Source organism: Ostrinia nubilalis, chromosome 21 (genome assembly GCF_963855985.1).
Source record: "Ostrinia nubilalis chromosome 21, ilOstNubi1.1, whole genome shotgun sequence".
NCBI lineage: Eukaryota > Metazoa > Arthropoda > Insecta > Lepidoptera > Crambidae > Ostrinia > Ostrinia nubilalis.
Window position 1 is genome coordinate 6,314,643 of NC_087108.1, and position 72,089 is coordinate 6,386,731.

Sequence of the window (72,089 nt, forward strand, 5' to 3'; positions counted from 1 at the left end):
CGCCACGCAACCGCTAATTAATGCAAGCACCGTTTAAACGGAGTTTTCGAGGAGCAAAGAAAATATTCATTAAAATCACTCTATTTCGCAACATAGCAAGCTTAACACACACACACAATCCAAATCCAAACGACACACAGATCATAACAGATGAGAGAAAAATAAATAATTACCACAGACTTTTTTATAAACTTGGCTTCACACGTTTGGGCCACAGCCTAAGTAGTAAGAAGAGAACAGGGTGGCTAATTATTGTCGGGTTATAGACGCGACATTGTGGTGATATGTGAAAATGAAAAAAATAGGTAGATTTTAGGTCTAGGGTGGTAGATAGGTAGACTGAAGTGAACAGTGGTAGATCTACCAAAAAGTTGGTAGATATGGCATCAGTGGTCGCGCGCGCGCCGCTATGCATGTCGGTCATGCGCGCCTTCCAGTTATAGAGCCGCCATTACGTAAATGTTGTCGCGTACCCCTTGCCCTCGAATGGCGTACCCCTAGGGGTACGCGTACCCCTGTTTGAGAAACCCTGGCTTAGCCAATTGCGTCACTATTTTGTCAAATAATTTCAAAGCAACTAAGTAAACTAAAATAATATTGTAACAAGTTAGGTATATTGATTATAATGTACAAATTAGAATTTCAATTATCGGTGAGTATGACGTCAGATACCCAAGTGCAATAGGTAGATCGGGCACTTTACTGCTTAAAAACATCTTCAGAAGATGTTTAGATGTCTATTTTCCGTAAAATTTCTCAGGTAAAAAAAAACTCAATCACTCATGTCAATGTTAAAGGCATACGGCATACATAAGATCACCTTTGCGTCAATTATTAAAATGAACATCGGATAAATAGCAAAAATATTGACACCGAAACAACCGGCTCATCACACCTCCCTTGGGAACCCTCGTGGCGTGGCCGCATCCAGAAAATCTCCGATTTCAATTTACATGCAGTGCCTGACATTTACCGGGAATATTCCGTTTATGGTAGATCGAAATAAGATTCACAATTTCGATGGAACACCCACTTGACCTGTATCCAACAGGTGACGGTAGGCTTGGCCGTTGGTTCTCAAAGTTTAAGTATTGTGATGATGTTCTTTAACAAAGAAAATGCCTTAAAACATAAAAAAAAATACTCATAAACTCTTTTATTTATGCAAGTAGGCTTTTAAAAAGCACTTTTACGTGTCCCAGTATTAACCCTACCACTGCTTCAGGACAATAAATGGGCCAGTGTGCCAGAAGAAGCAGCACAAGAAACGCAGTTTTAAGAGGCGGAGTTTTGCGACGAAACCATTGATGGGAAATTGAAACTTGTCCCATTACTGTTTAATCCTGGAAATTAAGATCCGTTTAAAACAACAGCCTGTTCGACCATTTAACTGCACCAAACGGAGTTTTTAATCAATATTTCATAATTTACTAATCCTACAATTCACGCTGACGAAGTAATATGTACTTTATTGCTCGATTAAGTTAGTCAAGATCAAGCATACAGTTAGACTATGAAAGCCTATTCGCTTTCATAATGACGTGTAAAAACTGTCGTGGCTTTCGATTATTCTTCGAAGTCCTTTTAACTAATTTTGACTCTGTTCAATTATTACAAAATTTAAAAAAAGATAATACCTATTTTTAGATATAATTTGAAAACTAAAATGTTATTTTCTGAAATCAGGCTCCGGATCCAAAAGGTTGGGAACCATAGATGTCTGCTTTTAAAATTCATGAGGCAAAATTGTCAATGCCACCCTCGATGTTATTACGGGGTTTAGAGTGATTCGATCTATTTTCGCCTTAATAGCCAGTAGGTTCCCTAGATTTGAATTGGAAAAGAGGATATAAATGGAAAAATAATTTTTATTTACACCCCTTTTTCTCGACGGTAAATTGAAAAACTTTCTAACTCACCAGTCGCGTAGCTAGTGAGCTATGAGAGCTACTCATTACTTCAATCATCAATCCAAACGGTGCCTTGCCATGGACCAGCTATTTCAAATAAGATATTTGGTGCGTTGCGTTCATTGGACCTACCAATAACAGACAGATTTCAATAAACCAGTGGCTTATTCTAGTAATTATCGTTTCAATAAACTGATCTTGGTTTAACTCCAGAATTCAAATTAGTTTATATTTTTAACTGATAGGTTGGGCTGAGTTGCACAATTTTACTTTAACTTTAACAATCGTCAAAAATCTGTCAAACTCCATACAAAAAACACCGGTTACTGTTATAGTTATGGTTAAAGTAAGTTGGTGTAACTCAGCCTTAGAAAATAAAACAAAACTGCAGAAAATTACGCTTCGCTTTCGCCTAGAAGTCCTTTTACCTATTAAAATGTACACAACATTGCAATAGCTTCTATTCGGTTACCGTACATCAATTTATTACGGAGCTAGGTTTAGTAATATCTGTATAATATGTTACTAACTCAGCCCTCAGCGGCGATATGGTAATCTGTATTGTCACTAATGAATGTTTGTCGGTCTGGTTTGCAATTGTAATATTGATGGAGAGGATAAAAGTAAACTGTGCTGTGCCTACGCAACATAACATCGTATTACCTATAATATGTTTTATAATTATTACAGAGACAATAAACAACTTTTTTTCAATTCTTGAAAATTACAAAAGAAATTCAGAAGTCTGCCTCTAGGGTCAGGGCTGAATCATAAAGTTATTATACCAAACGGAATAGAGCAACAAAGAACTGAGCAAGCGAGATGTCACTAGCAGCAACACTGTGTGATAAAAAGAGATGCGTGATGCCGTCGCCGTCACGTCAAACAGAATCATTTTTTGCAACAATTTGACAGTTTAGAGGCACTTGAAAATTTGAACTCTGACATATTTTCAGATTTCACGTGAGTGAACTTGATCTTCATTGGTTGGGTTTTTGTGGCGGTCAAGCTGTAGATCCTGGCTACACAGGAGTTGCAGTGGTGGGAACGAGAGGTGGGAATAGTCCCGTATTTCACGTGAGTGAAAAAGCGGAACCAAGACCTGATGATGAATTACGCAATATAACGTATACCTAATGACGACGATGACGTGGCAGCAGTTCAATGGTTGAAGAAGAGGTCATTGCGCATGCATCTATTATTATGACACTTGCCAATAATGTAAATTAGATATACATTTTAATTATTTAAAATTAGATAATTTGAATTTCCCAGTATGTAAAGTAATACCTATAAGTTATTATTTAGAAAATTATCATTAAATTTTGAATGTAGGCATTGTTCTGTTTCCATATTGTAGAATGTGGATAAACATTTATTATTTTCCTACCAATGGAAAATTTTAAGAAAAGTGTGTTCTTAAATTAGCGGTACAAAATTCGTCATAATTTGTACCTCATTTTAGTAAGAAATAAAGGGATTTTGGTCAAGCGTTAAAAACTTTCGTTGGAGGTTAAAAATTAACTTGAGCCATCGTGGGCAGATTCTTTTTACAGCTGGTGCTTAAACTTGATTAAACTGATTGATTTCCGTGCAATTCCCTATCCTCTTCCGTGAATTCAGTGAAAGCTAAATAATACAAATGCTTGTGCTAAATAATACTAATTCGGGACTATTTCCACCTCTTGTTCCCACCGCTGCAACTCCTGTGTAGCCAGGATCTACAACTTGACCGCCAATAAAAACCCAACCAGTGAAGGTCAAGTTTGTCCCGGGGAAACTTAAACTGTAATTGAACCCGCAACGAAATTAATTAGAACTAATAGGCTTCTATGAAGTCCAGCAGTCGACGAAGATCAATCTGTGACATTTGAATCGGTAGTCCGATACCGACACCATTGAGTTCTAGTCACCTTATTTATTCTGTGTCTTGTTAAGACGCTCCATGTCTTCAAGTGCATGCATCCCATCGCATTGGATACCAGCTCGTTTGCTCAGATAAGCCAGAAGCTCAGAGCAGTGGCGAGGCTAGGTAACCAAGGGTCCTGGGGCAAATAAAAAAATGGGGCCTCACTGCTACAACCCACAGAAAGAATTTAGAGGAATTCCCTAGTTATAGGTAACTTTTGAATTTATCTCTATTTATTTTGAAAATGGAAGTTTTCAAAGTTCAGTTCAATTGAGATTTTCTGGTAAGGATTCGGGGGCTTCTTGAGCTTGGGGGCCCCGGGGCACCGCCCCGCTTAGCCCCTTAGTAGCTACGCCCCGGCTGGCTCAGGGACGTTCCATCGAATTGGGTGCGAGCTCGTTTGCTCAGGTAAGCTCAGATGCTTGGGAAAACACGGTATATCCACGGCAATTGATTCGAGATCCACTTTACTTATGCCTGAATCTAGATTTCAGACTGACTTGAAATTGTTGCATCTATGGCGTCTATTTTGGCTCATTGGGTTCTATTGTGATGTTACCATAATTACATTTTGCATTATAAATAAACTCCAAAATGACTACCTATTTATGCCCCTTTGTCTCTAATTTCTGAATAATAAATTGATTTGCAAACACGAGGACATTTTGAAAGGTTTTTTCAAAATATTACAAATGGATATGTCATTTGCATTGACGTCAGGCACTATAGATCTAACTGCAGATAATTATGTAATGATTATTATGTGTGTGCATAAATAATGAAAGTAAAAAGAAAATGTTTTAATTGTAATAGACATTAGGTTTATGAACTCTAACATTGAGGGCAGCGTTTGGTACTCTTAATGCGATCAGCTAGGGACTGGAATTCGCTGAATGCTAGTCTTTCCCGAAACTATAATCCAGACCTCTTCAGGCGAGAGTGAACAGGAATTTACTGTGAGTTATGTATGTACCTACCATCTTGAACTGCATCTCACTTCATCAAGTGTGGTTGCGGTCAAATACCTGCTTTGTTCTGCAAAACAAAAAATATAGTTATTCAAAAGTGACTACGTGAGTTTCCATAAGCCACGTACCCTTTACTTGCCTTCTAATTAAAACGATTAAATAAATTCAAAGCGGCAACCCTACAGCAATAAGAGGTATCTACGCACTAGGTCCGAGTTTCTATGCTCAAGGCAATTTGTATTGATATCAGCGCGCGGCGACTCTCATTTCAACTTGAGATCTATAAGTGAGCGTACGGATAACTAATTATTAATAATTGTCATAAGTAACAATAATAATATTACAATGGAATCCCTGAAAGACACCAAAATTATCAAGTTCCACCCAGATACGCTGGAGGCCATCAGAAAACTGTATGGCCTGGATCAACCGGGAGCTATAAATGATGCAATAGATATCCTCCAGGAGTGGACAAAGAAGCAGGATCACTTCATGAAGAAGGATTTCAGTGAGTTCATTAAACTTACAGCACACTTAATATGCCTGTTTACCATCAATCCCTAATTTTTAAGTGACCCCTATGGTAACACAACAGGAATTTTGATTTCATTATGTCATTTAATAATTAACTTTTAAAAAAAAATAAAACCGACTTCAAATGCGTGAACACAAAAAAAAACTAAAAATTAAAAATATTGCGTATAAAAAAGTTCATCCCCAATTTTCCACCCTTGGGGGTGAAATATTTTCTTCAAATTCGCATGAAATCACCCTTTTGATAATACCTATTCAACAAAAAAATAATCGTTCAAATTTATTTATAATCGGCGGAGATATTGCGTATAAAAAAGTTCATCCCCAATTTTCCACCCTTGGGGGTTGTTTTTTCTATTATTAAATTTAAATGGGACCACCCTTGAGGTACTACCTATACGCCGAAAAAAGATTTGTTCAAATCGGTTCATAATTGGCGGAGTTATCGCGTAACAAACATAGAAAAAAAAAAAAACATACGGGTCGAATTGACAACCTCCTCCTTTTTTGAAGTCGGTTGAAAATTAGGGATTTATGATGAAAACGGGCATCTATTTATATTGGTACTTATTTATTTAAAACAATTATATTTATAAATTACATAAGGCGAACTTGATGCCTTTCGGAATTTTTCTCCAGATGTTATTATTGTACTCAAAGTAGAGTTTTTTGAATTGTAAGTAGCTGTTTTTAGACGAGTGATTTATTGTATTAATCTAGAAAAAAAATCTCTCCATTTTTGGGTTAACCTGAATCAAAGGTGCTTTCCTTATACCCCAAAGTCTTCCTATGGGTTTTTTGACAGTTTCTCATCAGTGCACATTTTCAAATAGCAGTTTCATCATGGATCTGTGGAAGAGGGCGCTGATTTTCCTTGATACAGGTATTCTATACCTAGTTCAGAAATCAGAGTTCTGTCAAAGTTTTGTAATTATGTGATAATTAACCGATTGAGTCCCAGACGGCATTAATTAATGTCATAACAATTGATTATCTATTGTGTCTAGATCCGCGGAGCTTGAAGGATTAATAAAGAAATTATTATTATCCCACTTCCCACTAATATTATAAATGCGAAAGTTTGGATGTCTGGATGTTTGTTAGTCTTTCGCGCAAAAACTACTGAACGGATTTTGATGAAACTTTACTGTATTATTGTTTATAGCCCAGAATAACATATTGGCTATAATTTATGACGATCTGTGACAAACGAAATTTCACGCGGGTGAAGCCGCGGGCAAAAGCTAGTACTCTAGTACTATGTTGAAGCCTAAGCATGCTTGTAATTACCTGATAATTAACTATAGCGGTTTTCCTTAACTTGACTTTAAACATTGAAGGGTAACTTAGATATTTAATTAAGGTAAACAAGTTTATGTACTTTTAAATTGCTGACCTGAGTAATTGCAGTTTCATAACATGCATTATGCATTTTACTAGCTTTAGATAATATTATGTGACATAAATTACTAACTACTATAATAGACTAGGTTTTGCATAAAACATAAAAACTTTGATAGAATAAAATAACTGCATTAAAATCCGTGGCATAGTTTAAAAGACCTAAGTGCACAGGCAGCAGGTGTGACTTTGTTTTATACTATTTAAAGATGAGAATAACTCTATCTGTCTGTCTTACCAATTCTGTTTACGCTGTAACCTGAATTCAGATGTTATAGTAGGAGTTCGAGTTCCAGGATAAAATACAGGTAAATATTTTAGGATAATTTCCATAGTCTTTTTTTGACAGACCGGAATTTACGTGGATAGTACCACACTGGTACCACAGACGAAAAGCAAGTGTAATTATAGAATTTAGGTTATTTTTTGTATTACAGGTCGAGAATTTCTGGAAAGGCTCCTGATAAGATCAAAAGGTTCCGTAGAGCGGTCAAAACAGACTCTGGATAAGTTATGCACTGCCAAAACATTGATGTCAAAATTCTTTGCAAACTGCAACGTGAAGGAACTAACACACTTAGAAATCGTGTAAGTAGTAAATGACTACATTTAGTGCTAGATTATACTAAAAATATAATTCAAGATTTCTTTAATTCATAATCATCTTCATCATCATCTCAGTCAGAACCTCCACTTGAACATAAGCCTCCCCTAATCAGCACATTTAGCTAAAATTCAAATTTAATGTTCATAGTGGTAGAAATCCGTTTTTTTTACGTCGGGAAATGCTTTGCTGGTTGATGGGGACGGCCAGTGGGTTATGTGGGTCTCTCCCCGCCTACCCATTAAAGGCGGGGCCTACCCACTAAAACCCGACGGTTTCCACCAGAGCCCAAAGAAACGGAGCCGCGAGTTATTGTCCTAGTTGGATATTCGTCCGCAGCTCCACTTCAGTAGTAGAAATCCGTAGGAGAACGAAGATTAACAAAAAAAACCCAAAAATTGCCAAACTTAAGTAGTAATGAGTAGGCACATAGCCCGTAGAACTGATGGCTGTTGGAGCAGAAAAGATCTTGAGTATGTAGCGTAGGCAGGCCATCCACTCGTTGGACCGACGATCTGGTGAGGGTCGCGGGAGGTGCCTGGATGCGAGCGGCGCAGGACCGGTCTTTGTGGAAATCCTTGGGGGAGGCCTTTGTCCAGCAGTGGACGTCTTTCGGCTGAAACGAACGAACGAAAGGAGTAAATTAAAATATGACCCCAGCGGGATTTGAACCAGTAACCGTATCTGGCGTTTCAGTAAGCTTGTAGCCTAGGCCAGTGGCCTAATTCACGTATTTTGACAGTCAAGATCTCGTTGACGTTCAGAAGTCGTCCCATTGAAAAACAGTTCTAAATCCGTAATCACAAGCTAAGGGTCGTTTTCGATAGAATGATTACTCGATAGGATCGCAACTCAGTGTTTTGTAGTCGTTGAAGTTTTGTTACGTGAATAAGGCTACAGCGACTACTTAGCATGCGCAAGCGGCTATTTATAACGACAACGTTTGCTCTAGACATAACATAAAAACTCTATTACAATGATTACAAATTAATCCTCCTTTTCAATGTATTTGTTCCTTGTTGTTTCCTGTTTTTTCTGTCAATTATGTTCAATTTGCAATGTTTATTCAATAGCTAATGATTACACATAAATCCTTTACTATAATTAGTGTCTTGATCAATTAAATCCATGAACGTGTCGAGAAAACGCAAGCTTAGTAGCTCAGATTAAGCCATTAAGCAAATAAGGTTCAAGTTCTTTGGTTATAAGGCGCATAATTATTATTATTTTTAAAGTTTTCTACGAGTATTGTACATGGAGTCCAAAGAAAGTAATAAATATTTTAATATGTAACAGAAAATGTAACAATTTTTGTAATTAAAATAAAAATAAATGTTGACGATAATTTAAATGTAGTTTCTTCACTCCCTTTCCGGGGTTGCACTATGCAGGGCCAAAATGTATTTTAATATGTACCAGGGATGTTATGGATATCCGTAAGTTCCGTAACCGTAACCGAAACTTAATACCTATGTAAGTACCTGTTTGAAGAATAATTTCTTGACCTCATGTCGATATTATTGCGTTGTAAACAAAATGTTACGCGCCTATTATGTAAATAGGGATAAAATGGGTTTAAAATTCATCGAAAAACAGATGAGAGTTAGACATGACAGAAAATAAACAATGATATTTTAATTTTGTGACAAAAACATATTACGTCACAATACTTCTTGAATAATAAAATATTACGTGGAGTAGTTGATCCGTTGCAGATTCGCAGAGTATACCTACCTACCTATCTTCTTATTTTTTAATTAAACTGCAACTTATAACTTGAAGTCATTTGTCCATCGAGCCAGAGGAGAACTTTTTTTTATATTAATTTGAAGTTGAAGTTAAGAGCCAAAAAATCACACAAGCAGTGTTGCTGCGTCATGTTACATAGAATATTTATGACGAGCATCCGAGTGGTGCGGTGTCGTATTATAGAACGTTTCATCCACGAAGACGCGCCCCACCATTCTGCCGCTAATGTTTGAGTGTTATCGGTACACGCTAAATCATCCATGAGTGCACATGCACACTACAATAATGACGCTCAGATTGCTCGGATAAAATTCCCCGCACCCCGCGCTTCCCTCGACCAAAAATTGGTGAGGTGCGTCTTCGTGGATGAAACGATCTATACAGCGAAAATTGTTTGCCTTGGCTCTAAATTAGAGAGGGCAGTGGATACCTAAATCGCCCGTTGATGACGATGAATATATTAATGGTATAATTATTTTAATTTCAGCGAGGATGTCATCCTTCCGAGGCTCACCAGTGACTACTACAGGGTGTATCTACTGAGAAACGTTGGTCAAGAATTCGAGTACGAATTTTACACGAATTATTTTAGGAGACTGGTTTATGTAAGTTTATAATTTGTTTATAAATAATTTCCCTGTCAGTCAATCCCTCATGTATTGATTTTCTAAATTGAAACTTAGTAGGTAGTGCCATGGTAGAGCCAAAGTGGAATTTTTTTCTCAAATAAAAGCGAAGTAACCTCTTCCGGAGCTTTTTAATTTTGAAATCTTTTAGAGTTTAGATTAGTTGGATCTTCTCTAAACGTCTCTCTCACAGTTGAGGTCATAGCACACTTATCAACTCGGAAAGGGATCATTACGATACGGATAAGTGTACGTTGCACTATGGAGTTTCATTCAAAATATACTGATCGCCTCGACTTGATACGGTTACGATCCGTTTCCGGGTTGATAAGTGTTCTTTGTCCTTTATTTGGATACTAATAAAAAATATTGTTGTCCACAGCTGTTAGAATATGAATACATAAATGACTACGTTGCCGGAGTAGTGGCCATATTTGACTTCAGACAAATAAATTTGGGAGCACACTTGAGGAAACTCAGTTTTGTTGATCTGCAGCAGTTCCTTACAATGGCTATGGTAAGTAATATTTCCATCATCATCATCATCATTTCAGTCATAGGACGTCCACTGCTGAAGATAGGCCTCCCCCAATGATTTCCACAATGGCCGGTTGGTGGCGGCCTGCATCCAGCGCCTTCCCGCTACATTTGTGAGGTCGTCGGTCCACCTTGTGGGTGGACGCTCTACGCGGCGCTTTCCGGTACGTGGCCTCCACTCCAGAATCTTTCTGCTTCATCGGCCGTTAGTTCGGCGTACTATATGCCCTATACATAATAATATGCTATTTACTGATTCGATTTTCTCAAACACAAATAATAACATTTTTTACCTTAGCCTACCTACCTTCTATTTCCATTATCATTCCATAAAGTTCAAATCTGAGGAAATTAAGAAACATCCTAAGTAGATATAAACTTAACAAACTTTTAAATAAGTTAATTAAAATGAAAAAGAAAGTTGTTTCTAAATGAAAAAGAAAATGAGGGAAACCTGTTCATCATCATCATCATCATCATCATTTCAGCCATAGGACGTCCACTGCTGAACACAGGCCTCCCCCAATGACTTCCACATTGCACGGTTGGTAGCGGCCTGCCTGCATCCAGCGCTTTCCTGCTACTTATACCAGCTCGTCGGTCCACCTTGTGGGCGGACGTCTCACGCTGCGTTTCCGTTACGTTTTACGGATTAGCAAGCTGAAGTGGCAATAGGTGGGGCACATAGTATGCAGAACTGGCGGCCGATGGAGCAGCAAGGTTCTGAAATGTCGAAATACTTAAGAATAATCTTATTTACTATTGAATGATTAAACAGGAATGCTACGGCTTCAGGATTAAAGGCATCCATTTCATATCCACGTCAAAACTGGTGGAAGCGCTGGTCGCCATGTTCAAGCAGATCCTCAGTGGTAAAGTGGCAAGTCGTATCTATGTTCACAACTCGTTAGAATCGTTGCATGAACATGTGGAGAAAGACGTGTTGCCGAAAGACTATGGAGGAGATGAGATGACGTTGACAGAAATTCACCGTAAGTTTTTTTCTATCTTATATTTACAAAAAAAAACTTTTGCCTGGATGCGGGCGGCGCAGGACCGATCTTTGTGGAAAACCTTTGGGGAAACCTTTGTCCAGCAGTGGAAGTCTTTCAGTTGAAACGAACGAAACCATAATTCAAAAGTTTTGATAAACATACCTACACTACCGTTATGTATACGTATTACGTACACACACCATACACACACAAGTAAAGCTCACTCGCCTTCTTGAGTTGTAAGAACATGATTCGCTTGCATTTCTAATGTTTAGATTTAAGATAGTTAGTCAATGTGTGAAACAGACAAAATTGTATGTATTTTCATAGAATGAGGCGTTGATTTATTCTTGAAACTTACTTACTCTTTGGCAGAACCTTCAAAACTATATTTTTTCAGAATTAAAACTGGACACACTAACCACTGAAGAGTTCATGGACTACATGAAGATGATGAATGCTGCTGGCACCAACGAGGCGTACAGACAGGCTGACAAGTACAATGAGCAAGTCATGGGGATGCCTGGATCTTTTAGAACTTTAAGGGTAGATTAGTGTAAGCTTAAAGGCCAGATATTTCAACCCGGAAAGGGATCGTAACCGTATCACCTCGAGGCGGTCAGTATTGTTTGTATGAAACTCCATACTTCAACGCACACTTATCTGCACCGTAACGTAAACGCCTCGCCTCGCGATTGACAGCGCGCGAAAGGCGATGACAGCCCTTTCCGTTTCATAATGTCTGCTATGACCTTATAGTTTCTGACACATAGCCGGCGTGTCAGTAGTAGGGTTTCTGATTTCTCGACCTATTTTTTTTCTCGAGTTTCGGGAATTCTCGAGGCGAAAGTCTCGAGTTTTCTCGGGTCTCGAGTCTTTTAATTAAAACTGTTGAAATCGGTTGAAATTTAATAAAACACAGGTTTTTTAATCTAATATACCTACTTTAATGCACAACAATCAATATTAGAATTTAGTACCACTTATTTTGGTAAGGAAACAAACAAAAAATGAAATCTTCTTTCATAATTAATATTAACATAATCTTAACTTAGTTATTAACTAAAGCAACAAAAGTCATAAAGTCGCGTGTACTTTAAGGATAAATAACAATAAAAAATCTGGAGCTACAATTGAATCACTGTTTTCCAAAGGACACAAGTCCAAATAGCAAAATTACGATAAATAAATAAATAAATAAATAGTTTTTTTTAAATAATTAAAAAAAAAACACTTTTTAATATTTTTTAAATTTCTTTAGGATAACGACTTGAATAAACTTTACAAAGAGGCATGAGTACCTAACCTAACAGACAGTTAACAAATTTTTCGGGCTTTAAATCAGTCAGAGTTAAACATACTTAATAAATAGGTATAGCATACTCGTAGGTAAAAATTAATACTTAGTTTCGATTGAGATCATTAATTGCAAATCAAATCAGTTAAAAAAGGAAGACTAGGCCAGTCTAAAAGCAACGTTAACTAAATAATTAAAAAGTTAAAAACTTACTTTTCTCTAAGAAAACAGGCTGTCAAGAGTATTAAAGCTTCAAAATCGAAACTCGAGAATTCTCGAGCTCCGGTATTTTTTTGCTCGTCTCGAATGAAGCCAAATTTCTCGAGTTTTCTCGAGTTCGAGAAGGCTCGAGCAGAAACCCTAGTCAGTAGCGCTGCTGCTTGACTTGACTTTCTATGACATTTGACAGTATGTCAAAAGTCGGGGAGTGTGTAGACTACACGTCCGTGTTATCATCATCATCATAATTTCAGCCATAGGACGTCTACTGCTGAACCTAATATTCCTCCAATGATTTCTAGTTTGGCCGGTTGGCAGCGGCCTGCATCTAACGTCATTCTGCAACCTTTATGAGGGCATCTGTCCACCTTGTGGCTGAACCTCACAGTTCACACGCTGCGCTTGGCTTAATATTGATTATTTTATAATTAACATTTGTTGCATTATAATATTTTACAACTAACAAACGCCGGCTGTGTTTCATCAGAGACTATAAAGGCTCTTTTTAAAACTTAAAAATAATTTCAAGGCTGTGATTGGAGGAAAAATTTATCAAAATTGTGAATTCTCACTTTTTTTTAAAAGATCATGAAATTAACTCATCCTCAAAGATTTTTATTTATTTACAAGTATTTTCGTTTGATCACAATGGTAGTTATTATTTTCTAGTAGGTATTATTTATGTCGTATTATGTCCGATTTTGTGGCATAGAAGTTGTACAGTTTACTAATATAAAATAAATTGGAGTGGAAAAAAATATTATTTTGTTTTCATTATAATATTATAAATAAGTAAGTTACCATATTTTTATTCTTAGCAAAGCAGACGTAATATTAGACGTAGGACTGGCAATCGGTGTAATAAAACAACAAGTTTATTATTCTACAACTCATAACACATAGGGAATGGAAATCCTCAAAAGGCAATTCAATCAAAAGGTAATTAAATCCTAAAAAGGCAATTCAATCAAAAGGTAATTAAATTAATAAATGTAAAGTGCAGGTGATGGCCATGTTTTTCTTGTAGCCTAAGAATTCAATTGATTTGAATAATAAATATGTAGTTAATAATTTTTATATCTTACTAACGACGCCGACGCCTGCTTACATTTGGTTAGTGAAGTCACTCTCCGGTGATTACATTAGAAAAATATATTATGTCACAACAATTTTTGAAAATCGTTAGTACATTTTTTATCAGAATTTCTTTGTAATTTAGGGTGATTTGTAATTTGGAGGCAATTCGATAGTACTTTAGCTCCTGCATTCTATTCTAATTCGAAGCTTTCAAGACAGTTTCAGTTGTAGTTTAGGTTTCAGCTTTTAATAAAATTAAACACTCCTGACTGTTGGCGTTGTTTTTCTGTGAGTAAGTACCTATCTTACATTTCAAAATCTGGTCTTATTAGGTAGGTATAAGGTATATTTAAGATCATTTAGAAGGAACGTGGTAACTTTGCAAATTATACAGGATGAAATGCGTCTATTTAAAATAAAACTCTACTCATGATACTACATAATACCTACATTCCCCTAATATGAGAAAAATCCAATAAGTATTAATTAGTGTCTTTATTTTTACTATTTATTTGTATTAGTTTGCTCTTAAAGAGTTAAATTTCACCCTGTATAAGTAAAATCCAGTCCTAAATAGTTATTTTGACCCTGAGTATGGAATTATGCAACATACAATTTTTGATAACAATTTGACATAAGGACTAGAAACAACATTTGCATTTATTATTACTTCCTATTTTTTTCCTTGCTCTTTTTAAAATCTTTGCAAAACTCGAAGCTTGGCGTTAATCAATTTTAATATGTTATTTATAGTCATTTGACGTATAATTCAAAACGACTCCGGAAAGAATAGTAGAACAAGTCGTAAATAAACTAATTTGAATAAACCTGTATTTCTGTATCCTATCGAACAGTTAACCCACGATCCTACTAATATTATAAATGCGAAAGTCTGGATGTCTGGATGTTTGGATGTCTGGATGTCTGGATGTCTGGATGTCTGGATGTCTGGATGTCTGGAAGTCTGGAAGTCTGGAAGTCTGGAAGTCTGGATGTCTGGATGTCTGGATGTCTGGAAACAGCGCTGGAAAAACTACTATTTTTGAAGTTCGTAAATATTCATGCGGGGGAAGCCGTTTAACGCCACATAGATATCAAACAACAGATTTTACGAACTAAGGGGTAAAACGATTTTCACGCGTACGAAGTCGCGGGCGGCCGCTAGTATTGTATAAAACGAGTCAAAGATATTCACAAAAATACAGGCTTATAAACAATCTTCCACTTTTTGTGCCTACACTTACTTTAATACTTAGCTAACTTACTTTAAACTAATACTAATAAAGAACTTGATTAAACATTGGTAGGTACTCTAAAGATACGGAATCGGTATATTTTTTATTTATTTTATCATTACCTACTACTGGTCCGAGTGTAAAGACACAGGTCGAATTGTTAAGTTTTTGTGTAGTTTTTAATTACTTACTCGTACTTTTGTATTCAAAACTTCTATTCATCACTAGATAAACACAAAAAATATCTTTGTTCCCTATATGCGTGGACAGTATTTTCAAAGTTCGTGCCTCCGTTAATTACGAGTTTTTTCTGTCATTAATTAATCGTTATGATGACGCAAATGTCAGTATTGTTGTTTAAAAAACAAAGATCGTCAATGGGCATAGAATTACCACTATTAGCAATTTGGAATAGGCAAGATAGAACCTTCAACTATTACCCTTTTAGGCCCGTTTTGCACTAAAACGGAGAGAAGAGATGTGCGGCGAAGCTGGCAGGTTGTTTCCACCAGGGATGTTATGGATATCCGTAACCGTAACCGAAACTTTCGGATATCCAAAATAAAAAAATATCCGAAACCGTAACCGTAACCGATTCAAAAGTTTCGGATAGTTTCGGATGTAGGCAGCCTAAATTGTCTTTTTGTATAGCATTATAAAGGTAAATCAGGCTGTTAAGTATAAAGTAAAGGCATACTTAACAGCCTGATTTACCTTTATAATGCCATCTAGTATCATTTTTATTTTTTTATTATTTTTTATTCGATGTAAAGTGTGCGGCCATGAATGAACCGTATTGGACAACTATTGCAAATTGCATTCTAAAGCACAGATATCCGTAACCATAACCGAAACTTTCGGATATCTTAAATAAAAAAATATCCGTAACCGTAACCGAAACCGGTATAATATTATTCCTATATCCGTAACCGTATCCATAACCGAAACTACATATCCATAACATCCCTAGTTTCCACCAAAGCGGAGAGACGGCTAGCGGAGAAATGAGACGAGAGGAGATAAGAACCGCTTTGGTTAAAACCGCGGCGAGCCTTATACATGTATTGTGTCAATGAAAACAGACTTTTTGATATTTAATTTATTTCTATTCATCGTTCACGTCTGACTTGACGAAATTGCCTTCTTAATTTATTACGTTTTATTTTTAATTACTTTAGTTATGAAAGAAAAAAGTTAATCAAATTAATTTGAATTGAAATGTAAAAAATAACAAAAATGACAATTCAAAACATTTCACAAAAATAATTTAATATTTAAAAGTTTTAAAATTGTTTTTCGTCAAATAAAAATGTTTGTTGCCATTAAAGTGTGTGAGTCTAGAAGCACAATAAGGCTTAGCACAGACGTTTCGGAAAAATAAAATATGCGAACATCAGACCTCCCCAACTCATCTAGCACAGCTGCAGCTTAGAGAGTATACCAAATCCTCCATTTGCTTCTGTTAAATTGAGAGTTAACTCTAGCAGTGGAGACTAAATGACCTGACGATGATGACAGTAGCATAATATTTCACGAACGTGCAGCATCAATAAATGGTTGGTGTATTCCCTCTGTCCCCCACCATTTTGTTTCCACTCTCAGTCTCTCTTTAGACAGTTTCCAGCGACTTGCCCATTTTTAGCTTGGTCCTTGGGCAAAGTCGTTGGATTGAATTTTTAAAAATGTTTTTCTTCCGGTAACTGGGCCCACTCTAAGATTCTAGAGAAGATTTTTGTTGATTTGGTGTTTAATTTATTAATATTATACATTAATTTAATCATATTATTATGTCCACCAATGGTGGTGACAGTGGGAATACGTCAATAATTTTATGTCGGTACCGGTCGCGTGCAGCGAGCCTTAGATTCTTAATTACTTAGAGGTCACAGATTATGTTTTTGGCAGTACATAATAGCGGGTTGGTCGGCCTAATGAATATTATTTTAGTGAGTGTTGCATGCAACGGACGTGAATAGAGATTTTGGAAAATAATTTTGAGGTGAGTAGAAATATTTTGTTTTTTGGATACATTTTTAACACGACAACTTAAATTAAGCTAAATTAGGATAGAATGTCACACAGCATTAGGTTCATTCACAAATTATACTTTGTTCAATACAGTATTTAAATAAACAAAATATTCTATTACTGTTTATTCGTGAATATTTTAGTTTTGTTACTTTGTTCTGAGTAGGTAACTTAAAAAGTAGGTAATTAATAACTAACTCTTACCTATTGCAACGCTAGCGGAGTAAAAAATATTTTTGATACTTAATCAGAGTTAAAATTTTAATTTAATGCTCTGTACACTGCACTGTACTGTACTCTGTAATACTTGGAAGTGGCGTAATTAAATATAATGTAAAGTAAAGGCTTATAGCCATTAATTTTACGAATAAAATTGTTAATTTATTCCGAGATGAATAATAAATTAACTATCGATCTCTCTTAATACAGAATTTATAAAGGATACCTACGTTATGTTACCAATTAAGGAAAAATGCGAATCACATTCGCAACGTGAATTTAATGTTAAAACGTAACGTTTTTCGTAAAATTGAATAATCATTTTTATTGAGAAAAAAATTGAATCGGCTTTCGTTATGCATGTAAGCTGAGAGGCAAGAGAATCGAGTTGAAATAATCGTATAGCTTCAAGTAAATATAACTATCGATGTTCCTCTTATTGAAACTATCGAATGGCGTATACCGATAGTCGATAGTATGACTATAATGATCTCGCAAGTGAGCCGTCATTTTCCGCAATTTTTGACCGACTTCATCTATGTTAACTCCGGCTACCCCGTATGGATACCGAAAAGAATGACTTTTTGCCTACTTTGATTTTCTTATTGACTTTTCACCGATTTTACCTATTTTTCAAAACATTCCTTGCATTGATTTTCAACTTTAATTCCCTCTTACAGATGCATATCTCAGACAGCCAGCATCCCTTTTTCCCATACACAGAAGAAGAGAAGCAAGAAATAAGGAAGGAACTTGGCTTGAAAGAGGCAGCCATACAAGAAGACATCGACGCCATTTTGGAGTGGTTCAGAAAACAACCACATCTGGTTGATGCTGGAATTAGTAAGTGGATTTTTTAAGTCAGTATTTTAATACGTGTCGCCTATGTGACTTTGTGATGCATTTGCAAGTTGTATGCAACTGGTACGTACGTTACTGGCATGTGTATTACTTTAAATACCTTTTAATTGCCACAGAACAACTCATCACAAAAAAGCATGAGTAAATACGTCACACTTTATATTACGTCACTTGATAAAGATAAAATGCGTCCCTAATCACGTTTAGGGCAACATTTTACTGTTAGAAACTTAGGCTGAGTTGCACCACCTAACTTTAACGGTAACTATAACGATGCATGCACGATGCGATAAAAGCACCGGTTGCTTTTTGTATGGAGAATATGGAGATGGACAGATTTTTGACGTTTGTTAAAGTTTAAAAGTTTAAAAAGGCCAGTTTTTTGATCCATAGTAAAACTAACGAATTGTTTTGAGTGTCTGAGCATTGTTCTGGCTCTCGCACTAGCTTAGCACCTAATTACATACCACCTCCTTGTTAAACATTTATTATGTGAAAGCACAATTACCTGCAGGCGTCAGAGAGCATCTTGTCTGACAAATGTATGCCTTTACATACACGGGTCGACAGGCATTAAGCTTGCTATCATAGCTTTGGGTCAAAATGTGTTTACGTTAATTGAAAGCAATGTTAACTGGAACACGTATTTGAAGCAATTAGAAATCCTAAGTTTCAATGAGTAAGATCTTACAAAACTTGTATATGTATCTGACAGATAAGTACAAGTATAGCTTAAACGGGACTTTATTGGCAACTTAAGACACAGACCTCAAGATTCAATAATTGGTTGGTAGTTTCCTGCCTGCATCCAGCGCCTTCCTTCTACCTTTATAAGGTCGTCGGTCCACCTTATGGGTGGACGTTCCCACGCTGCGTTTAAAATTCAATCAGCAAACACACATTTTATGATAGAGCTTAAATCAGAACTCAAGCTTCGTTTCATGACTAATGATACGGAACATATTTCATTGTTTTTTTTCCACAGATCGAGCTGTAATTGAAAGAACATTGATCACAGCTAAAGGGTCTCTAGAGAAGACAAAACAGAGACTAGATGCTCTATACAAATACAGAGGATTAGCTCCAGAACTGATACAAAACAGAGAAAAAGATCTGTCGGATTATGGAGATCTGTGGTCTTTTTAGTAAGTTTTTTGTATGAGTTACATTTTTGTTTTGGTAAAATGCAACTTTATTTGTGTTATCAAAGAATCAAGTAACAGTTTTGTCATTTTCTTTATTTCATGCCAAAAGTTGCGCGTTCGATCTCCATAAGATACAAGCATTTGAGTGCTTAAACTTAGTTTTTTTGAAGAACCGCCCTTTTGCTCAACAGTGGCATCCGCAGAATACCAGTGATCGTGACGCGCTCTCTGCCGTCATGGCTTAAACTGAGCAGATGCCATTTTGGTACTTGTACCCTGTTGTTTAGTTTTGTTGTTATTTTATTTTGTACTTGCATCGAATATACATATAATTTTGTTCTTATCTTTCTTATTTATTTCTTTTTTAACTTTTTACTTATCTGGTAGGTACCCATAGTACAAGTTTTGCTTAGTTTGGAAGTAGATGTCCAAGTTGTAAAAGATTAAATTCTTACTTTACCCATTCCAAAATAAAATAGGTCATTGGTAATATCCTAAAACCCACATCAAGTGTTATTTTATCTGAATTCCAGTCGCCAAGCTGCCATGCCAAAGCTGTATAAAGGTCAAAGGGTATCCATAATAAAGATTGTAGATCCAGACCCGAATAATTTCTTCATTGACATCCTGTTTAGAAATACTTTTATGGTAAGTGATGACAGATGACTAAGCAGGCAATATAATATTATGTAGGTATGTGCCGTTAAAATGAAGTCTGCAAGAGTAGCAACAATAGGCTGGGTTGCACCATCTTACTTTAACTTTCAAACTCCATACAAAAACACCGGTCATGGTTATAGTTACGGTTAAAGTAAGGTGCAACTCAGCCTAAGGATCAAACTGACGTTTTCCATCTGAACATTCGTATGTTCTTCCTATGTCCTATCTTTCATAAACAAAAATCATTTGTGATTTAGATGTAGGTACGTGGGTAGCTAAACTAGCCATCAAATCTATCATCCATGCAAAGTTATTACTAGTTTATGAGTCCCATCTGGGAATCAAAGCCAATTTATTTGGATTTATACATAATAGTCAAACTCTTTAAAAGCTACGCCAGGTGTACCCCCAGTATTTGTAGCTCAAACTCTGTTGAATCATCAAAGAGCTTTGTAATCAAACTGCACTCGTTAATAACATCGATATTCAACTGTTTTAACTAGGATATAAGACTAAAGTATGACTACATAAGGTTGATTTTTATCTGTTTCAGCTAGGAGACATAAGACTACAGCATGACTACATGCTGGGCGAGATATGGGTGGTGGACGTGGGGAACTGCTGCCTGAGTCACTTGCTAAGGCTGAACCCTTTGATCATGCAGAAGACAGCCCAGATCTTTCACGTAAATACTATTAATATTCACCTATTGGGAAGACACTGGCTCCTGAAATACAGTTTACACTAGTTTAGGAGACAGGGTTTCAATATAAAATGTTACAGTGTATTACATCAATAAAAATATTCTTATTCTTATTCTATTCTTATTCTTAAATATTTATTGTGCCCCTATTATGGGATAAAAACGTTCTATGTTTAAGCAAAATAACAAACAGTAAAATTCAAGTAAAACATTTTTAACTGACTTCAACAAAAGGAGTAGGTTCTTGTACTAAATATTATATTCAATTAGCGCCCGTATTCACAAACATTACTATGAGGTCTCACAGTGCGCGTGGACCCACAGGGTGACACACGATGACACGAACTAATCACAGAGCTCTATTCAATTACATCTGCGTACGATTTGCTGCTTCACTTAAGCAAGCATCATTTGTGAATACGGGCGTGTCGGGCGTAAGTAACCTAATTTATTGTTGCAGAGCTCATAGTTACGGATCTATGTATGTTAATATTTTCTTCTTCTTTTGATCTATAATTTAATTTTATAGGCTTTTTTAGTAAACTCTTTTCGAAAAAGTGAAATATTTTATTGAATTATTAGTACAATACTTAATTAGGTACCTTGTATTCTAGGAAGGTCTTGGTCTCCGTGTATCAGCAATCCACGTTCTCAACTGCCCAAGATACGGCCAAACGGTACTAAACGTCATGAAACAGTTCTTCAAGCCAAAGATCCTGGATCGCACCATATTCCACGGTAGCTTAGATGAGTTGTATGAATATATTCCAAAGCGGCATCTACCAAAGGATTATGGAGGGGAAGAACCGTCTTTGGATGAATTTAAAGGTTTGAAAATGAATTTTCATCATAATAAATTGTCATTAGTTTTTTAGTCGCCAGAACCTTGCTGCCCCGTCGGCCCTCAGTTCTGCGTACGATGTGCCCTGCCCATTGTCACTTCAGCTTGCTAATCCGTCGGGCTATGTCAGCGACTTTAGTTCGTTTACGGATCTCCTCATTTCTGATTCGATCTCGTAAAGAAACACCGAGCATAGCCCTCTCCATAGCACGCTGTGCAACTTTGAACTTCCACTGCAGGAGCACGACTCTATCTCACCAAGCCAATGAATGTCTACGATCCCCACGCTATTTATTTACACTGTGTTAATATTTTTTATGCATAAGTTAGGAGGATCATGCCATGATCTTAAAAAACTTCAAATATTTTTCATTTAAATTACATTAATTAATTTAGATATAATAGAGATGAAAATGTCTTCCGAAATTAGTTCCTATGGAAATAAACAGTGACACACCGGATCTAATAGCCAAAATTAACATAAAAAACTTATAAACACTGACACAAGTGAATGACCTTTTAGTAATAAATAAATAATAGACAAATTAGCTATGCACGAGTTAATAATGTTTTTTATAGAACTAAAAACAAATTTTACTTCTATTTTAAGGCCATGATGTGACCTCAAAGTATGCAAATTGTGGTTTCGCGAGATTTTTAAAAACTTAATTGTATGCTAAGTTTTATTCGTTTTAGTGCAGTAATCATGCAATTTGGTTGTTTTTTTGTCAAGCTCATTAAGTTTCTTGTGATTACCATAAGTTGATTTATTGATTGATCAAATTATAATGTTGAATTCATTGATCAATATATTATGCATTTATATGGCAAGATATCGAGTTAAAATAAAGCTTTTTGTCGTTACGCTTTAAATTCTCATAAAATACAACTATTTTATTTTAAGTTTGTGTATTTTTGTTCCAGAAAAATACGAAAAAGAGTGTAGATCGGAGAAGACGAAGAAATTCTTGATAGATAGTAGCAAGATGGTTTCAAATGAATCGAAAAGACCTGGCACGTACATTTATGAAGAATGTTTGACTGGCTCATTCAAGAAATTAGATTTTGATTAAGATTTATGTCTTCTGACACACGCCCGTATTCACAAACGATGCTTGCTTAAGTGAAGTAGCAAATCGAACGCACAGTGTTGAATAGAGCTCTGTGATTGGTTTGTGTGTCACCCTGTGCGTCCACGCGCACTGTGAGACCTCATAGTAATGTTTGTGAATACGGGCGTCAATCTGATATGCGTGAGTTTGTATCAAGTTGTGAGCTTTGTATCAATAGGAACTTAAGATTGGTTTAAAGAAGTCTTTAAAACTTATTTTGATAAGCATTCCTGTTTTGATAGGTTTAAGTGTATTTATTTGAAAAGTATCAAAACAGTGATTAGTATCGTAAGTTAGACTCTCGCATATTGCTGTATTCTTTTATTAAAAAAATTTGTAAGAAGTGATTACTAATTTAAAAACTGTCCACCTATAAATTAGGTTTTTAAAGAAGTAGGTAAATGTCAATTTTTTGTGATCAACTCATATAAAGTTTTATCAACATGTTTGATATAATAGAATTTATAACACGTTCTGTGTTAACGTATTCTGATTGTATAAAACAAAATACATTTAAAATTCACTTACATATTGCTTCTCTGCAAATTAACGAAGAAAATGTATTCGAAGGCAGTGAAATAAAACAGACTAAGTAAGATTTTGCAATAAATAATGTTTATTTTTCGCCTCGACGTTGATGTAGAGACACTCGGTGAGACGAAGTGCCCTTGTAGTCACGGAACATTGGGGACATTTTCAAGAAAATTATATTCAGAACCGAGAAATTGGAGATAAAGGTGAAATACGAATTAATCCGGTATTAATTTAATCTTTTGGAATAATTTAACGTTATTTTAGGAAATCTTAATTAAAGACTTGACAGAGTTTGCCACGAGGCATTAACTTCTACAGATTTAGTTTGTGATTGAAATTTTTTTATTTAGGTTTCGGGTTTGATGCGCGAACACAAAATTAAATAATATTGTTTGTACATAAGCCTGGATTTTTCCTAAAAACAATATTCATGTAGGTAATATTATTCGCGTTGTCTCGTCCCCAAAGTAGGTAAAAGGTCCCCAAAGTTTTCAAGCTATATTTAGCTAAGAATTAGGTAGTATTGATACCAATAACCTCTTTTAACTTTTTATTTAACAAGTTTTTACTAAAGAAAAATAGATTTGGAAACAGTTTCTATTTAGTTGGTGGTAATAATATTACATTTTAGTAGCTTTGAAGTCAATAAATTGTCTTAAAGTCAAAGAGTTAGGTTTTATTGATAACAATAACCTCTATTTCTTTAACAAGTTTTTGCTAAAGAAAGATAGATTAGAAATTAGTTTCTATTTAGTTGGTTGTAATATTACATTTTAGTAGCTTTGAAGTCAATAAATTGTCAGTCAATTTAGTTCCAGTTGCCATACAAAATCTATGGTAAAATCGCGTTTTTGACAGCGTATTCACAAACAATGCTTGCTTAAATGAAGCAGCAAATCGAACGCACAGCGTTGAATAGAGCTCTGTGATAGGTTCGTGTATCACCCTGTGCTTCCACGCGCACTGTGAGACCTCATAGTATCTAATGTTTGTAAATACGGGCGTTACTTATTAGGTGGCGCTAATACCAAATTGACATCGCAGATCAATCTATCCAGCCAACTGGTCAGCCTATTATAGACTGGTTACTACGCATGAGGTCACGTTACATATTGTCACAATTAACATGGTTATTGGAGCTTATATTCCTAGATTAGATAATCTAGGTGCAGATTGGATAATATACTATCTACTATGTTGTTTCCATGCCTGCATGATGAAGAGTTAATTGAAGACGAAAGTTATTAAGGGTAAATCACAAAGGAACTGGCATCTTACCTTCAATTGCTAGAACAGTTTGAGTTAGACTAGCATAGACTTAAAAATGCATAGAGTTAGGGTAGCTCTGCCAAGATGGCCGACTCGTTATAAAAGTAAAGGTAAAAATCAGCGAATAATAAAGGTAAGTAAGTAGTTCTTACTAAACTTTTGCATTAAATGGTACTTTATTCATGACTAGCTTTTGCCCGCGGTTTCACCCACGTGAAATTTAGTTTGTCACAGGTGGTCATAAATTATAGCCTATATGTTATTCTGGGTTATACAATAATACTGTTAAGTTTCATCAAAATCCGTTTAGTGGTTTTTGCGTGAAAGAGTAACAAACATCCAGACATACAGACATCCAAACTTTCGCATTTATAATATTAGTAGAATAAACGATGCCGTTTATGTATTCGTCGCATCTAAGCTGAGGCACATTTTTTTTCTCCAGGGACCTTTTTCTTTGGTAATCAAAAAGGCATCATCTCAAAGTATTTTTATCAACATTGATTACCCGTGTGTTCTGCCTAAGTTTTAGTCATTTTATTTTTTAAAATTAACACATTCTGAGGTAACATAATACAGGGTGTTTGGCGCATCGTGTGCCAAAATGATTTGGCGGATAGAATGGGTCATTTCCTATATTTTCAGCCCCCATAACACGTTCCATGCCAGGCGGCTACTTTTATATTAATTTTTTTAGTAATTTCACCAAAATACCCAAATCGCATCATTTAATTTCGATTAAAAAAAAAACTACTAGGCGTAGCCTCAAAGTAAATATTTTGTTTTGACGTGCATTGATGTAGGGTTGCATCAAATCTAAATTTATTGTCAAATATCATCTAGTTTTTTTTTTAATTCAGCTTTGAAGTTTTCAGAAAAGTTAAAAATGGACTGAACATTTAAGTTTACATGGCTATAAAAAAATTAATAAAAGAGATAGCGATCTTCGGATTTTACCAAAACTTCTCTAGTCTATCCCCATTTAAACGGTATACTAATCTTGTTTAAATAATAACAATAACTTCACAAATTCCTTAAATTAGTGCATTGACTCTACTCGGACTGATTTGCGAAATTTGTGTTTATAGCCCCTTTTGTGTGAATAGCACGTTATGAAACACCTAACAGGTAAAAATTATTTATCTTATGCAATGTAAAAACCTTTTCCCTTTCGTTTTTCAATGTGGATTTCTTGAAATTAAAGACGAAAATAATTATTTTGATCGTTTATTAATTATTACAAATTTTGTTCAAAATGTCCGCCTCGGCAACGTATACACTCACGACATCTTCTTCTAATTTCGACTGTAGTCGTATGTAGCCACATTTCTCTTTTTATTACTACAAAGGCGTTTTCTATTCGTTGTTGTAGTTCTTCTATTGTTTGAATCCGTTACGTACACCAGTTCTTTAGCTCGTCCCCAGACGTAAAAATCTAACGGAATTAGGTCTGGGGAACGTGCAGGCCACTGTAAAGGGCCATCTCTTCCAATCCACGAGTAGAAAACGCCTTTGTAGTAATAAAAAGAGAAATGTGGCTGCATACGACAACAGTCAAAATTAGAAGAAGATGTCGTGAGTGTATACCTACGTTGCCGAGACGGTCATTTTGAACAAAATTTGTAATAATTAATAAACGATCAAAATAATTACTTTCGTCTTTAATTTCAAGAAATCCACATTGAAAAACGAAAGGGAAAAGGTTTTTACATTGCATAAGATAAGTAATTTTTACCTGTTAGGTGTTTAACGTGCTATTCACACAAAAAGGGGCTATAAACACAAATTTCGCAAATCAGTCCGAGTAGAGTCAATGCACTAATTTAAGGAATTTGTGAAGTTATTGTTGTTATTTAAACAAGATTAGTGTACCGTTTAAATGGGGATAGACTAGAGAAGTTTTGATAAAATCCGAAGATCGCTATCTCTTTTATTTATTTTTTTATAGCCATGTAAACTTAAATGTTCAGTCAATTTTTAACTTTTCGGAAAACTTCAAAGCTGAATTTAAAAAAAACTAGATGATATTTGCCAGTAAATTTAGATTTGATGCAACCCTACATCAATGCACGTCAAAACAAAATATTTACTTTGAGGCTACGCCTAGTAGTTTTTTTTTAAATCGAAATTAAATGATGCGATTTGGGTATTTTGGTGAAATTACTAAAAAAATTAATATAAAAGTAGCCGCCTGGCATGGAACGTGTTATGGGGGCTGAAAATATAGGAAATGACCCATTCTATCCACCAAATCATTTTGGCACACGATGCGCCAAACACCCTGTATGATTTGATTACAAAAAATATCAAAATAAAATCATCTAGGCAACTTAAAACTACTTCATCTTAAATCCCACAATATTTACGCCATAATAAAATCATATTTCAATACAATACACACGCAACAATAATTCTAGCACTGTACACTTGATTGAATGCATAGACTTGATCAATCAATGGGCACAATTATGTATAGACTGGGCACAATAGGAGCAGATTAGACCTTTTGTTCGGTAATGCTCTATGCTCGATTTACAGCTCTATGGGACTCGGGTAGGCAGAGAAATTAAGTTTAGCATCGATCATAATAGTGGTTGGTTATTTGAACTATTACTTGATGGGGTTATCTTAGAAACCCAGCTCGTCATTTAAGGGTCAAATTGATATTCAGTTACCTACCACTAGACTAGTTTCCTAAAAAAAATTTTAGCCGGTCGGTTAACTTATCAAAAATATTGGACACGTATTTTTTTTGTTAATCGAACAAGGTAATTGCGAAATAATGAACCGTTGAAGTTCCGCGTGACGTCATAAAGTGCTATACTTTTAAGCACACCTTGATGTCACGGGCTACTTCTTTTGAACTTTGGCGAGCTTTATCTCTTTTTAGTCTGAAAAAGTGATAAATAGGTATGTGTCGAGTATTTTTTGATAAGTTAACCGACGGACTAATTCAAACTCTTGCTTTTTTACCCAGGAAACATAAAATATGGATTTTTCATTCTAAATTGTCAAATTGATTGCCTATGATCACACCAGGATACCTAACACAATGTTTTAGAAACATCCAACCTTATCTAATGGAAAACTTGACTATAGTAAGTAACAAAGATGTTGTGTGTGTATTGTTATAAGACAAGAGCTGTACAAGCTCTTTTGTTCCTGCATGCTTTTCATCAAATAAGACGCTCGTCAGTACATCTACCTATTATACACTGAGGTTTCTATGGTGTTGTGATAGGTGTTATTTTCCGACAAAAAGTTTATAGTCTGATGTGCTGTCGACTGTACACTGTACAGTCAGCGTCAAATAGTTCGAAACACCCAAAGTAGCTAAAAAGTTCGCAACACCTCTATGTTACAATGGGAATTAGGTTGTGTTGCGAACTTTTTAGCTACTTTGGGTGTTTCGAACTATTTGACGCTGACTGTACGATACTGTATGACGTATTCCACTTTGAGCACCCGTTCAAATAGCACCTGCACGAACAGCGCCTAGTCTATTCCACTTAGAGCAACTATCGATAATTTGGGCAGGTGTTATAAGTGGAATTGAATTTATTTTTACAACATATTCCTTAGAGCACCTACAACACAGCAGCCTAGTACTGGCTGCTAATTTTGTTGGACAGGACGTTGAATAGAACAGATGCTATTCGTGCAGGTGCTATTTTGGCGGGTGGTCAAAGTGGAATACTGTACATGGTCTAGTAGTTTATTAAATTTTATTGCAAATGCGACTATTTATGATGTGAACACTAATTGCAAAGATGCAAATATTTTAAAAGGAGGAAGGTTGCTAAAGTTTACTTTATGCTACTTTACTTTATGAAATCTATGGATTATTCAGCACTGCAAAACCTATTACTTAAGCGAAAGGAGGTAAACGACATCATACTAAACATTTTCGTTACAGAATCGCTTCTATTCCAACCTACATAAGATGCTACAGTGTTTAGCTTGCCTGCCGTCTGTACCATTTCAATCTGCTTTCGTGGCTTCGAATAAAATAAATATACATAATATCTGAGAGTAAAGGTATCCTTCGCTGTAGAGCGCTTCCAAAACGGATGCTTTTAATGCCATTCTGAATATGGCATGCTAGGAATTTTCCATACTGCACGTAACTTTTCGAATATCGGACGGTTTTAGAGTAGACCTTCGTGGACGTAGTTAAAGGATATTGGAGAGATCGGACCTATGGAGAGATGACGTGATTTTTAGCTGCCGGCCATGTTTTTTTGGTATACTAGTGTTGTAGCAGGGATAAATTAAAGACACTCCAATCTCAAAAAGTCAATAGATTGATATCTAGCTCCTTAGGATAGTTTGATTACGGGAAAATAATTAGGCTGGGTTGCACCATCTTACTTTAACTTTGACAAACGTCAAAAATCTGTCAAACTCCATACAAAAAAGATTGGTTATCATTATAGTCACGGTTTAAGTTAGGTGGTGCAACTCAGCCTAAGACCACAACTAAGACTTACAATATGGTGTATTTATCTGTATTAAACATTTTGGTACTAAAACAGACCTAATATGGCCCAAGGCTAATGTTCAATATAGTGCTATGCTTGTTATTGCTTTACCTTTAGATATTGCAAGTCTAAATCCTAACATAAAATTTAGGGTCAACAAATCCCCAATTATGCCGTTAAAAAAACAATAAACCATTTCGTTCCGACATTAAAATTACGACAATCCTTTGAAATAAAATGGCGGGCATTTCGATCCGCTAATCGAGATTTAAAACATCGGAAAAGCTAATGGTTTTCCGATATTTTAAATTGCCTACATATTAATCCAATGGTTTGTTAACTCCATCTCAAAATTCACACAAATATTCGAAGAAGTTACATAAAAAATAAGTCCTAATTAGGTAGGTAGGTAAGCTATACATTTCTGATTTGTGGCTTCAGTAATGACCACCGTTAAAAGAAACACGTTGCTTTACGTAAAAAGTAAGTTATGCGCCTACTTTTTATTCAACTTATTCTGTTTAATTAAGTTATGGATTTGTACCAAATATGGCCACGTCCATAATATCTAGCGCCTAGGTTCACTGTCGTTTCAAAAAGTCAAAGAAAAATGGACTTGGACCTATACTAGTATTAAAGCTTTACAAGATGCATAATTTTAATATTACCTATTACATTTTTATTTCATGAAAGCTTTTAAAAGAATATGAAATACCAAAAATATTAACACGACGTAACCTGAAAACATGGTCTATATTCTTTGACTTCCATTCTGCGCTAGCCCTTACCCTGCTTCGTCTTCTCAACCATTTGCAAACAATACCAAAATCGTATTACTTCACGTCGGAATACTCAAATAATAGAAGCTATTGTTGTACGAAGAAACTCTCTCAAAATGGAAACGTTCATTTTGACTTCGCACAAGTAGTTTTTAAGTTATTCTGCACTTTGAATTTGAATCCAGTTTCGTGCCTTGAAATTGTCAAGGTTTCCCACCTTGGAGATCATTGTCGGTGGGCATTTGCTCCTTTATTTAAAGAAAACTAGCTTTTCGCCCGCGGCTTCGCCCGCGTGGAATTTTGTCTGTCACAGAAAAACTTTATTGCGCGCGTCCCTGTTTCAAAAACCGGGATAAAAACTATCCTATGTCCTTTCCCGGGACTCAAACTATCTCTATGCCAAATTTCATCAAAATCGGTTCAGTTGTTTAGGCGTGAAAGCGAGACAGACAGACAGACCGACAGACAGACAGACAGAGTTAATTTCGCATTTATAATATTAGTATAGATAAAATAAAATAATTGCCAGTGAAACCACTAGAAGCCTCTGTTCAAGTTTATCAATAAATTGAACCAGCCGCAGGATATTTTAACAGAATTAAATGCTATTTTGTCAGTTCCTGAAGATTTTAATCTTAAAAGATTTTCAGTTACAGTCAATTCGCTATTAACATTTTATCTTTTAAAACTTCAAAAACATTAAATCTAAAAACAAACACAAGATACTGATGAACTTTAAAAATCGATAATACCTACCTACTAACTAAAAACATAGTTACACTTTTAGAAAAATAGTTAGGTACCTAACTAAAAATGTTTAAAAGATGATAAGAGCATGCAATTTTGTATATAGAAAACTTACTATCTAAAAATATCTGGCAGATACTTAACGGCTTCAACTTAGCTACTATCTGAAACCTGATTACTAACTGATGAAGTAGACCCTAAAATCTTCTAAAATATTTACACATCACTGTCTTTTTCTCTTTGTATATTCAGAAGTTGTGCGCCCTGAAACTTGTATGTATGAAAAAATATTTGTCGTTCTGACGCGAAAGGCATTTTAAAAAGAGCTGCTTTGTATATTTATAGTCTACATTTTTACATTATCTTGTTGTAGAAACAAAATGTATCGTCTGAAGCTTTACTGTTATAAACTCAGAATTTCAGAAATAGTGCGTTTTGTTACTATTTTTTTAACAAATTTTTAATTTAAAACCATGCTAAATTAGATAATAAAATGATCAATTTATGAATACAGTTTTAAAACATATTGTACCGAAATAATGATTACAGAAAAATAGGTACCTGTTGCCTGTATGTTTCGTTTACAATATTAATATCTACTAGCATTCCGTCCGCGGCTTCGCCCGCGTGAAATTTTGTCTGTCTCATAAAAACTTTATCGCGCGCGTCCCTGTTTCAAAAACCGGAATAAAAACTATCCTATGTCCATAAGCTGTGCGAGTCTGCACCATGCCCATGCGGCAAGGAAGTCGAAGAGAGCCGCGATCACGCACTTTGGGAATGTAACCTCTATGACGAAGCTCGAAAGAAGATGCTGGATGCGATACGGAGAGCCGAGCAAGGACCTGTTTATCACCAGGACCTCACGAGTAGTCGCAGTAACTGGATCGCGCTGCGCGAGTTCGCGCACTCCTGGCACACAATCAGGCGAAGTTATGAGAAGAAGTGATGACATTTATCAACGATAGCAGCCCGACGCGAAGTACCGTATTTGTGGTGTCAAGCCCCAGAAGGGGGAGAATTGACTATGAGAAGGGACATGGATCCGAGAAATTTATAGGGAGTCAAGCAAAGCGCCCGCCCGGGGAAAAGAGCCCAGAGCAAGTACCCGCGCGCTCTCTCGAGCTTCGGTTCGTACGCCGTGAGGCAGGAAGAACCATGGGTGGTGGTGGGTTATCCTATGTCCTTTCTCGGGACTCAATGCCAAATTTCATCAAAATCGGTTTAGTGGTTTAGGCGTGAAAGCAAGACAGACAGAGTTACTTTCGCAATTATAATATTAGTATAGATTTACAATTTATTTGAATTTGGAATGAGCTGGAGAAATGTGATACTGGTCAGTGTCGTCCATATAAATTGTGGACACAGAAAATAGGTCTTGGGCAGCGATAAATTGGTGTTGAATAAGTAAAACTTCACTTGAAAATTGTTGTTCAGCTGCCTGGGGTCTCTGAGGTATGGATAGCGCTAATAGAAACTGGCAAGTTTTGTATCACATGACGTTGAATAATAATGACTGCTGATTAACTATCTCTGATTGAAAAGTGAAATAATGATGAGGATACTTACGCCTGTATTCACAAACGATACTTGCATAAGTGAAGCAGCAAATCGAACGCATAGCGTTGAATAGAGCTCTGTGATTGCTTTATGTGTCCCCCTGTGCGGTCACGCGCACTGTGAGACCTCATAGTAATGTTAGTGTCTCTCTTTAAGTCGATTTTTACCCGACTACGGCGAAGCCAAAAGGAAGGTTATGATTTTTTAGCTCGATGTATTACGGGTGCCCTCTCAGACGCATAACATTTTTCATCATAATTTAGTTTGGCATAACAGTATTTGCATAAAGTTTTTTCGCATAAACTTTGATATGCATAGTTTTCTAAATGCATAATGGTTTCTTAGGCATAATAATAACTTTCTCTAATTTTCAATACCATAATTTAAATAATCATAAATGTAAAGAACATAATTTTTATATTCCTAAAGTTTGTTTTTAATAAAATACGATAAGCATAATGTAATTATTTATAACATTAAATGTTATAAATAATTACATTCTTCAAAGTCATAAATATTGTCTAATAAGAGCAACCAACATTGAAGAGTAAATAATTATGTATTTGTGATGTTGCGAACGCTCCTCCTTCCACCTTTATACTCTTTCGGCCTATAGATTTGTAAAAACTAAATTCTCTGTGTCATTGTCATTTTTGTTCTTAATTTTTGACCTGTCTCTTAGAAAACTTAAGTGACTTAACTTCGTGAAAATACATTGTTTGATCTCGAATCCCTCTTATCTATTATAACGCACATAATATACAGTCCACATTTCTTTTTTACAACATTTAGCTTGCCTGGTCTGAAATTATGTAGATACCGACTGGCCGTGGTCTCTTCCACGTGGTACTAGTCTGCCCTATACTAGAGTGTAATTTAAAAGCCGGAGGCGCGGAGGGAGTGCGGTCCTCGCTTGCTGTAACATATATCCGGCATGCCGGGTATATGTTACGCCAGAGTGGAAGGACCGCACTTCCCGCAGCGCCGGAGATAAGGCAATCCTAATGCTTGCTTGCATGCTTGCATGCTTGCTTGCTTGCATCCTTGCTTGCATGCATACTTCCTTGCATGCTTGCTTGCTTGCATCCTTGCTTGCATGCATGCTTCCTTGCTTCTTGCTTGCATGCTTCCTTGCTGCTTGCTTGCATGCTTGCGTGCTTGCTGCTTGATTGCATGCTTGCTGCTTGCTTGCATGCTTGCTTGCTGCTTGCTTGCATGCTTGCTTGCTGCTTGCTTGCATGCTTGCTGCTTGCTTGCAGGCTTGCTTGTTTGCATCCTTGCTTGCATGCATGCTTACATGCTTCCTTGCAGCTTGCTTGCATGCTTGCGTGCTTGCTGTTTGATTGCATGCTTGCTGCTTGCTTGCATGCTTGTTTGCATGCTTGCTTGTCCATTTATATTTGTTAACTTATATTTTATTATGTATAACATTTTTATATTTCATATTTTTTAACATTATGGTATTTTGTATATTATGAATGGTAATATTTATGGCATTGGTTTAGATGCCAATAAATGTTATGCCTAGAAATCGTTATTAAAAAAACAAGAATACAGAAAAAATATATAATAAAATATTATTATAATAAAAGTGGTTATGGCAAAAAAAAATATGCCTTGTGATTTATTCTGTATGAACGTTATGCGAAATGATGAGTATGCCAAAAAACTTTATGCACTCTTAAATTATGACAATATTTTTTATGCAACCGAATATGGACCCATGTATTACGTATGTATGCCTATTCCACCGTCGTAGTGCCTAAACTATTCGTATTCATACTATTCATCCTATATGCTACTCGAGTCAAAATAAAGAATCAATTGATACCTGCAACATTTAACATTATAAATCTTCGACGTACATTTAGAACTTAAAAAAAAATTGATACTGTAATTATAAAAATCTGATACATTTTAAAATGAAACACACATCTTAGCCGAAGGAATCGAATTTATTGTTACAGTTTCTTTTAGGTTTTAATAAAATTGTCAGTTTCTATTGGCGCAAGCTATAGGCCTAAAGAGCGTCTGGAATATTTATTCGACTGTATCAACCCTTTGTCATTAGGCCTACTCCTTTAACTCTGAAAACGGGCGCCGTTTATTTGGCCGGCATTGTAAACTGTAAAGGGAGTTACTTGTTTAGGTATTTCTCGTCGATTTGAAGCTGTATCTTTCTTCATTTTCATAAAGGCTATTTTTGAATAAAAAAGAAATATTAAGACTAGCCTGATCGTTTAAATTAGAAATTTGTTGGTCTAACAAAGAAAAAAGTCGACTGGGAAAAATGCTATTTCAACTTTGATGCTTTGATGATTTTGGCTCCTTTTGTCGAAGTCGGTTAAAAAATTAAACGATTTCAACGCACATTTCTGCATTCACTACACCACTTTACAAATGTGGTGAAAATAAAGCAGAGATGTATATTGACCTCGGTTTTGCTATCATGATTTCGCGAGCATAGTGTTAGCTATACTCGTGTATCGTTTAGTTTACATAATATTTGGCGCGAATACAGACGTATCTCTCAATCAGGCAAATGACCCGTGAACTGATTTAGTTGACGCGAGTATCTGCGCTAGTTTGGCATCAGAGCTTTGGTTTAATTGTAAGCATTGTCAAATAACATTGTTTTAACGCATTCATTATACGCTTTTGTGCTTGTGTCGATTAATAACTTTGACGAGTTTACCAATGTCTCCATAGATCAGTGGACAGAGAGCAGTCGCTCGGCGAGCGAAAGATCGTGGGTTCGATTCCCACATGAGGCAGTTAACTTTTTCAAGTTTTGAATGAGTTTGGGATATCTTTCTTTTAAACAACGACAATGTTGCTCATGCATAATCATAATACGGGCTGCGTTCACTTTGAGTAGATCACAGATCGCAGAACGCATCCTATAACCTATTATGAACACGTACAAGTTTACCTTTATATGCATTAAGTGCATACCAATAAAAATATCGTTTTAGTAAAACAGTAGTTTTAAAATTAACTATACTTCCGTCATGACCGGTTCCTGGCGTCACGTCTGGATATCAGAATTATATCCAGCGGTGCTAACGTGGGAAAATTGCAGGTTGCCGGCATAATGCACGTAGATCAGCCAGCCTATTTTGTTATGGCTAGTAACGGTGACTGGGAGATTTTTTTGGAGGCGTAGCTGAGGAGATAGATAATCTTTTAAAGTATGATCTATTTAATATTGATCTCTGTGTTTCTGGAACTTACTTACCTAACGTTTTTTAACTTCCATTTTTTTGTTTTTTGTTATTTTTTTCGGTTTTTGCTGGCCGCTTCCAACTGGCCAACCTAGAAGTCACTGGAGGTGGCCTATGTTATGTAAAGTGGACGTCCTGTGGACGAAATAATGATGATGAAAGTAAAATTTCAAAAGTAACCGTCATTCTTTAACTTAGAACGTTCCATTCGTTATTTAATATTGATGAGGTGTTTGCCAAATAACATAATAAGTTGGATTCGATGACACAATTAAAATTTAGACAATATTTTCTATCGTGATTACTGTAACTTAATAATAAACATCACGTTAAGACCCGTGTCTTACTATATTAATATTTTCTCTCTGTATGAAATAATAATTTTTAATATCCCAGCAAAGTTTACAAAGGCCTGTTTGCTTTTGTTGGGCGACAACACCGTCTCCACGGTGAAATTGGAAGGCAAACGCAATTTGCCCGGCGAGACGACGTTTTTCAAACATAAAAATGTTATGAGATTTAAAAGTTTGACGCGACCGGCGTTAACTGAGTGCTGTAGTTAGGATATAACTGGGAAGTTACTCATTTCGCACCTATGGATGAACTGGATGAAAGATTTTATAACTGTCGTTTTTTATTCAACATAAAGGATGTCCACTGCTGGACAAAGGGGTCCAAAGATTGCCACAATGAGCAGTCCTGCGCTCTTCACTAGATCGTCGATCCATCGAGTTGGGAGGCCTACCTACATTACGTTTTCCATACCGTTATTCGGGAACTTTTTTGCCACATTGGTCATATTATAAATTTTCTATCGAACGGTTTGTATTACTTTTTAAACTCTATGATAAATAAAGACATTGCCATAAACTCTAACACACGTGTGCCACGTATTTTTTTTAAACAGTTCAAAAGATACCGTGATGAGAGTGTTCTATCAATACGGGTAAATAAAAGTATGAAATACCTAAGCAAATTCATCGAAATCCATAATTATCTTTAGTTTCCATGAATCAATGCTAATTTACCTATAAAAGCAAAAAAAATTAAATGTTAAAAGGTCAAACAGGTAATTCCTTAGGGATCCGCGTAAATTATAATAATAATTTCTCATAAATTTACGTTTGTAGCTATAAAAATAATTGCAGAATATTAACTAAAATTTTACTTTTGATGTCAAATGTTGTCTGGTATCATACCATTTGTTCCCAAACCGTATATTAGGTTAATTTTCTGGATAAGATCTACTTCCAATCATTGCAGAATATTTAACTATACTTTTGATGTCAAATGTTGTCTGGTATCATACCATTGTTCCCAAACCGTATATTATATAGGTTAATTTTCTGGACTTCCAAGTATTTTCACTTGATTGCTCAGTTAAACACCAGTTTATTCAAACTTTCGTCATTATACTTTTCAGTCTGTCTGGCTTTCAGACCTAACTTGAATATTCAACACATTGTTTCCAGAACGTTCTGCTGTACACCTTACATTTTGAATGGTAAGGTTCAAATTCGAGTAAGTAAAATATTTGACCGTTGAACTAAAGCGAACTAATTTATCAAAATGCTTCACTCTGTTTGCTGGCTGTTTAAACTTGAAGTTGGTCATTATAAAAGTTAAATCTGGAAGCTTGAATTAAAGTGATTGTCAAAAAGGGGTTATTAAAGGTCTCTATTATTGGGTCAGGTCAGTGGAAATTAAACTCCGTATAACTTTTCAGCACTTTCACAGTATATTTCACACAACACTTTTACAATATTAATATTTCGTCCTTAACTGTTACTCCGCTCAGCGCTCGATCAAGACTGACTCTCGCTCTGCTATCGAATGCCCCGCTCAAACACCCCCACCACAAGTCGGTGTGCTGTGATTGGTCGACGCTTCCGATTGGCTGACGTCTCTGATTGGGCTTTTGTAATTGTAGTCAAATTAACAACTCGTAACAGAAATTGATTGAAAACTAAAGAAAGTGTATAATAATAAAATATTTCTAAAAATAGTTTTATATTTTACCATTATAATCGACAATAAATATTAATAAAATTACCGGTAGTTATTAAAATAATATTTGTTGCAATCCTAGTTAATTGAACCAAAATAAACGGAAATCAAATAAAATACATTAAATAAAATAGGTTAATTATTACTTCATTGTTACAATCAATTTAAAAATTACTAAAATAACAATAGTTATTGTATAAATATAAATATGACGCTAACAGCTCGGCCATCCTACTTAAAGCGAGTCCCATCGCTTATTATTTCATTTAAACAAAAAATATAACATGCAATATAACATAATTGACATTTCATGGAAAAAAAACATCCTAATAGACTTAAAATAAATATTAGAACTAATTCAAATTGGTTTTATCTACAAAACTAATCATAAAGAGTTGGTGTAAATTATAATTACCTATTTCATTTAGATATATTAAAAGCATATAATAAAGTGGATATAAAGTCACCGACATCATACCATTTATTATTACAACAGACAATCAACATGTTACAAGTGTTTCTGAGAGAGGACATTACCCAATTTAAATTTACTATTTACTCATCTTTTGCAATGTCATTTTCAGATGATTCAGACTCAAAATTTTTATTGAAATTCATCCAAATCTACCCACTTTTTCGAGTAAAAGGTGTGTCCTTAATAACAAACCTGTCAGTATCGAGGACTATACGGTAGGGATCTTGATAGTTTACTACAGGTTTCCATCTTTTTATTTACCATCGTGAGGTAGGTACTTGCCTCTCCACGCGTACCAGGTCTCTATCATTGTACTGTGTGGCCAGTGCTTAAAAATTAATGGCATACTTTACCTTCTGTTCCACTTTTACAATTCTGAAGGGCTCTTCGGTGTAGTCTTATGTTAGTAATGTACCAATACCAACCTGTATGTTTGTAGGTGCTTATCCTATCATTTGTCGTCGCCGCCATGGATGGATGGGGATAATGCATCTAAAATAGTGCGATAATCTAAAATATTTAACCTGCCCACTAGTCCTGGGCCTTTTGAATATGCTTTATATCGTAGGACACGACAAAGTCTTGAAATACTTTATAATAGGTACATATCGGTTTCTGTGAGACTTCCATAATATTTTTATAATTGTAAGATAATATTCCTGACCTCTCAAACCACGTAACGTGACCTTTACATCGATTTTAAAATCTAGCAATTCGCAATCAGCAGAAACTTGGATTGCGCGCATTGTATACATACATGAGAACCTCAAGAGTCAAACTTAATATCGTTAGGGAATTATAAGGATGTCTAGTTTTTCAGTAAAGGGATGACCTTACAAGACGTGGCGAAAAAGAACACAAGTTCATCGCCATTAATAAGAGAAGAAGAAGAAGAAGAAGAAGGAAGACCTTACAAGACAGGACGCGCCAGAACGTCTTCCACTAAGTACGAGATGATATTATCTGATATTATATTGATCTTCTAGGTACCGTGGCAACTACTATTCCAAGCGTAATGACCATTATTAGCTCCTACACCACTGAGGGTTGGCAAGGTTGCGTCATCATTTAGATAAACCATTTTTAGGTTCAGAGAATTGGAATCTGAATGAAAGAGCATTTACTGCCTAGATTGATGCGACAAGAAATTATAGACCCATTTACTTTTAAATCCATTACATACCGTTACACACATTTTTTGATACCAGTAACCTCTGTCATTACTTAAGATACAAGTTTCTGTTTTGAAGTATTTTCGGACTCATTAGAAACTGACTTTCCTATGTTTTTATAACAGTTGGAAGTAAGATGACCAACCCGATCACATGTCATGCATTTAGAAGGAGCTTTATCGCACTTATAACTACGGTGACCCACCTCATTACAGTTGTGACATTTCACGGAAGATGCCGTCTTTTCACACTTGAAACTTGGATGCCCGATCTCGTTGCAGTTGAAGCACCTAATTATGGGGTTGGTGTTACCTGATTTCGAAGAATCTGCGCAATCCACGTTGTTTTCAGAACGTCTCCTCATCGTATCTTGGTTGTGTCTGCTCTGCCCTATTTTAACTGTTTTGAAATATTTAAGCACCTGTTCTGGCTCTCGAAATTGTGCTGCCTGGGCACCAACTTTTACTGCCCGATCCTCTATATTGGTATCCCGTTCCTCTTCTCTGTTCTCCAATGGTCTTTTTCTTTTCGGAGATGGCGACTGATTTCTTGATTCTGAAGATGAATAAATGACCCGTGCCCTTTTCCTTGAGTCACCAGTTCCGCGCCTCTTCCTAGAGCTTCTTTTCTCCCTTGGTGGTGGAGAGAGTGGCTCTCCTTCAGTTTCCGACGACGAAGTAGTATAGCGCCGTCTCCGCAATACTGGTCGTGAAGATCGGTTTGTTCTCCCCTTACAAGTAGCATGTCGTACGCCTTCTTGCCTTGAAGGTAGTATAACACTTCCTTCTTCATCAGATGTATTCCCTTCCTTATCCCTTTCCTCAGGTACCCCTTTGTACCTCATCCTCAACCCTCCACCTAGGGCTGTCCTCCTTTTAGACCCTCCACCTAGGGCATCCCTCCTTTCAAACCCTCCACCTAGGGCATCCCTCCTTTCAAACCCTCCACCTAGGGCATCCCTCCTTTCAAACCCTCCACCTAGGGCATCCCTCCTTTCAAACCCTCCACCTAGGGCATCCCTCCTTTCAAACCCTCCACCTAGGGCATCCCTTCTATCAAACCCTCCACCTAGGGCATCATCGCTATCCTCCATCATTTTTCAATTATCTGAAACTTACAGAGACCAGCTTAATATATGTCACATCAGTACCATCTCAATTTTATACTTTAAAGTAGATACCACTGCCTAATAGGAACATCTATGCGTATTATAAATCGAATATTGTATTTTAAAATTACATTTAAACCTCATAGTAATTAGAGCAATGTAACCTTCATAAAATTAGCAAATGCCAGGATAAATTTAATCACCTAGCGGCGTAATAAGTCAAATATTTCCCAGTTGCAAGACAATATTTTTTTTTTTTTTTTACTTCTCTATCACTTCACAATTTATCAGAGGAATTAAAAAAAGTTTGCCCATAAATAGCTTAAAAATAAGTGAAAAACCTTTTCATATTTGTTGATCAAGTCAAATAATAAAAGAACAAGAAGGGAATGAAAGAAGAAAAAAAAACTCGTACATTAGGTTAACCATTACAAATTTACTAACGTACTTACGTTTGTTTTCTGGCTCGTGGGCGTAAGAAAATGCAAAATTTTCTTGGTAATCCCACTTCTGACCTATTGGGTCAGGTCAGTGGAAATTAAACTCCGTATAACTTTTCAGCACTTTCACAGTATATTTCACACAACACTTTTACAATATTAATATTTCGTCCTTAACTGTTACTCCGCTCAGCGCTCGATCAAGACTGACTCTCGCTCTGCTATCGAATGCCCCGCTCAAACACCCCCACCACAAGTCGGTGTGCTGTGATTGGTCGACGCTTCCGATTGGCTGACGTCTCTGATTGGGCTTTTGTAATTGTAGTCAAATTAACAACTCGTAACAGAAATTGATTGAAAACTAAAGAAAGTGTATAATAATAAAATATTTCTAAAAATAGTTTTATATTTTACCATTATAATCGACAATAAATATTAATAAAATTACCGGTAGTTATTAAAATAATATTTGTTGCAATCCTAGTTAATTGAACCAAAATAAACGGAAATCAAATAAAATACATTAAATAAAATAGGTTAATTATTACTTCATTGTTACAATCAATTTAAAAATTACTAAAATAACAATAGTTATTGTATAAATATAAATATGACGCTAACACTATACACAAAGAGTCTCAGAAATTTAATTATACTTAAATTAATAATGCTGCTATGTTAAATAAATGTAACAATGTAGTCCCAAATCACAATCTAAGTAAGTCCTAGGCGCAGACCACCGATTTTTCGTTGGCCGATAGTTTAGTCGGGCAGTTAATCAGTACCTATGGACAATGGACATGTATGGAAGTGCGCACATTACGCCGATTTTGTATCAGCCGATTCTTCATACAAATTAGAATCGGGTTCAACGATAAGCTAACTAAAAGTCGGTGGTCTGCGCCTAGCTAGGCTAAAGCTTGTCTCTAATTTATTTGGACTAAATAAAAGTAAAGACCAAAATACATTTCAGTCTGAATATTTTTTCAACAATGGCTTGACTACTTACTTACAGCAACTGATTTTACGCAGTTCTTTTAAGTCCTTCTAAAATATTCTCATAAGTTCCATCGACTGTACTTAGCATAGCCAGAACCTATTCAAATAAAGCAAAGAAAATACAGAGACAAATCTTTCCCGGTGCAGTCGTGACGGCGAGGCGGATGGAGATGGTTGCCGTAAGTAATTGAATCTACCTTTATTTCTACAGCCACTGCAACATAGTGGGAATGGAACAGACAGGACAGTCTATATTTTATTACTCCACTACATATTACCATTCGAAAAAGAAAAAGGAAGATACGATCCAATTGCCTTTATCGTCTCTTACAGTCTGACTATAGAACTGTGAAACCATTTACTGTTGTAACCTCACTTACGACGGAAGAACAAGAAAATTCGTTTCTTTCTTTCTTTAAAACAAATTCTACCACGAGTGACTTGTTACTGCTTCGAACCAGCCTATTCTTTTTTTCTTCAAAAGAAATACGTTACGCACATCTTCGTAGGTTGAACGAAAATAACCAACCATTTGTCTAGTACTCGTGCAAAACTTCACTTTAGCCGCTTATGATGAGACGATGGAGGTTGAGAGAGAATTGCAGTTCTCACCAATGTCAAGTGAAAGGGCATTGGGATGACGCCTCAAGAGTACGCCTCTCTGTGATTGGATTTTATTGCGTCGGGAAATGCTTTGCCGATGGCCGATAGGGGCAGTCAGTGGGTTATGTGGGACTCTCCCCACTAAAACCCGACGGTGTCCTCCGGGACCATTGAAATGAAGCCGCGAGTTATTATGCTAATATTGGACATTCGTCCGTCGAGCTCCTCCAACTTCCATAGGAACGGAGGTTCCCCTTTGGTCGTCTGCTAACGGCGCACTGGACACAGCGTCTGTGATTGGATCTATGCCCACTCCTGTCCTAGTTTTATATGTTCAAAATGACCTGGCTTATTTATTCCAGCTATTATTGCGTTTCTTGGGAGTGTCGCGATGTGCTCAGAGTTATGAAATTTAATAAAAAGCAGTACTTACGTGCAATCTCACCGCAACTTTGTGTTGGTTGCGGTTCCGACACCGAGGGGAATCGAACTTTCAACTCCAATACACGATATTGGATGATATTTAAGTTGTGTTGGGGAACTGCGTCTAATGAAACTAGACGGGTTATAAGATATAGGCTTGCTACTTTAGAGAAACATAAATGTTAAGGAAGATTTATAATAATTGTGCTTTTTCGTCATGATGCTTCAGAACGAATTCGGTTTCATACTTAAGGGCCTCTTTCTTTAACCATCTCCGAGTAAAGTTCCAATTAATTACTTCCTGATTACCACTTAGCAAGTAAAATAAGAATTATCCTGTTTTCGCCTCCGAGATTTATTTTACCGTGTAGTACCCCTGTACGACAAGCCAATCCGCACACAATATTCAGCGTAGTAGTAGTAAAAAACAAAAGAGCGGGCAACCCCACCCCTACCACGCTGTGGGCTCGGTGTCCGAGCGGTCTCATTCCTTTGTGCGCACGCGCAACGACCGCACGCAGTATAAGAAAAATGCTTAAGTGACGTCACCAAGACGTTTTTACCGACAAAAAACGTAATTATTTTAAGTTGTGCAGTGTAGTGACGAGAATTAGACCCAACACAAGGTTGGTTGTAACAACTATTTTGTGCAAGTGCTCGTACATTTTTATTATAAGCGTTGTGACACGACGCGTAACTTTGACCCATTTTTAGCTCCAAGTTAACGCGCGATGTTAACCAGTAGCCATTTTTTGCTCCGAGGTAATGCGAGATGTTACCCAGTAGCCATTCTTTTGCTCCGAGGTAATGCGAGATGTTACCCAGTAGCAATTTTTTTCTCCGAGGTAATGCGAGATGTTACCCAGTAGCCATTTTCTGCTCTAGCGAGTTAATACGAGATATTAACCAGCAACCACTTTATATTCGGTCATTTTTGCGGGTCATTTTTTAACCAGTAGCGTTAATACGAGATATTAACCTGCAGCCACTTTATGTTCGGTTATTTTTTAACCAGTAGCCGTTTTTTGCTCTAGCGAGTAAAAACGAGATATTAACTACCGAGATAGCCAGGTATTGTAATATTATTCACTTTTACGAGTTAAGTATCTTCTTTTCGGCCATTTTTAAAAGCCGTAAAAACAGAACATAATGAGCTCATACAGAAAAATGTTGCGTTTGTACGAAACTACCCACATTAAGAGCTTGCCTTCTTGGCCTTACACCTTATGAACCATCAACCGTCTTGGAGCCTGATGACCCGGCGCCGCGGACGCACTCGCCCCAGTCGAGCCTCCGCCTGCTTTTATAACGACCGATGACCCTGTGGCCATACACATTGTTCAATGCTACAAAGGGTAACTGAATAATTTTGTTGTTTTGTATTTTTATACATTACACCAATCGATATTGGTCTAAATACAAAGGCTAGTAAGAAAGAAATAAGTATCAGATCAAAATTCAAAGTGCATTTATGTAGATTCATTACTTGCTATTATAAGGTCAGAATAAAAGATCCTAAATAAACCTTAGGCCGGTTTGTTGACCGAACCGAGTCGAAGTGGAAATAAATGCCTACTTTATATATGAAGTATGACAATATGTCGTTTTTTCTATGCAACGACTCATATTAACTGACATTGTGATTGTGAGTACTTATCAGTCTCACATTTTTTTGTTGGAAACTTACAAAGATCTTTCTACATTTCCGGTCGGTCGACCAATTACATCGACGGTCGACAACTATAACTCATTATAATCCTCTAAAACGGGAAAAGAGGTATTTATTTGATATGACAACTAATCCAGGCTGCTGCACTAAACATATAATTTAAGCTTTAGCCGTTCGCATAACTGTGTGAATCGAGGCTTTATACAGAGGCCGTACCGACAAGCTACGCCCTGCTGTATGGTATGATGGGCTAAGACCTATCACCCGCCCGAGGCGCAACCACGCCACCTTCCACAAGCGCAGGCGCCGTTATTTACGCCGCAGCGCCGCGCCGCCGCCGCCGCATGCCCAGCGCTGCCAGCGCAACGCGGGAAGCGCCATTAAAGACCGACCAGAACACCAAGGTAACCCGCGTCCCTAGACGACGCGCCATCTATGTACAGGTATGTGCTGGCCGCTTAAAATATTGTTATTTTAAATGCAATGTACCTAATATCCGGTTACAGAATTTATTGTACCGAGATACCTATTCGATTTGCGATTCGAACCCAGATGATTTTTTTCATAATCATCATAACCATGCGAGTAAACATAATTAATTATACATAACAAATAATTATACACGTCGGCGCAGAGACGTTGATATTAAGAATATTCTTAATCGCATCCGTCGACACGAGTACATTCTGAGATTACCCACTTGTTAAAAAAAAAAAAAATGTTCCTAGATGGTGGACTTAGAAGATGCTAAACAAAGTTTATGTGGTTTAAGCACTTCAAAAGGGATGATATTTTAACCGCAATTAAACTTTTAACAAAAGATTCATTTATGGTTTAAAGAAACTTATTACTAATATAATATGTTTATTACATAAACACGATAGCCACTGAAAAGCAAATAGAATTATGGTCTTATTTTAACGGATGCTTGTTTTGTATCTGAACAAACAGGCAACATTTTTGTTTGTCTCTTTGCGGCCTTTCTTTAGCCCTGATATTTTTACAAAGTTTATTTTTTTATTCATGACGTCTCACCAGCTTGTATCTATAAATAATAGATAAAATCTAAGAGCTTCCTTAAACTGTATCGGTATCGGTACATAAGATGACGTCATTTTTTCTTGTATTGGAAAAACATTATTATGTAGGTTTGTACCTACTAATCAATGTATGATTAATGCTAATAATACTATTGATAGTCTTACAAAGTAAGGCTTCATCATCATTATTATTATTTATTTACTAAAAAAAAAAAGGTCAGTTTTAACTCCATGTACTGTTTTACAATTGGTTCGTATAAATTATTTATGTATAACGTTAGAATTCTCATAAGAAGAGATGCGACATCATGAAATACATTGAATCATTTCTTATCTTGCTAAATCTTTTAGACAAGCAAAGTATCTTATTATGCGTTAAAGCGATAATAGCTATGCCTTTATAAATATAACACAATAATAATTACATTGTAATCAATGTAATAGAAAATTATTGACGCATCAAAAAATAAATCGGGCCGCTTGTAATAACAACCGGACTAGTGGACTTTGGTCAGTCAAAGAACGAATCAACCACATAAAATAAACTATGTGTCGCAGACGGTCATGAGTACGGACACTAAAGTGAAACGCAAGTGCGCCACCTAGCGGCGAATCGGCGCAACACCGCTTTGGCGCGCTTTGACAGAGTCGTAACGGTCACGCCGGGACGGATCGAACTCACTTTCGCTCCGGACGCCGACAAGAGAAGACATCGTCACGGAACTGTCCCACGTTTCACCTAGTGCCTATTTTATCGCTCGACGAAGTCTAGATTGTAGTACTAAGAACTAAGTGCTGATTTTGAACTCTGTTTGACGATTATTAAAAGTGTTCGAACACAAGTCTCATTCTCATTGCACGATACCCTATTTCGCCCACAATATCTGAGGTTCGAATCCCTGACGAGCCGACATCAGAATTGGGACCGAATCGTGCAATTGAGATCACTTTCAACGATATTGGAACCAACACGCTAATGAAAACGCCAACATTTGTGATGTGCTATTTTGGACCAACAAAATGAGAACATACCTACCTATACCTACTACCGGCAAGCTCCTTTGGCATCCAGAAACCGCTCGCTCGCTGGTCGTTCACTGGGCCTCGACCAATGTCGTCTCACCCGGTGGGCTAGTACCGCGCTGAGGGCGGAACAGTGGTGTCAAAGTCGAGCTGAGGGTATGCCCGGAATATAACTGGCCAGAAGAATGAAGAATCAGGATAGATGACGCGGGGCGACGGTCAAGCTCACAGCGTTGGACCGGCGCGAGACGGCGGTCAAGCTCACAGCGTTGAACCGGTGCAGAACGGCGGTCAAGCTCACAGCATTGGACTGGCGCGGAGTGGTGGTCAAGCTCACAGCAATGGACGGCGGCGGCGGTCAAGTGGAGAACATTGGACCGGCGCGGCGCGAACGAGGTTGCCCGCGAGTACTTTGGATCACAAGGGTGAGCGATATTGTTTTTCATTTGATTCTGGTGCTGAATACTTGTTGTTCTTGGTTAAAGATTATCGCCAAGATTGAGTGGCAGACGTTTCAATAATGTTACAGTAATGACCGGTATAGGTCAAACACAAGTAGTCAGCACAGAATACATTTTATGTTGTGTAATGATTAACGATCGGATTGGAGGGATGCCCATCAGTCGAGTGCCGATTGATTAGTAATAACGATGATTTGAGTAATGATATTAGTGATGTAGAGGCCACTGAGTGATAGTCACAGGGATGACTACCACTATGTTCGTAATCACAGGGATGATTACATAATTTTGACTTGATGACGGACCATAGACTTTCGACTTATGACGATATCGTGATCACAGGGATGATTGCGATTAGTAATGTAGTCACAGGGATGATTACATTATTTTGAAACCTATAGTCACAGGGATGACTTGGGGTGTAGTGTGCAGTTACAGGGATAATTGCAATAGTAGTCACAGGGATGATTACTTTATTTTGAAACCTATAGTCACAGGGATGACTTGGGTATTGTGCAGTTACAGGGATAATTGCAATAGTAGTCACAGGGATGATTACTTTATTTTGAAACCTATAGTCACAGGGATGACTTGGGTATTGTGCAGTTACAGGGATAATTGCAATAGTAGTCACAGGGATGATTACTTTATTTTGAAACCTATAGTCACAGGGATGACTTGGGGTGTATTGTGCAGTTACAGGGATAATTGCAATTGTAATCACAGGGATGATTACTAGTGATTGTTACAGGGATAACATTCACTCATTTTGAGAGTCACAGGGATGGCTTTCAAAGTTGTGGCACTTACATACCTACTATTCATGATGCTTTCTTTATATTTGACTGAACGGCACTTGTACTTTTTGGCTTTTCTCTAGTATTTTCGTTAAAGTACGTTTTATAGGACAAAGGTAGTTTTCAGTTAATGAATTTTCATGTTTTACCATCTGGTAAAAGGTAGTTGTTTGCAAATTAGTATTACGTCCGATCAAGTGATAATTTAATCTTAATTCAAAATAATTTTTGGTTTGGCTCAGTGGTACAAATGGTATCAAAAAAAAGGGGCCGTTAAGAACATGCAATAAATTACGTCACGTGCTCAATTACGCGTGACCTCAGCTGAGTTTACATTGAATGAAGATGTTATTGTTGGAAATTATTTCATTCCTAGGTGGTAGGTTCACCACTGATGTGAATATTATCGATACGGACGTACGTGACGGATGTAAATAGACTAAAACTATTAGAATTGCTTAAATAGACTTCCTGAATTCCTTGTCGGTTTACCTTGTAGGTACTCGTTAAGTAGAATACGGGCGGTGAGCTTAAAATAAGATTTCATCTTAGGAAAGTAGCAGCCTTGCCACTTTGCACTAGCGTACCTACTATTCATGATCAATTGAGAAGAATGCCATAGGGTTATGTACCAGTCTAAAGTTGAAGTCGAGGTACATGCTGATCACAGTTGTGGTGATGATGATTATTTTTCTGTAATGGGAACTCGAGTTTGCTCTTGAGCCGTAAATCGTGGTGTGTAGTCGGTGAGTGATGCACACGGTGGCAGAGGACGTGGTCTTGGTAGACCGTAGTGTGTAGTCCGTGGGTGATGCACACAGTGTTGTGATGGTACTTAATGGTAGAATGGTACAATTTCAGTAATGGTGATTACTGTGGCATATGGAGATGCTCGAGTGTCCTACGAATTTATTAGTGACTAACATTATTGAAGTGTTGAAGTTAATGATCATGTTACATAGCCCTGGCTACTTCTATGTTCTTAAATGTTAAGTTTCGATTTTAGAAAATAATTAGAATTGAGTTAGTTTACTTTCATGTTTTAATAGCAGTGATTGTGGTAGCGATTGGTAGTGTAATTATGAACATTGGATTGCAATGAAATTAGAACGCCTGAGGTAGACGTGTCTAATGTAGTACAAAAATGCTAGATAAAGTATTTGGTAGATGAGTGTACTTGATGGAGGTACATTGCTTTTTCATGGATGATAATGAATCCCCTACATTCATATGGACATGGACCTTAAACCAGTCGTAGGATTAGTCGATCAAAACTCAATTATTTTAAAGTTACTTTTCTCAGTATCGTAGTATGCAAGTCGCTCAGATTGCTTGCATCTCCCGTGCATTCGTGGTCGTAAGCGTAAATCGGGCCTGATTTCCCGTAGCAGTGCGGCCATGACTGTGAATGGCATGCGTTTGGCGGGGAGGTGTAAACGATCGCTGTGAGTCCACCTGATTGTTTGTATTCGGGTACCGGAGGGAGGTAGCCCATGATTGTGTTGTATTTGGGTACTGGATGAAAGTAGCCCATGATGTGTTGTATTCGGGTACCGGATGAAGGTAGCCCATGTTTGTGATATGGTGTAAGAAACAATCGGATGGAGATGAAGAGTATTGTTTACTGCTTTGCTGACCTTAGTTATTATGATGGTGTAGTTTGAGTTTTGATAGACCTTAATCTCTATTGTGTTTTGATAATGTATCAAGCGATCCCTAGGTAGATAGTAGCGTACGAGCCTCGCTGTATCGCACCTGCCGCGTTTCCGAATAGTCATCCGTTCTAACTGATCGTTGATTATTTCGTATTAAATTGTAATTGATTGTGGGAATAGATGTCTATACTGCAAATAGAGACGAATATTTCGAGTTTTCCCGTCATGTCTGTCCCACTTTATAATGAGTCAACCCATCTACCTTCGTTTCAAATTGTGGAAATCTATGATGGTGACCGTTATGTTTTAAGATCCCTAATTAACAAACGTGTATTGAGTATTCACATGATCGTGTTAGGAAGACCCCTGAAGGCCCAGTACCTATTGAGATTGTGAGGGAAACGAGTTGGATGACTAAGTTCCATCTAGTTACTTACAAGCACAGGTTTCTCAATTGTTTGGTCGGAGATTGTACCAGGATGATGCTGTAGCCGTAGCCCGTTGGAAATCGGTGTCTGCTATATGGGGTAGTCCGTGGGAATTCGGTAATGTGGTAGTCCTGGGTGGTACAGTCCGATCTTGCCGTGTAGCAAAGGTCATATGGGTCTGAGACTGTATCAGAATATCGTAGCCGTAGCCTATTAGAAACCGGTAACTGCTCTGAGTAGTCCTTGGGAATTCGGTAGTGCGATAGTTCTGGGTGGTGCAGTAGGATCTGGCAGTGTGTAGCTAAGATCATAAAGACATTGGTTGATTGACTTAGGCTCCCGAGGTAGGGTAGCAAAATGTGGACCGCGATTGTGATACCTGGGTGGGACTCATTCAATTTTTGAAGTAATTTTTGGTAATGATGATTTACCACATGGTCTTAGTGACTTCAATGTAGCAATTATTAGGAATTGTGAATAGTAGTGATTGGATTCCTAAAAGCTAGGTAGTTTCTAATAGATAGCTATGGTTACTAGTTAGAAACACTAGACATCAACTTGGATGGCTTTTATTTGGAAGAGTGGATAGAGTATAGGAAACTAGTAGTAGAAAGAGTAACTAGTAGTAGAAAGAGTAACTAGTAGTAGAAAGAGTAACTAGTAGTAGAAAGAGTAACTAGTAGTAGAAAGAGTAACTAGTAGTAGAAAGAGTAACTAGTAGTAGAAAGAGTAACTAGTAGTAGAAAGAGTATCTAGTAGTACTGAAAGTTTAGTTTCCTCATTTCTGAAAGCACATAAGTTGCTTGAAATAGGATTGGCCGAGCGGATACTGTGCTGTTCTTTTGGTTTTTTTTCAGATGATCACACGAGGACGTGTGACACGCAGGATGGCCGTGTCGCAGACGGTCATGAGTACGGACACTAAAGTGAAACGCAAGTGCGCCACCTAGCGGCGAATCGGCGCAACACCGCTTTGGCGCGCTTTGACAGAGTCGTAACGGTCACGCCGGGACGGATCGAACTCACTTTCGCTCCGGACGCCGACAAGAGAAGACATCGTCACGGAACTGTCCCACGTTTCACCTAGTGCCTATTTTATCGCTCGACGAAGTCTAGATTGTAGTACTAAGAACTAAGTGCTGATTTTGAACTCTGTTTGACGATTATTAAAAGTGTTCGAACACAAGTCTCATTCTCATTGCACGATACCCTATTTCGCCCACAATATCTGAGGTTCGAATCCCTGACGAGCCGACATATGTATTATGTAGGTACCTACCAGTACTACCACTACTTGTAACCTTTAGTTTAGATTAAGGACATTTTTTAATAATACCAAAAAATAATGCGATATTATTTTACGAATTGATAACGCTGCCACAAACTCATAATAATGAATGAGTCTTTCTTCCCTTTCTATGAAGTATAAATTGAGAATTAGTATTTTGTTATTTTTTCTTAGCATGATTATAAAAATTCAATCATCACAGTCATAATACTGAAGCTGACTGAAACAAGGTGTCTGAATAAAGACACGGAGTAGGAGCTTGGTTTAATATTGTCTCAGAAAATGTTAGACGCTTTGGTTTCTGTACATGACATAAACCTATTTTTTGTTTCTTGAACTTTGTTTGATATTTAGTCATAATTCATATTTTATCGTCTGGCGTAGAGATTTCTACACGATTAACATGAATTAATTCCAATTAATTCGCCTTAGAATGGCGACCATTTTTTTTAGACGTTAATACGTTTTTTCACTAAAAAATAAATAAAAAAAAAAAAAAAAAAAAATTAAAAAAAAATAGAATGCTGGGGCAACAGGTACATCAGTAGTACCATATTGCCCATTTAAGCTTACCTTTCCTTGGCAGTAAGTTTTGTATTTGGCAGTCGTGGATCAAACAAAACGTACCAGACTCCGCTATACACTCCGCAAATAATAAATAAATATCCTTCCTTCGACATTTTACACTACGCTCCTAGTCCCAAACTGAGCAAAGCTATGGGTCCTAGACAACGGATATAAACATACTTAAATACCGTTTTTATATACATAAGTACATATTATACATAGTAACACCTAGACCCATCACAGAAATTAAAATGTATCAATTCAATTTCTACCCGGCCGGGGATCGAACCCGGGATCTCTCGGCATAGTAGTCCGTTTTGAAACCACTACACTAAATGACTGACAAATAAATATTTTTACAATTCTCAATTACATCATTGTACCTACCTTACTCTATTTTCTTAGCATATTCTAAAGTCGGGTGCATCCTATAATAACATTAAATAACCACCGCTTAGCAATATCGTTAGTGAAATCATATAATTTATTGAAATATATAATTATTTAAATAAATATTATAATTTATAGGTCAGGTTTCAAGAATCAAAAGATTGCTATTAAAAGGTGCTATTAAATAGAAACCAAACTTTTTCCTCGCAACAGTGTTACTTGGAATCCAAATTAATACTGTTTTGGAATACTGGTCAAACTGTATCCAAATAAATTAATAAGTTTTAATTAACCACATTATTTATTTATTTAATTAAAATGCAAGTGAGCTTATGTTTTACAACAATCAGAGTGTTAGCCTTGCAGTCACTGTGATCGATTCGGTGTTAACAACTACCGTCGTCAAGCTCAGTTCTGAGATGAAACTGGATAAATATAGGAAAGGAGTGTCGACACGAGGGTGTTCGGCCCACACAGCACGCGACACGCGGCAGTATTGCCTGCGATTTGCGCCGCTGTCAACGTTGACACAATTAGCCAGTGTGCTGGATAGACAGGATGCTCTGTCAACTGTCTTGGCAACTTTTTACAATCAGTAGTCGTACTTAACAGTTAATAGAAGTACAAATAAATGTATATAATAATACTCTATAATGAACAAAATCTTGTTGAGACCGTGATACTTGTTATTGTTATGAATAAGTGATGCAATACGATTATAATACAAAAATATTGCTTTATTATGTATTTAGTACATTGACATTTACTCTCTTAACCATTTAACATGGACATTGATCCATGCTCTAAACATCTACACGGTAAAATAAATCTCGGAGGCGAAAACAGGATAATTATATGATCAAACGAACTTACCAAGTGAAGTTCGATCTGAATTATCCTGTTTTCGCCGAAGAGATTTAAGGTCCCTCCCAACCCGAAGATTTCTATAATATCTTCTTCCCTGGAGGTAAACGTCAATGTCATCTCTTCTCTAAATATAATGAGACCGCTCGGACACCGAGCCCACAGCGTGGTAGGGGTGGGGTTGCCCGCTCTTTTGTTTTTTACTACTACTACGCTGAATATTGTGTGCGGATTGGCTTGTCGTACAGGGGTACTACACGGTAAAATAAATCTCTTCGGCGAAAACAGGATAATTCAGATCGAACTTCACTTGGTAAGTTCGTTTGATCATATAAATATTTTAGCGTTATTTATATCGAATTTCATTAAATTCGATAAAAATACCCTACTTGACACTTTACTCGGAGATGGTGATCGATTGATGCCCTAAGTATGGTAAAGTTTAAACTAAAGTATTGTATCGTATTATCGGCTTCATGTATCTTCCGTTCTGATGCGCCACGACACTGCACGTCAGAAAAATATAAATCCACCTTTACGTAGGATGATAATGTCACACACGTGACTCTCTCTTCGAAAAAATTACACAGTTTAAAATAAATAAAAGTGTAGGTGCCTTCTCTGTGCATTCTTTTGTTTCTTTGATCGCAAATAAACAAAATCGTCCGTGAAAAACAACCGAACCTCTAAATCTTTCCTCGAAAACTCCATACAATTTGTCATACAACTTTATCAACCAAACAAAGGGACAAACAAACTGCAACCAATTTATATCCTGGTTTTATTCGGATAGTCAAAGGACAATAAAGACGATCAATTACTCCAGAGACAATGGAACCCTTTGAGGAGGGGCAGAGCTAACGGTCACGCCTAGCCGATACAAAGGTCAGCCTTGCGGGTGCCATAGAGATGCGACTAAAGTAAGTAAGTAAGTAAGTAAGTAAGCATTTATTTGCTGCACACAAAGTCACATACATAGTTCAACAAAATAACATAATACAATATTTAACATGCACATTCAAAAAAAATAAATAAATAAAATAAATAACAATGAGAAATGTTATGAAATGTGAGCAGAGTTGCGGCAGCAAAAGGTCTCCGTCTCAGCATGTGTCACAAGCTAATGCCTGGACGCTGATTTTCAGACGGCGGCCGACGAAAGTGGAGAGCGGCGGTAATCGCCGCAGCAATTCGCAAGGGCATTATTAAAACACAAATGATAAATGATAAAGAAAAATTAAATAAATAAAAAGTGAAAATTAGTTTAATGTCAAAATGATATATTAAATTATGTAAATTAGATGTCAGGAATAGGATTAGCAGGTCAGTATTATAAATAATGTCAAATTAGAGGGGTCGACTATACCTGGCCATTAGAGATTTTTTGGAATGCCAGTATGTGCTTTTTAAGTTTACTTTTAAAAGTAAACTTGGTTATAGCTTGCCTAATGGGTGGTGGAAGGTTATTCCAGCACTTCGTAGCCAGGTACCTAAAACTTCCTCTAAAAGCAGCAGTTTGACTAAGGCCCCGGTTTCCATCATTATTCAGAAAGTCTTTAGGGAGGTATAGGGAGATTTCCTTATAATAGTATGACGAGCCGTACTCTATTATCTAACGAGTCTTGGACCTCTCTAAAATCTTTTCGAAGCATACCTTGTAGCCTTACACTTGGCTGCGTTTACATCAGAGGGCTTAGTGCGAGTTTACATCAAACGTCGTCACTAGCGAGCGCCTATGAAGATTTTAGTTCTTGAAAGTATCCGCTAGGTCGCTGTTCAATCCGTGATTTTTACGCAGTCACTAGTAAAGACACACTACGCCCTCAAATATGTGTTTTGAAACGAGTAGAGTGAGATGGTGTAGCGAAGCAGTGAAATGAAAGATGTATTCTCCAGGGCAGGCCTTTAGCATTGAGTGACTATTGAAGACCCCCTTGTCTTTTGAAACAAAAAAGTAGTTTGTAATGTTACAAGTGTGACAGTAAAAAAATATTCAACAGTAGATTCTGGCCGAAAAAGTCTAATAACAATGGTACTAGGTATTTCTAAATGAAAGAAACATGACACAATTATAATATTTCGATTGCATATTGCATAAAATATTATAACGCCACAGACTTGCGATTTACTTCCAAAGATATTTAAACTTCTGAAAAGTAAGTATTTACCTAAGTAAACAGGTAGGTAAATTAGTACTCACATAAAATTGATAATACGAGTATTAACCACTGCAGTCCATTTTCATTTCCAAGACACTTGCCGGTTTATCTTACCACGTAGATTATTCAACTTAGTATGCAGTTCGTATACCTGTTCCCAAAAATGCACTCCGTTCCACCAAGATCTCCAAATGCAAGTTTTGCTAAGATAAAATTCCAAATGCATGCCAGCAAGCCCCGCATTCCATGATGAGCTATCGGGAATCCATCCAGAATCGGAATCATGCAAAGCTGGAAACCGTGCATTGGCTATTTTGGAAGAAACTTTTAGTGTTGTCTCTGGAGTGTTCCCGTTTTGTGTGGTTTTGTTTGGAAAATATAGGAAACAAACAGGATTGTCTTTTGCATTTTCATATAGATTATTTATACAGATGCATTATTTTGATATTATAGTCAAGCGATTCTGAAACGTCAAGTGGCAAAAATCGGAAATAGTAATACCCAGTACTGATACTTAGCGTGGGCAGGCCTTCCACTAGGTGAACCGACGATCTGGTGAAGGTCGTGGGAGGTGTCTGGATGCGAGCGGCGCAGGACCGGTCTTTGTGGAAATCCTTGAGGCAGGCCTTTGTCCAACGTCCTTCGGCTGAAACGAACGAACGAACTGATACTTAGTAGCGTTTTCCTTTAAATGAAAAATAGGAACAAATAACACAGTAGTGATAATAGCGTCCTCTTGTCAATGCCATAGCTGCTGGGACTATATAGTTTTAACTAAGCAAAAATCGTAATATTTACCCAAGATTAATAATTTTCACAAATACATAAGCGACGCAATTTGCCAATCATTTATACAGTCAAAAGAAAAATGTATTCAATGCCTTCTAATAGTTATCCATTACTTAAAAGCCCAAGGCAAAACCCAATAAGTTTCGTTTATCTTTTTAGCTCGTCCAATTACTTAGGCTGGTAATCAATTAGATACCAATATTGACATTGGCTGATGGTCCACTCACTCTTGCTTAACATTTTTCTTTTTTGCTTTTATCAGTATGTGGTTTAGTGTGTAAATTGTTGAGACGTTGCTAGCATTAAAACTAGCTTCGTATGTATCGTAGATTGTTTCATCCACGAAGACGCGCTCCACCAATTTTTGGACGGGGGAAGCGCGGGGTGCGGGGAGTTTGATCCGAGCAATCCGAGCGTCATTATTGTAGTGTGCGTGTGCACTCGTGCATGATTTAGCGTGTACCGATAACACTCAAACATTAGCGGAAGAATGGTGGGGCGCGTCTTCATGGATGAAACGATCTATAGATGATATGTCGACTATATTAGATCTCGACTTACACTATTTGGCCACTTGGCTAAGTATTTTTTTAGGTAGGTATATTATATTTAAATTAGTATGGATGGATATAATAATATTTGGTACGATAAAGGTTAAATAGCTTTGATAAACGATTTCTAAGCTTCCCTTAAAGGGAGCTTTTATACTTAACAAACTAAAACTATCAAGAAACTTACTTAGTGGTGGATTAGGAGGAGGTAGGTATATGAGTGTATACTTATCGTCATGGTGGTTCAAAGTAGGGCAATGGAAAGGTCATATTTTGAACAAAGTTAAATTCTTTATTTACAAAATAAATAAAAAAAGTTAACGATGACCAATGCCAAAGTTAAATTCTTTATTTACAAAATAGTTGATATCTTTGGACAATCTAGTCCCAAAGTAAGCAACTTATATGCTGCTTGTGTTATGAGTGCTAGCTAACTTATTATTTTCTAAATAATGGCAGAATAGAAAAAAAAAATGTATCGCGATCAAGATAATATTCTGCTCCTTATGTTTGGATCATAGCTTAGTTTATTTTTTAGGTAAAAAATAATCTTTTTTTATATGAGGGCACATCCTACACATCTCATCACGTGTTCGTTTCTTTAAGGCCTATTCAGACCCAAGCGGTATTCGCTACCGTCTGCGGCAGAGAAAACCCAGTGGGTATGCGGTAATAATACTGTTCAGACCTAAGCGGTATTCGCTACCGTCTACCAGGTACCTCTACCCACAGCGGCAGCGAATATCACTCAGGTCGCTCTAGCCGCGATACTTGATACTAAATACCTGAGCGGTTTCGCTCAGGTATGTACCTCTACCCACAGCGGCAGCGAATATCGCTCAGGTTTGAATAGGCCTTTATTCTGTAACGTGGCATTTATAACTGTCACTTACAAGTAGATGTGTCGCTCTATGTAAATAAAATTCCAGGAATACTACGTGGAATATTCTCGAATTGAGCAAGGATGTGACAACTCTAGACATGGGATAATGTCAGGCTCCCAGCTTGATCCTGTTCAATATTTCTGACGTACCTACATAGCTCCTGGAACAGGCTGATTGAGTTACCCCAAAATATGAATGTTTCCTGGGAAATAAAGCAAGAATTTGAATTAGTCCGTCAGTCAACATATTAATATTATTAAAAAATACTCGACACGTATTTTGCACTTTTTCAAACTAATGAAAATTGACCGTGACGTCAAGGCGTGGTTAAAAGTGTAGCACTTTGTGACGTCACGCGGAACGTCAACTCACTTAAATTCGTAATTACTTGTTTGATTGACAAATAAAAATATACGTGTCCAATATTTTCTGATAATGTAATTGAAGGACTACAAGTTTTTTTAGGAACCTATTGAATAAGTACAGCAATGTTACCATTTCAACTCTACTTTCAGGTTAGAAGGTTAGTTGGAAACGCCGACACTATACGGAATTCTTAATATCCATCGCCGAAAAACAAAGCCCCTCCAAAACAGAGGTTCAAAGAAACTAAGCAATACGCTTAACTACGAGTATTTCATATCATACATGATTAAGGTAGGTACAGTATGTTCACCAATATAGTGTTACCAAAGTGAAATGCAGTTGGTATTTTGGTAAACGTGTATTAAAGTGAGATCACACATATTGGTAATCTCTGTCTGTAAAAACCGTACCTACCTATTGCAATCAACAATCTAACAAGAAGTATAGTATTGTATAACCTGGTCTAGTAATTGCGCACCTGACAGCCGTGACATCACAACGCTCTGGTACGGACGGGGCGAACGCGGGGTGGTGAGCGGGTGAGTGCGAGGAGGAGTCGCATTCCAGCGAGATGCGCAGTTAGCTCGATCGGGTTGTATAAAGTGACTGATTAAAAGAGTGCATGGACTCCGTAGACCCCAATTACGTCATGTAAAAGGTATTTTCTGTTATAAATACAGATGTGTCAGTTTCTTCCGTCATCCGTTCTCCATCTGTTGTCTTGAATAATTAATAAATAGTAATAGTTACTAATGACTGACGGCCGATGGGGCAGCAAGGTTCTGGAGAGGAGGCCACATGCTGGAAGCGCAGCGTGTGACGTCCACCCACAAGATGGATCGACGACCTCACAAAGGTAGCAGGAAGGCGCTGGAAGCAGGCCGCTGCCAATCGGGCGATGTGGGAGTCATTGAGGGAGGCCTATGTTCAGCAATGGACGTCCTGTGGCTGAAATGATGATGATGATCTAGACACGCGGCAGCGTGTCAAGCCAAGTTCAAGCAAAGGAATAATAGTTAATGTAGAGTGGTTCTATTGTGCTTACCTTCATTGTGGCAATACAAGATTACCCTTTCATACCGAACCACTTAAAAGTCAACAAGATCGCTAATCCCCCTCGTTCTGGTCAAAGCACGAACTTTCCCGAGAATGTGGGTAGGATTATCCAGCCTGGCGCGGGAACATACGGACCCATATTTTTGATGTAACCGCCGAAATAATGTGAGATTGTTGCTATGTAGTTTTAGGCAAAAACTGCTTCAAAATATTTAACTACAAAATGTTACCGTACCACATAGGGTGCGGTAGGTCTAAATTGGTTAACAATTTTCGTTAAACAGTCGATTGTTAGTTAATCGATTGAGGACAGTACATTTATTTAACAGTTTTGTTTGTGGTAACTTTAAACTTAAGTAAATTGCCACTAAAAGTTGAAGATATTGGACAGATGAGCTTTAAATGTATCTTTATCTTTAAAATTTGAATAAAAGTGCTGAATGCAACCTGCTTCTAACCGGCCAATCTGAAAACCATTGGAGGAGCCTTATGTTTTAATGGACGTGCTGTGGCTAGGGCATGCATTATTCGTTCGATATTGGTATTCGAATATTTCGAATACTAAAATTTATGGTATTCGAATACTTCGAATAAAACGATTTTTTCGAATACTGCTTTTTTCAAAATAATGTAAATTAAAAGAATCACTTTTTTTTCTATAATCATTTTAATAAGGATTAATTTGGTTAATATACAATCATCTAACTTCAATATCTATGTACTTGAAAAAAAAAACGCTGCTATTGAAGGTATTTGAAAAAATACTGTTCAAACGAATGAAGCCCCAGATCGGTGATCTGATACCTGAACACCAATTTGGTTTCCGGGAAAGACACTCCACAACTGAACAGGTCTACAGAACCATAAACATCATCTCAGAAGCACTAGAAAAGAAACGATACTGCTCAGCTGCGTTCTTGGACATAAGTCAAGCCTTCGACAAGGTCTGGCATAGAGGGCTCTTGTACAAACTAAAACAGAACCTCCCATGCCCGTTCTACGAAATACTTAGGTCGTATTTTAAATATTTGCTTTGAAGTCAGATCTGGAGACTCTTGTTCTGCCCTATGCAACATAACGTCCGGGATACCCCAGGGTAGTGTCTTGGGGCCCGTGCTATACCTATTGTTTACCGCAGACCTGCCAAAAACTGCAAATACATTCACAGGAATCTTTGCTGACGACAATGTAACAATGGCAACACACGACGATCCAGTCACGGCCTCATTCTATCTCCAGGAAAGCCTGAAGGAAATGGAGAAATGGTACCATTCATGGCGTATTAAAGCGAATGGAGAAAAATCTGCATGTTCATGTAACCTTCACTCTCAGGAGAAACTCCTGCCCACCGGTTAAACTTAATGGTATCCAAATACCTCAGGCTGAGCTGCTGAGGACGTTAGGTAACTGGGCTTGCACTTGGACCGCAGGCAGCAGGCTAACCTGGAGAAAGCATATATGGACAAAGAGGAAGCACCTAGATGCCAAACTAAGAAACATGATGTGGCTTGTCGGAGGCCAGTCACAGCTGAACACCACTAGCAAAATCATGGTCTACAAACCTATCTGGACCTACGGGATACAGCTGTGGGGAACAGCTGCCAGCCAACTCCAATCTCGACATAATCGAGCGCTTCCAGACAAAAGCCATACGTTTGATTTACCAAATCCCGTGGTATATCAGCAACAGGCTCATCTAGCCCACAGTCAGAGAGGAAATAAAGAGAAAGGATAAACTTTCAAATCATTCAAACTCATCAGACCAACAACTCATGACCATTGAAGGCTTCCTATTCAGCAGACTGCAAAGAGCTAGTGTCAAGAGTCTCCTTAGTAGATTCCAGGATAGTTGAGAAACCATGACCACTGAGGGCAACTGAGTCACTGGACTCCTGTTGATTTACTACAAACAAAAAATCTCATTACAACAGGAGAAAACTACACCATAACACTAGCACCATCGGAAACCATATGTCTGGCACTTTAACCTTTTTCGCGAATATTGGTTGGCACTTGAAAGGATATCTGCGATTGCGCGCACTTGTCCATTCATCTAACCTTACCGCTAACTTCTTGCCCGCAGTTTTAATAGTTTTAAGTTTTGTTAAGTAGTTTGCGGTCAGATATTTTTACAAGTTTTTAATAGGAAAGGCGTATTCGTATTGTTCGAAAAGACCGAATAATTATGTAGATACTATTCGAATAATAAATGTGGCGAATATCCGAATAATATGGATATCCGGATATCCGAATTGCATGCCCTAGCTGTGGCTGAAATGATGATGATGAATAATTGGCATTTTGACAATAAAAACATCCGTGTACTCCTGAATCAAGTCATGTAAAAACATTAAATACTGTTTTAGAATATCCAAACGATTCGAAAATGTGTCATAAAACAAACAAATTGAAATAACACGACCTACATTTCAAAATGTTCGACAATTTTATCCAATGTTTACCTAATCACACTCGTCTATCTTTTTGTAATCAAGCAATTGTTTGTTCATTAAAACGCAGCGGTTCACAGCGAAATATTGGTTTGTGTGTATCAAAAATATGAAGCATTTATTATTTTGTTTACTGTTTGTGTTTATTGGCGAAAAAATATGACGCTTACAAACTCACTACCTACCTATACAGTCGAACGTTACAACAGCTTAAGATGTCATAGTTTTTAGCTTGATAATAATAATGACGTTTTTACAATTTTGCGATCTTCACGAAAAGTTTAAGAAAATGCTTGAGAAAATGGTCACAATATACCTAGTCATAGTCATAAATCTTAATTGCATCATGTTGGTATAATAATATAATAAAGTATTTTGTATTGTGATTATCATCTGGAATATACAAATTGAAACAGATAAATACTTGTAGATATATAAGGTCACCTCCAAAAGACAGACGAGATTTAAGGGACAAATAAAACATCATAAATTAATTCATTTTATATAATACAACCATATTTTTAGAATGCTAGTTTTCGAGATTTTTTTGATGTTATGTCGAGTGAACCCGAAGTGCGGTCCGGAGGCATGGCATCGATCGTGCCAGACAGTGCATCCGTGTACAAGGACGTCACGTCCAGCAGCTTATGTAAATAATGTGAAAATGACAGAGAGGGTCGATGAACCAAATTAAGTACAGGATGCGCTTAAAAATATTACATTTACTTTGTTAGGAGAAAAGTAAAAACAGAAACTAGCCTATTTTTTGGTTTTAATGCTAGGGTCCAATTTTTCTAATATAATTAGATGCCCTATTAAAATTTCGTTTACAAAGAAAGCTCCTTAAGGTATGAGCGAGTACATAATAATTATTGTACGCTTTTTTAAGCTTACACAGCTTGAACAATTTATTGCTTCAGTGTTGTCAACATTAAAACATAATAACATTGCGTACGCCTCCGCAGTAAACTCATAAACGGCTTGTTTTGTAATTTAACTTTATAATAAAACACTCCACGCACCCCGGATCCTCGCAAATTGAGATTTATACGTCAAACTATCTTTGCACGGGAAGTTTGCCCTGGATTATATTCAAGGGAAGAACACCAGTAAACACGATTTAATTACTTTAAACACAGGGCTTTTATTTAAATAACTCTATAATAGGGATGTTTACCCAGGTAAAAAACCAAGATCTATACTTATAATAAATCTGTAGAGAGGTCAATTCTGTACATGAAATATAATTTCAAAATAACTATCAGGGGGTGATTAGTGATCGATACTGATGCCAAAAATGCAATCAGTAAAATTTTTGTCTGTCTGTCTGTCTGTCTGTCTGTCTGTCTGTATGTTCCTTATAGAAATAAAAACTACTCGACGGATTTTAACGAAACTTGGTACAATTATTCTTCATACTCCTGGGCAGGTTATAGGATACTTAGGAATTCCTACGGGAACGGTAATTAGCGGGAAAATCCTTTTGTATGAAAAATCTAAACCGCTTAAGTTAGACGCTTGAAATTTGGCAAGCAGGTACCTTAGTAAACTTAAAGCTTAGTTACAACAGGATATTGCAAAATTCCCACGGGAACGGGAGTAAGCGGGAAAAAACATTTGTATGAAAAATCTAAACCGCTTAAGTTAGACGCTTGAAATTTGGCAAGCAGGTACCTTAGTAAACTTAAAGCTTAGTTACAACAGGATATTGCAAAATTCCAACGGGAACGGGAGTTAGTGGGAAAAAACATTTGTATGAAAAAATCTAAACTGCGTAAAATAGACGCTTGAAATTTGGCATGCAGGTACCTTAGTAAACCTAAAGCTTAGTTACAACAGGATATAGCAAAATTCCCACGGGAACGGGAGTTAGCAGGAAAAACATTTGTATGAAAAAATCTGAACCGCGTAAGATAGATGAAGGGGGGGGGGGGGGGTAAAACGAGATCCACGCGCACGAAGTCGCGGGCGGCCGCTAGTCTTGAATAAGTCCGTCGGTTAACTTATCAAAAATTACTGGACACGTATTTTTCACTATTTCAAACTAATGAAAATTTAAAGAGATAAAGCAATAGCTAAAGCACGCCAAAGTTCAAACGAAGAGGCCCGTGACGTCATGTAGCAGTTAGCACATAATGATAGTGCTATCAAACAACTAACAAAATAAACCGCCAGATAGTTTAGTTGTGGTTAAAATTAAACCAACTACTATAATAACAAAGTTATAGTCTAAAATATTACTCCATTCTACTTCTCTATAACTATTAAATGAGACTTATACTTAGTTGCTCTGACTAAATTGTTCTAAATTATGGCATTTCAATTTTTAACTCTCGTAGAAAGAATGAGTATTGGGGGACTCTATCTAGTTATAAATACCTAAAGATACATAAATAGAGATAGAAAGAGATACTAAAGAAAAAGTATCTAAACCCTTGTACACGTTGAAATCTTTCAAGATCTTTGTAAACCTATACCAAACTCATCTCTTCAATATGTAGCAATCGTTTGCAAACTCAGAGCAACGACCTCTAAAATATGCCAAGCCAGAACTTGCTAATCCCTTAAGAAGTACTTTAGAGTACCCAGCACGAACATACTCACTCCAAATCGTCTTCATATTTAAAGAAAACTTTTATACAAGAACTTAAGTTATGCAAAACTTGAGTTCAGTTTCCACAGAGCGAATATAAAACGGATTTCCTTGACGTATTTTGTTGTTACCAAACCACTTTCACTGTAAGAACAACATTGAAACAGTTATTTGGAAACAAACTTGACTTACTTGACTTATGGTCCTGTGTCTCCTAGATGGGGCAGAGGGCATCCACAGCAGTCCTCCATCGCGTTTCGTCTTGAGCTTCGCGTTTGATCTCGCTCCAAGTCTTGCCGATTTTCTTCGCCTCGTCTGCTACAGTGCGCCACTAAATTTGCTTGGGGCGACCACGTTTGCGTTTTCCTTGAGGGTTTTAATCCAGAGCCTGCTTGGGGATGTGATCGGGATCCCTTCGGAGTGTGGCCGATCCAGTTCCACTTGCGGCGCTTGATCTGCTGGTCAACCGGAATTTCGTGGCATTTGGAAACAAAGACTTCTATGTGAAGCTACTAGAGAGGACTTAGCCTAGGCGCAGACCACCAACTTTTAGTTGGCCGATAGTTGGGCCCTCATCAAGATCTCACTTAATATCAGGTGCGATTGCCTGCCTTGTTCTGCATAAAAATTGTATTGCAGAAATTATTAATATTCCTGACAATCCCTCGTGGTAAGTTAAGTTACGAGTGGATTCGCCTCAATAGTCCAGCGGTGAAGAACGTAGGTGCTCACTAAGACGGGATATTGCAAAATTCAACCCCTAAGGGGGTAAAACGGGATCCACGCGTACGGAGTCGCTGACGGCCGCTAGTTACTAATATACCCTTCAATCTTTCTAAGTTATGCTTGTCTTACTACAAACAGTCCTAACCTATCAAAATTTGAAGCTCAACCAAACCAAAAACTACTTGTAAATTCACAACCTCAACCTCGGTACCTACATAATCTTCATGTCCCTACCAAATTGTTCCAACAATGTTGCTATACCGCAGTACTTGTTTATTGTGTTGGATACTTTAATTAAGACGGAAGGTGAGTTTGCTTAGGACAAAGGGCCAAGTATTTTGTAAAGTATTATAGGTTATTTAAGAGGCTCCTTTAAATTTAACGAAGGCCAAGTACCAGTAAGCACGACAGGGAAATTTACTTTGATTATTTTAAACGTTTAACAAGTTTGGAGGGGAGGAAATTAGGCTGAGGAATCGCGATAATTTATTTGCGTACAATACATTTTAATAGGTTCTACTGAGGTTGGTATAGCGGGAATATTCCCGACTTCTGTATAAACAGGAATATTCCCCCTGCAACTCCTCTGTATTTACAGCTTGACCGGTAATTTCTGTATGGTCAGGATCAACAAAAAGAGTAGTAGCGAGGGTAGAGCAGTCAGTAATAATATAATACAGCTAGGATTTATAATTCAGCAAAGGTCAACGAAGGTGGACCGACGATCTGGTGAAGGTCGCGGTTAGAACCTGGATGCGGGCAGTGCAGGACTATTTGTTATTGAAATCCTTGGGAGAGGCCTTCGTCCAGCTGTGGATGTCATTTGGCTGAACCGAACGAAACCTTATAAGCAAAGGTTTCGCCTTTTCATAGTGCTGAATTTAGACTTTCTAAAAATATTCGTCCTGCAGCCTAAAATAAGTCTTCAAACAATAACAACAGCCCTTCAAATTGTAGAGAAATTAAAATCATTAAGGCAATAATCCCTTTATTGTAATTCAGCCAACGATCAATGCCTATTAACATAATCGCTGACCCGTGTCAAACCTATTTGATCTTCGCTGGCATTTGTACAACCTGCGATCTTCTTTACAAAGGAATCGACTATTGTTCAGTGTAGTGATGTTCTAGATAAAAAAGGAACGATAAAGTATCGATATCTTAACATCCAACTCAGTTACTACGATTAAATAGTAATATAAATGAGGAGCATATTGGCTCTAGTAAATTAAAAGCTCTATGTTTTAAAAATTAAGTAGAAGTTTGTGAAAACATTCGTAGTTTTCAAATAATAATTAAAAGTCCATTTTTCTTCAGTCAGGACTAAACCATTAGTTCTTTATTACTCAAAGAAGTGTCTAAAACACATCACGTTCATTATTATTAATGAATTTGCAGCGAAATTCGTTGTTCTGGGCGGCTAATAACTCTATTTCATTGCTTTAGAAAAGCAATTCATTTAAAGTTGATTAAAAATATTTATTTTTGAGATTAAATAAAAAGACTTTGTGTAGTTATTTTACGATTAAGTACAGTCATGTCAGAATGAAGAGTTAATTATTAAAATTTCAATTAGGTACTTGACATTAGCAGAAAATTAAAAAATAGATTAAAACTTTATCAGAAATAATTCAGTAATCAGGGCGTATAACTTGTTTTTAAAGTACCGACATTTTCATGAAAATATCCAGATTATTTTGATCTAGAAATATTTTATCGATAATTATTCGATATCGAGATATTGGCATCACTAGCTTTTAACAAAACTAGTAACAAAGGCGAGGAATCGCTACAAAAGCTGGTTAAAGTCTGCTAAATATAACCATGTTTTACTTTAACGGTAAGGCATGTTGAGTTATGTTAACTAGAGAATATCTTTCCAGTTTGTTAAGAGGTCTTGGGAATACATTTAGTTGAGTTATTTATTGTTGCGTTATTAATTTGTGGTATTCTAGATTTTAACGTGAAATTTGTATTTATGTAGGTAATTCTGAGAATTATGAAGGCAAAATGTTAAATATTTTCATTTCTTCAGCTGATACAAGTATTACCACGCCGGACTAGAACATGATATTTTAAATATCAAGAAGAAATATTTCTTTAGAATTGCTTCAAATGAAGATTAATCCTATAATCTTTCAATTTCAATTGTTGATTAAGATCCTTGATATCAGAAAATCTTTGATTGAGATAAAATCTAATTTGAAGCCTTTGATTCATTTTTAAGCAAGTTTTACTGATGATTTTCATTCCTCAAATTAGTTTTAACATTAACCTAAGTTAGTACCTCGACTGTCTGTATGACATATCCACTTTAAGCATCCGTCTAAATAGCACCTGCACGAATAGCACCTGACCTCACCCACTTAGAGCACCTATCGATAAAAATATCGATAGGTGCTCTAAGACTAAGCCAAAAGGCTAAAACGGCAGGTGAAGTGGAATAGGCCAGGTGCTATTAGTGCAGGTGCTATTTGAGCGGGTGCTCAAAGTGAAATACGTCTGTATAACAGAAGACATAGCTTATCAAAAAAGCAATCTTACTTTGATAATAAACAAAACGTGTATGCGAGTCGTAGGTAATAAAATTTCGTGACATTTATTTTTCGGTCAAACTGTGATCGCAATGTATTAAAAGGCAGAAGGATCACTTTTACTGGTGTTTCTGTAGATCCGTCTATAATGTTTAATTGTCTATTCAAGGTTTACTTTGGACTAATGTCTTTAATTATTTCATTCTATAAAAGACTTTACAAAAAAATCAAATTTTTCTCCAAATAAAATAGAGGCAGCAAAATATTAAGTCACTGTTTTTTTAACTCGTTAATATTAAGGTTATAATGTCGTTCCTTATGGTCCCGGTAGAGTACAAAACGATCCCCACTTCTCCCTTGAATGTCGTAAGAGGCATCTAAGGAAGGGATACGCGAACATCAGGCCTCCCCAACCAGCCTGGTTAGCTAGGGACTGTAGTCCAAAGTCTCTTCTGTCTCTGGTAAATTAGAGGGGTTTATTATGCCTACCTTCCTGCAGTGGGGACTAAATGACCTGGTGCTAAATGGTGACTATCTATACATTTATACAGTACTTATTATTATTCTGCAGCAAGGTTCTGGAGTGGAGGCCGCGTACCGGAAAACGCAGCGTGGGACGTCCACCCACAAGGTGGACCGACGACATCATAAAGGTAGCAGGAAAGCGCTGGACGAAGGCCGCTACCAACCGGGTAACATGGAAAGCATTGGGGGAGGCCTATGTTCAGCAGTGGACGTCCTATGGCTGAGATGATGATGATAATGATGATGGAATAATATTCTGTGATTATACAACAAATAAATTTAAAAATACAACAAAATGATTCTACCGTCCCCAATCGTATTGTATCTCCCAGTCTAATGAATGCCAGCTTTGTAATTTAACTTTGTAATAAAACGCTTTGGACGTCACCCCCTAAGTTCTGAAAGTTGGTGTCGTCGTTTGACCCCTGAAATGTACCACTTCAGACACTAAAGGGCATTTATTTAACGCCCTTTTTATTTTAGGCACTTTGGGTGATATTTTTGAAGGATCATGACTGTCGTTGAAAGCTAGATTTAGATCAAAGGATAATACTTTAGTACAGGCGACAGACAGCGGTTTAGGCGGTCTTATCGCTATGATGCGAACTCTTCCAGACAACCGCAAAATATTTATTGTTTTGTATAGGATGATTAGGTACTGCTGGCGTAGCAAACTTTGGTGTAGAAAGAGATTGACTCTAAGTACAAAAAAATACAAAAATTATAAAATTTAACTTTTTGCCACAAAATTGGAACTGACTAATTGAAATGATATAAAATGAGTATTGTGAACTAAGCTTTTAAGTATTTATTTGTGCTTTTGATAAAATAATTTGAAGGCTCCTGAAAGATATATCTTAATCTCTAACTACTAATGAAAAACAAAGGCTGGTATCTAACCACTAAAGGCCAAAATATAGAGGCAAAATATTCAGCATAAACCAACCAAAGTAACCCGTGGCACGCTTGAATGAAAAATCTAATATCACTCAAGTACGGTGCGTCTCAACAATTGGTTCTCATGAATTTTAACAAGGCATTTTCTTTGTCGTGCCTAAAGTGAGCCCGCCACTTAATATCACCTGAAGCCGGGGGAATAGTGGAAAATAAATATACAGTAACCGTGGTTTATCTTTTACTTAAGATTTTCTAATTTATACGCCGGCTTAGATTGGAGAATATTTGCGACTTAGGCCCGATTCGACCAAACTTTTGTCTGAGAATAAGTCCTGGTATAACTGACACATTGACAGTTTCAGTATGGGAAATAATTATGTCTGATAAAGGTAGCAGGAAGGCGCTGGATGCAGGCCGCTGCCACCGTGCGATGTGGAGGTCATTGGGGGAGGCCTATGTTCAGCAGTGGACGTCCTGTGGCTGAAATGATGATGATGATGATGATGATGATATGTCAAAACTGACTGAGATTAACATTTACTCTTGTTTGGTCGATTCTTATGCTCATAGCAGACTTATTAACTCAGAAAGGGATCAACACCGTATTTCCTTTCACGAGCTGTCATCGCCTTTCGCGAGCTGTCATCGCCTTTTGCATGCTGTCAATTGCGAGATGAGGTGTTTACGTTACGGTGCGGATAAGTGTGCGTTGCAGTATGAATTTAAGTTTCATACAAAGAATACTGACCGCCTCGAGTTGATACGGTTACGATTCCTTTACGGGTTGATAAATGTGCAACGTCCTTTCATTTTTTTTTCATTTAAGGTCGATTCACTTATCCGTGATATTCTTTCATACATTCTCCATGAGCTCTCAATATCAGTTCTGACACCGGCAATCACAGAGCTCCGTGAACTGAGTGAAATGAATCATTGAAGCACTGATACGGGACTATTCCTACCACTCGTTCCCACCGCTGCAACTTCTGTGTAGCCAGGATTTACAACTTGACCGCCAATATAAACCCAATCAGTGAAGATTAAGTTTGTCCTGGGGGAAAGAACAACCCACCACCACCCATGGCCATACCAACCTTGCGGTTATACTGGCCGAATCGCGGGAGGTGTGCGCGGAATTGCGGCTGCCTAGGGCAGATTGCACTCCACCGCGCCACACTTCTTGACTCCCTACAAGTTATTTATCTACGTCCTTGTCCCTATGATACAGTTCTCCCCCTTCTGGGGCCTGACGATCACTCCACGGATGACACCATCTGGTGCCGTGCAGCGCTAGCAGTCCTCCTCCTATGCCAGCCGTACGCAAATTCGCGCAGCCGGGCGAAGTTCGCCTCCGAAGAGACGAGATCGGAGTACCAGGCAGGTCCGGGTCTCTCGAGCACGATTCCTTGAAGCAGAGCTTGGCGTAAGTCTTCGTACAAAGGGCAGGACCACAGAACGTGGTGCCTGTCCTCTTCACGTTCCCCACATTCGCATTCCGCGGCGGTCCGGAGACGCATATCGCACAGGCGCTTGTTAAAGCACCCATGCCCCGTAAGTATCTGGGAAGTAACATAATCTGGTACGACCCAGCGCATGCCGAGTCTCCCAGCCACGTCGGGGAAGAATTGGAAGAGCTCACGACCCTTCGTCTCCCCCTCCCATCTGGTCTGCCAAGTATCCAGCACCGACTCCAAAATTTCTCGTTTCCGTCTGCCCATCGCGTCCCTGGGCGTGTCCCTGCGGGCCACGTCCGTCATGCCAGCGCGGGAAACCTCCAAGTCCGCGGGTAATACGCCAGCAAGCACCGGGAGCGCGGCTGTGCTGACCGACCGATAAGCCTTGGTCAGTAGCACCAGTGCAGGCCGCTGCCCCCGGAGAATAGTGGTGCGCATGGACTGCACCGAGAGGCGCTCGTACCAGCATGCCGCTGCATACGCAAGGGTTGCAACAAAAGTGCCCTGGTACAAAATGCGAAGGCCTGGGTAACGAATGCCCCAGGAAGACGCCGACACACGCGACATCTTCCCGAAGCATTTGGCCGCGCGATCTACGATCCCTTGCGCATGCATCGAGAACAGGAGACTGCTGTCGATTGCCACGCCGAGCACGGTTGCGACGTTCACTGAACGGATCGACGCACCTCCGAAGCGAATGACTGGGGGTCTCTGGAGTTTTCCCCTGATCGTCATCGTGGATGACTTGGCAGGGGAAAAGCCCAGTCTGTTACGGACGCCCCAGTCGGTCACCAGACTTAGGGTCTCGGCGGCCGCTGCTTCTATGGCAGCCCTCGAGTTTGCCTCGATCAAAATGGTGACGTCGTCGGCGTAAGCCACCATGCTAACCCCCCCTGGCAATGGCAATCGCAGCAAATCGTCCATCAGGACGTTCCACAGTGTTGGTCCGAGCACGGATCCCTGCGGACACCCCATGGTGGAGACCTTCCACAACACCCGGCTACCCGCGATCAGGCCAACCCGGCGTCCAGAGAAGTAGCTCGCCAACATCTTGTAGATGTTAGGCGGGCATCCTCCCCTTTTCACCTTGACCATGATCATGGGCCACCAAGCATTGTCGAACGCACCAGAGATGTCAAGGAAGATCGCTTGGACATAGCGCGCTGTGGACGTCCTGCCGGTACCTATGACGGCGTCAAGTGCCGTGACCGTGGACTTACCCGGAGAGAACCCATGCTGACAGTCCGAAATGCCACTGGATATCTGCGGCGCGCACCACAGCATGACACGTTCAAGTAACTTGCCAAGGACGGACAGAAGCGTGATCGGACGGTACGCTTTTGGATCGGTGAGCGGCTTGTCGTTGCCCTTTGGCAGGACCACGAGACGACCGTCCTTCCAGACGTCCGGGAAGACGCCTTCATCTATGCAGCGGGCATACACCAAATGGAATTCCACCGATGCAGCGGCCCAGACTTGGCGCAAAATCCTGGCGGTGACCCCGTCGAGCCCTGGTGCCGTGTTAGGCAACTGCCTAATCATGATTCCCAGATACTCACGAGTAGGAGGAAGGGCGGCGGGACCCGCAGGGAGGATGGCAGCCGAGGTCCGCACCTGGTTGTGGTACGCTGTGTCCTTAGACGGATCGTCGTCCGGGCACAGCGCATGCACAAGACCGTGCATGGCTTCATCAACGCTCCCCGCGTGTCCCTCGGCGAACTTCGTGCCGTTTACCACGTTGGCGGGAGGACGGTTCCGCCCGCTGGCGACTCGGTAGGCCAGACCCCAAGGGTCTTGGTTGCCGGACTCGGCAAGCCCCCGGAAATACGCGACCTCGGTTTCCTCCTTCCTCCTCCGATACAGCGTCCGGTCGCGGTGAAACGCGTCCCTTGCCACCTCCTCCGCAAGGCCACCACGCTTCCGCGACCTCTGCCACACCCGGCGTGAAGCGCCACACTTCTTGCGAAGCCGATCCAGCTCAGGAGTCCACCATTCGTAGCCTGCTTCCCGGGTCTTCCTCTTGTGACCGAGGGCTGTTTGAGCAGACCGGACAATCACGTCAGTGAAGTCCCTGCTTACCTCGTTGGCAGGCTTGCGAAAGTCGATGCGACCCATACTCCAGTGAACCGTGTCCCGAAAGTAGACCCAACTGACCCCCCGATCCCGAAACCCCCGAGGCTCCTCGATTGGCTCTGTGCGCTCCAAATTCGATCTAAGGGACGGCTGGCATACCTCGAATGTTATGAGGCGATGATCGGATGTGCTGGCCTCCGGGTGCACTCTCCATTTGGAGATGCGTATTCCCCTTGTGGACAATGTGAGATCCACATTGGACTCGCCGTTGGCGGTGCTAAATGTAGCGGGTTGGCCCTCGGTGTTGTGCAGCAGGAGGGAGCGGCCAAGGATAAAGTCCTCGACCGCGTCCCTGCGATGGTCCTCGACGCGGCCTCGGCCACGGCATTGCTCCTCAGC

At 37.9% G+C, this 72,089-nt stretch overlaps 2 protein-coding genes across 2 annotated transcripts; both read left to right on the forward strand.

Moving 5' to 3' along the window:
• Window positions 1-5,059: 5,059 nt before the first annotated feature.
• LOC135081994 (uncharacterized) lies at window positions 5,060-12,015 on the forward strand. Its single transcript, XM_063976745.1, has 6 exons — window positions 5,060-5,295; window positions 7,160-7,310; window positions 9,563-9,680; window positions 10,084-10,218; window positions 11,017-11,230; window positions 11,634-12,015. Exons 1-6 carry the CDS (start codon window positions 5,133-5,135, stop codon window positions 11,786-11,788), a joined length of 936 nt encoding a protein of 311 aa, XP_063832815.1. The 5' UTR covers window positions 5,060-5,132; the 3' UTR covers window positions 11,789-12,015.
• Window positions 12,016-17,009: 4,994 nt separating this feature from the next.
• LOC135082161 (uncharacterized) lies at window positions 17,010-22,938 on the forward strand. The gene is made up of 7 exons (XM_063976922.1): window positions 17,010-17,060; window positions 17,989-18,151; window positions 19,155-19,314; window positions 19,848-19,962; window positions 20,528-20,659; window positions 21,292-21,505; window positions 22,443-22,938. Exons 2-7 carry the CDS (start codon window positions 17,989-17,991, stop codon window positions 22,589-22,591), a joined length of 933 nt encoding a protein of 310 aa, XP_063832992.1. The 5' UTR covers window positions 17,010-17,060; the 3' UTR covers window positions 22,592-22,938.
• The last annotated feature ends 49,151 nt before the right edge of the window (window positions 22,939-72,089 follow it).

Excerpts from the sequence above, each read along its gene's own strand:
- LOC135081994 (XM_063976745.1), top strand. The coding sequence starts at position 5,133 with ATGGAATCCCTGAAAGACACCAAAATTATCAAGTTCCACCCAGATACG. Across the intron at positions 5,296-7,159 it reads CTTCATGAAGAAGGATTTCA|GTCGAGAATTTCTGGAAAGG; the intron begins GTGAGTTCATTA and ends TTTGTATTACAG. Across the intron at positions 7,311-9,562 it reads CTAACACACTTAGAAATCGT|CGAGGATGTCATCCTTCCGA; the intron begins GTAAGTAGTAAA and ends TTTTAATTTCAG.
- LOC135082161 (XM_063976922.1), top strand. The coding sequence starts at position 17,989 with ATGCATATCTCAGACAGCCAGCATCCCTTTTTCCCATACACAGAAGAA. Across the intron at positions 18,152-19,154 it reads TCTGGTTGATGCTGGAATTA|ATCGAGCTGTAATTGAAAGA; the intron begins GTAAGTGGATTT and ends TTTTTTCCACAG. Across the intron at positions 19,315-19,847 it reads GGAGATCTGTGGTCTTTTTA|TCGCCAAGCTGCCATGCCAA; the intron begins GTAAGTTTTTTG and ends TCTGAATTCCAG.